At 30.6% G+C, this 72,089-nt stretch overlaps 1 protein-coding gene, 1 long non-coding RNA gene and 1 other non-coding gene across 3 annotated transcripts; 2 read left to right on the top strand and 1 right to left on the bottom strand.

The window, feature by feature from the left end:
• Positions 1 to 7,816: 7,816 nt before the first annotated feature.
• Positions 7,817 to 14,657, top strand: LOC114755632 (probable disease resistance protein At1g61190). Its single transcript, XM_028944502.1, has 4 exons — positions 7,817 to 8,770; positions 11,050 to 11,706; positions 14,125 to 14,259; positions 14,622 to 14,657. Exons 1-4 carry the CDS (start codon positions 7,817 to 7,819, stop codon positions 14,655 to 14,657), a joined length of 1,782 nt encoding a protein of 593 aa, XP_028800335.1.
• Positions 14,658 to 45,612: 30,955 nt separating this feature from the next.
• On the bottom strand, positions 45,613 to 45,763 carry LOC114755644 (small nucleolar RNA snoR2/U65). The gene has a single exon (XR_003741336.1). It is a non-coding gene; the product is annotated as a small nucleolar RNA snoR2/U65 (small nucleolar RNA).
• A 7,595-nt stretch (positions 45,764 to 53,358) lies between these two features.
• Positions 53,359 to 55,186, top strand: LOC114755642 (uncharacterized). The gene is made up of 3 exons (XR_003741335.1): positions 53,359 to 53,411; positions 54,437 to 54,508; positions 55,113 to 55,186. It is a non-coding gene; the product is annotated as an uncharacterized LOC114755642 (long non-coding RNA).
• The last annotated feature ends 16,903 nt before the right edge of the window (positions 55,187 to 72,089 follow it).

The raw sequence follows: 72,089 nt of genomic DNA, 5'->3' as shown, positions 1-72,089 counted from the left end.
ATTATAAAATTAAAATTGAAATTTCAGATTTTTTTGTACTCATAAAGTATAATACTCAACACAGTAAAACTTCATGACCAAGATTACACCGAAATAGTTTAGGGTACTCATTGTCGCTAAAAAAATTTTGTAAGAAAAAATTGTATAAAAATTAAATTAAGATGCTAAATGTTGTGGAGAAAATATTGTATAAAAGTATTCACTAGATCCAGTAGGTTTCTGGGGGAGACTTTTCAACCGCCGCTCTTTTCCAAATTATATTATAATCCCATAAGCAGAATTTTGTACTAGTGTTAGCTTTTTATGTTGAAACAACCCATCTTTTTCTTTAAGTACAAATATGTTCAAGCATATGATCTCTTTGTTTTTTGATGTCCAATTAAATTAAATTAGTGATTTATCTTGAAAGTTGGTTGGTGCTTTTCTTTTTTCATTTTGATTTTACAAACCAGACTCTCTTCTTGCAGGTAAATATTGTCTTTGGAGAATCTCTATTACGTTGATTCTTTAATTAATTTTTACGAGAACAAAATTATGAGTATTAGAAAATTAAACATAAAAAACAGTCTGTTAGATGTTCTCACCATGTGACTGTAAATTTGTATTAATTAGATTTGTGTGTGTTCAATCTGTGACAGTATAATCATGCAGAATGCTGTTTCCTAACTTTCATATTTTGACCAAATCGAAGAATTATGTCTAATCATTTTGATCTTATAGATTAATCATATCAAAACATAACTACAAAAAATAAAGTAAATACCATTTTCTGATCACCTTTCTTTTTGTTCACTGTCTCCTGAAATATTTTCAATCAAATTATATATTTTATTGGCTTTTAAATTAATTTTGTCAAATATTATAATATTATAATATTGAACATCAAATCTTTTAGACGCTTTTGTCATGTTATGATGTATTTATATTAACTGAATATTTATTTTTGAATGAATCTGCATTTCATAAAAAGTTTGGTTATTCAACTTTATTTTTTTCCTCCTTTTGGTTCGTCAATAATTGCAATAATATCAGGCCAAAAAAATTGCAATAATGAATTTTAAGACATGAATTTTTTTAAAAAAATTTAATATATCTTATATTTGTACCGATTGGATGAATTGTTATTTGTTATTTTTTTGCAGCTGGACATCTCTAAATTTGAATTAAAAGTTAGTCGGGAGGGCCTTTCTGCTTCATTCGTCTTACTTTATTATAATATTTGAGGTAAGTAACAAATATCATAATGACCCATTTAATCACTTATTTTACTTATATTTTATTTTTCTTATTGTTTGCCATGAATATAGTGAGGGAATAATAGCTCAATTACCAAATGAATTGATATCTTGACAAAGGTGAGGAATAAAAAATCGGACTAATCATTACATCAGTTGAGACAGTGAATTATATTAGGTGGATTCAAATCTCAAGAGATGCTCTTACCGACTATAGAAATGGTTAACGTAACTCATAATCATAAATTAATTTTTAAAGCAATTTCCTTTTAAAGTCAGAAGTGCACTAAATTATTAAGATAATTTGAATACAATTTTTACTCATAAGGTATTTGCTTAATAGTATTCAACACAGTAAAACGTCATGACCAAGATTACACATAGATATAGTTTAGGATACTCATTGTTACTAAAAAATATTGTAAGAAAAAATTGTAATATTTTATCAGCTTAAGAAAAAACTGTATAAAAATTAATTTAAGATGCTAAATGCTGTGGAGAAAATATTGTAACTAAAGTATTCACTAGATCCAGTAGGTTTCTCGGGGAGACTTTTCAACCACTGCTCTTTTCCAAATATTATAATCACATTAGCAGAATTTTGTACTAGTGTTAGCTTTTTATCTTGAAACAACCCTTCTTTAAGTACAAATATGTTCAAGCATATGTAATTATGTACATGATCCTTTTCTTTTTTGACTCCAATTAAATTAGTGACTTGAAAGTTGACTGGTGCTTTTCTTTTTCATCTTGATTTTACAAACCAGGCTCTCTTCTTGCTCATCCAGGTGTGTGACGCCTAAGATTTCATGTTTACTTTTGTTGTCCCAAGTCTTTGGCATACGAGTTCCCTTTAAACAACCATAGTAATTCCGCAGGAAATTTGATTAAAAGTTCCTGTTTAAAAATTTAATTAGCTAAAAGAATTTAAATTTGAGCGAATACAACTATGATATATATGAGTGTAACTTTTCTTTTACTGTATGCAATATATCATTAGAGATGTGTAACAATTATCAATACGTAAAGCATTTGCACATAACAAAAAATATGTTGCATACAACAGATGAAATGTGACACTCACAGATGATAATTGTATGTGCCCAAATTTAGGTCCTTTTAACTAATTAAGTTTTCAAAAAGAAATTTTTCCCTAATTCCTATTGTACACTTATTAAATATGAATATTTTAAAGTACTACCTGGGGAATAACTTGATTGTTTGGGGCCTGTTTTACATACTTATTCCCTTTGCCATACTAAAATTGAAATAACAATTACTTTGGGGCCCAAAGAAAGAAGGGAATATTTATTTTCTTCATCTTCAAGCAAAAGGACAGCACAAAAGAAACCTAAAGCAGTGTGCATCAAAACCGATTTAAATCACCATTAAGGAATGAACATATGGCTTACTTCAACTTTAGAATTGGTGTCCCCATAATTAAAGAGGTCAAGTAAAAAATAAATCCTCATCATCTATTCTCCTTTAAAGAGTTCAGACTTCCTTCTTATCTTTGTTGACATTCTTATGCCGTTCATTGCCCTCTTTCATCAGCTCATCTAAGGCGTCTTGCGGGTCAATATTGTCTTTGGAGAACCTTTGTTATGTTGATTCTTTAATTAATTTTATCGGGAAAAATTATGAATATTAGAAAATTAAACATAAAAAACAATCTATTAGATGTTCTCACCAAGTAGGGTTGAGCAATAGGCAGGGTGGGCTAGCCTGAAAGTTAGGCCCTAGCCTACCCCTTTATGAATAAACGGGCATGGGCTAACCCATAATCCGATAGCAGCCTATTTAGCCCTTATTAAATAGGCTATGGGGCAGCCTGTTTGGGCTGACCAGTTTACGGGGTAACCCATTTATGTTTCTTTTTTTTTTTGTAATTTTTTCAGCATAGTTACTTTGTATATGTAACCTTCTGTCAATAAATTTTGCATGCTAAATAGCAAATCAAATATAAAATAACATCACATAATATCAACCATATCCAATCACACAACATCACTTAGAGTCACAAACAATCAAAGTTTGATAAAATTATAAAAATAGTCACCAATCATAAAAAGTCTCATAAACTTTGAAAGTTCCAACTTTCACTTAAAGGATAAAATAAAAGTTTAGACAAGCATAAATGTTTGATAAAAGATGAATGAGAAACAATATCATCAATTAAATGAAGAATAAAAATATTTTAAAAAAATTAAAACTGAAATGGGCGGGTATGGGCAGCCTAATATCTTACCCATAGCTTAACCTGTTTAATGGGCTACCCTGTCTATTTAAGCCCGCCCGTTTATAATCTCTTATTTGGGTTAATTGGGAGGGCTCAAACGGGCAAAAATTTCATGGGTCACGGGCTGCCTGGCGGGTAATAGGTTTGTTGCTCACCCCTATCACTAGGTGACTGTAAATTAGTATTTATTGGATTTGTGTGTGTTCAATCTGTGACAGTATAATCATGCAGAATGTTGTTTCTTAACTTTCATATTTTGACAAGATCGAAGAATTATGTCTAATCATTTTGATCTTATAGATTAATCATATCAAAACATAAGTATGTAAATAAAATAAATACCATTTTCTGATCACCTTCCTTTTTGTTCACTGGCTCCTGAAATATTTTCAATCAAATTATATTTTTTATTGGCTTTGAAATTAATTTTATCAAATATTATAATATTAAAATATTAAACATCAAATCTATCAGATGTTTTTGTCATATTATGATGAATTTATATTAACTGAATATTTATTCTTGAATGAATTTATTTTTTCTGCATTTCATAACAAGTTTGGTTATTGAACTTTATTTTTCCCTCCTTTTAGTTCCTCAATAATTGCAATAATATCAGGCCAAAAAAATTGCAATAATGAATTTTAAGACTTAAACTTTTTTTAAAAAAATTTAATATATCATGTATTTGTACCAATTGCATGAATTGTTATTTGTTACTTTTGTACAGCAGAACATCCCTAAGAGTTACTCGGGAGGGCATTTCTGCATTATTCGTGTAACTTTATTATGATATTTGAGGTAAGTAACAAATATCATAATAATCCATTTAGTCACTTATTTTATTTATATTTTATTTTTCTTATTATTTGCCATGAATATAGTAAGGAAATAATATCTCAATCACCAAATGAATTGATATCTTGACAAAGATAAGAAATAAAACACCGGATCAATCACTAAACCGGTTGAGACAATAGACTAGATCAGGGTCCAGCCAGAGTCAGACTGGTCATATTAAAATAATATAATTTAATTGACAATAAAAAAATATAACAACATTTATAAATAAAAATCACTCAACAAAATCTAAGAAACTATAAAAATAGTTTAAATGTTTATTTTTTCCCCAACAGTTTAAATGTTTAATTGTAGCAGTCAAAATTATTAAAATACATATCTACTTTAAATGTTTGATATTTTTAGGTGGTTGAGACAAAAATCTGCAGTTCATTAAAATACATATCTTTTTTTTTCTCTCTCTCTCTCTCTCTCACGTTACTGCTTCCCATTTTCCTCTCCATGACACGCATCATGAGCAGTTTTCCTCTTTCTTCTTTGAACAACGAACAAACAGCAAGCACAATAAAATAGCAAACCTGGAACCCGCTTCACAGTTCTTCATTTCTCTTTCTCAGCTAATTTGCATTTGCCTTCCTCATTTCTCTTTCATTTGTCCATACTTCATCCATTCCATTATCTCTGTCATCTTCCTTCTTACCTTTTACTGTTCTAGTTTCTCCCCTCTCTCTCACAGTTTCTCTCTTACAGCTTCAACAACAAATAAGCCCCCCTGGTAAAGCCTTGAATGTTGAATCATCCTTTTATCTTTCTTCCATGCGTTTTAGTTTCCACGCTAAAATGCTTCTTCACTTCATTTTCTAGCATGTTTAGGAATTCTCTCACAGTAAGGTTTGTTTTCTCTTTCTATTTTTCCTCTTCCTCTACCTTCTTTTCTCGGTAAATCTTCTCCTTTCTCACAGTTTATGCATTTTTAGGACGTAAAAAAGTTTAAACCGGATAATCACCCATCCCACCTGGTGGCTACTTGGTTAAACCCGTTTGTCACTGGGTCTAACAAGCAAACTTGACCAAACTGAAGGCCAATTTGCCAGTTTTCTGATTGAACGCCCAGGCCGATTTTTTTACCTAAAGTAAAGAATAATCTAAAAACTCTTAGTTTTATTGTGATGTTTCTACTTTTTCTATTGGGTTTGGGTGTCGTTATTAATTTAATATGTATTGTGGATCTTTATTTAGATATTTATATCAATTGAACAAAAAAAAACAGCGGTATAAATATTTAATTATTAGCTGATAGATTTTTTTTAGTGTATTTTCAGAAGAAAACCAAATCATCATCCTTCCACGAATCATTGATTCATATTAAAAGTTGTAAATACAAAATATTTTGAAAACTATCTATGTTTAATTTTCTTTTTCGGAACCTGTGGGTAATTTTCCCAACTTTTTATTTGAAGTTTGGTGAAAGAGCAGTATAAAAAAATTGCAAATCTGTTCGATTCATTCTTTTGAACTTCACAATAATAAATTTAGGAGAATGAATATTTGCAGAAATTGAATTCTAAATTTTAAGATCCATAATGTCATAGGCTTAATTACGTGAATCACTGTTTGTTTCTTTATTGATTCCAGGCTCGCTTCGGAGAAACATTTTCCTTTCCAGACTAATTTGACTGTACAGTTTGAGGTAATTAATTGAATAAATGCTTTATATTTTTTTTTTTTTTTCATTTTAGTTGTTTGCTACGTCTTATGATTTTTTTTGCTTAAATAATTTCTATAACTATGTGAAGTTACAATACTCTGGGGCCTAAGTTATACTTTCTGATGCTCAATATTTGGGAAATCGCAGGAAATACTTTCAATTTTTGTTTAAGAAAAAATTCTCCATTTTTAGAGAGTATTTATTAATCATTAATTTACAATGCTGTCTATAATATCTTCTGGTATGGTATAACTTGAGAATTCCTATTTTTTCTTGTACTCTCTTATAATTAATTAGTTTCAGTTATCGTCTTTCTGCATTGTTAATTTTCATGTCATTATTTAGATTTTATATTAGTTGGCAGCAAAAGTATGTGACAGCAGAATGAACTCTTTTTACTTGATTTTATATTTATAATATGAGAGATTATTAGTACTAAAGCGACATTAAGTAAGTATATGTGATTGCGTTTTATTGCATCAGATGGCAGAGATTGTGATATCAATCGGGTCAAAGCTTGCAGAATATTTGGTGGCTCCAATTTCACAAGGAGCTACTTATTTGTTTTGCTTCAAGCAGTTCATTGGAGGTGTTGAGAAAGCAAAACAAGAGCTGGAGGCAAAACTAGAAGACGTGAAAAAGCGTAAAGAAGAAGCTGATCGAAAAACTGAAGAAATAATGCCATCCGTGAAGAAGTGGTTGGACGATGTGAATGCAATCCTAGAAGAGGTGCAAAAGCTGCAACAAGAGCTTGAAGGAGGACCAAACAAGTGTTTTAATGTGTCACTCAGATATTCTTTAGCAAAACGAATGGAAAATAAAGCTAAGCAAATGACAGATCTCAAACAAAATTCTAGCTTTGAGCCATTTTCCCAACTGATCCAACTTCCTGGCATTACTTACTTCTCTTCCAAAGAGTTTATGGCTTTCAACTCAAGGAAATCAACTTATAATCGTCTTTTGGAGGCAATTATAAATGGCAAAAACAAGATGGTGGGACTATATGGTATAGGGGGCTCAGGCAAAACCACTTGGGCAAAAGAAGTGGGCAAGAAAGTGGATGAGCTGAAGCTTTTTGACAAGGTCATCATGGTAGTTGTTTCTAAACCCCTAAATATTCTGAACATTCAGCAGGAAATAGCAGGGCAAATAGGCTTACAACTTCAAGAGCCAACTCAACTTACTAAAGCACAAAGGCTGTCAGAAGGATTGAAAAATAAGAAGATTCTTATAATCCTGGATGATGTGTGGAGCAAACTAAAGCTTGAAGATATTGGAATTCCAACCACTGGAGGTTGTCATATCTTGTTGACCACTCGCCTTCGAGATGTATGTGTCTCTATGGATTGTGAGAGTAAAATTGAGTTGTCTCTCTTAACAGAGGAAGAGGCATGGGCTTTGTTCAAGATGCATGCTAACACAACTAGTGTGTCAACGAATGAGTTCGATAGCATCGGAAGGAAGATTGTTGATGAGTGTAAGGGTTTGCCTATAGCAATTGTAACAGTTGGAAGCACATTAAAAGAAAAGAGTATTCATACGTGGAGATCAACATTAGAAAGGCTACGACATCCCCCACCACTGGATATTGAAGATGATTTGAAGACCCCTTATGTAACTCTCAAAGTAAGTTATGATAATTTGTCGAGTCCGCTAGCTAAGTCGCTCTTCATATTGTGCTCTATGTTTCCTGAGGATCATGAAATCCATATAGAGGATTTAATTCGTTTTGGCAAAGGGACTCTTAAGCTTGGTGAAAGAATTTACACAATGGAGAAAACAAGGAATAGGGTTTTAGCTAACATTGAGAAATTGTTAGATTCTTCTTTGTTAATGCATACCAGTAAGCAGGCACATGTAAAATTGCATGATGTGGTTCGAGATGTAGCCTTGTGGATTGCAAAGGAGCAATGTCAAGAAGTTCTGGTGGACAACCAAGAAATTTCAGAGATGTTAATTGGTAACCACCAAAGTTTGGAAGATACAAAGGCAGTGTCATTGTGGAATTTGGATGAGGATCTCGAGCTCTCTAAACAATTGCATTTTCCAAAACTTGAGATTCTACTACTTCAACCATATGGGTTCATTCGAGATATTGGAGCAATGGAGTCACTCAAAGTCTTGGCACTCATAAGACATGGATTTGAGTGGGAATTGCGGAGGTGGGATCCAACTTTTTGTTCAATTCCACAATCAATTGTATCATTAACTAATCTTCACACCTTATGCCTTAGAGGGAAAAATTTGGGGGACATATCTCTTTTGGGTGAACTTAAAGGATTGGAGATTCTTGACTTACGTGGTTCTCGATGTGATGAATTACCTACTGGAATTGTAGATATGAAAATGCTGAAACTTTTGGATATATTTGGTTGTCAAATTGAGAAAAGCCCTTTAGAAGTAATTGGAAGATGTGAGCAGCTTGAAGAATTATACTTTTGGGACGACAAATCTGTCATCCCAGAAATTCTCTCTCTTTCAAATTTGAAGAGGTATGTTATCTATGATTCCAGATTAATTTATGAATATTTGGATGACTCTTTTCAACAATATTTGGATGGTTGTGATGAAGCATTAAGAGCTTTATGTATACAAGGCTTTAGAGTCTCTACTTTGAATGCATCAATGAAAGATCTCATTCTTAGAGCAAACCACCTTTGGCTAGATAACTGTGAGTGGGATTATAAAGATACAAATTTTCAGATAAAGCACTTAGTGGTATCATGCTGTCAAGAGAAAAGATTCATCATCAAGAACCCTGATGTGAACATTCTTCAAACACAACAAGTATTCTCACGCTTGATCACTTTAACATTGTTTGAAATGAATAGTCTTGAACAAGTGTTTCAAGATTCGTCTATTGGCTGCTCTCTCCCCATGTTACAAGAGCTATGGATACGGAGTTGTCCTGAATTGAGAATCTGTATCTTCTCGCATGCCACCATTACGAGCCTGCCAAAGTTGAGAAAACTTCGTATTTATCGTTGTGACAAAGTGAAATGGCTATTGTCTTGTTCCCTAGCTTCTTATTGTCCTTTACTGAAGGAAATAATTATAAGCAATTGCTCTGAATTTGAGAGGCTCATTGATGAAGAAGCTGCACATGGGGATCCACTACTTCATGATAAGTAATATTATCCATATGTAAGTATTATTCGCAAAATTCCTCTTTTTTTTCTTTTGACCATGAAGCAAAATTCCTCTTGAATCATTGCATATTAGAAATAATAGTCCATAGTCACACATTTGATGAAAAATATTTATCTTTTCATTTAATTTTTAAACTGAATTTTTTTGCTTCTCTCTTTTGACACGCATAAGTTTGATATCCTTTTGGTTGTGCTGGGGAAAAAAAAAACTAGAATCATGCAACTGCTAATAATTTCACTTGTAGGTGATTTTTTTTCTTTTTGCTCACTCTACCTTTTTTTTTCCCGATAACAAATTGAAGATATTACCTTTTTTGTTAATTTGAAAAATCTGTGCTTATGATCGAACAGTATATATAAGCATTAAAAAAAATATATTGTCAATAGGCAACAATAGTCATGTTATTTTTCTTTTTATTTATTCTGCCTCTACGTTCTTTTTAATTTATAGATAGCCATGTTTACAATCGTATAATATATATTAAAAAATATTTTTAGTAAGGTATAATAGCCATTTTATTTTTGACTTGAGTTCATTGTAACTGTATAAGCCTCTTTTTATTGTGAAGTTTTCTGAGCTCCGTATGTAGGCTACACGATAAAACTACTTTTTGGGTTTTGCTTTATTTTCAAGGTAACAAAATACTATTGCTTCTTCAAGCTTTGTACTTTTCATATTAATTCTTATTAAAATTTTTTTGGCATCAAGTATTTATTGTGGGAAGTACTTATTCAAAGTTGTTCTATTTATAATAAATTGGCATTGATGCATTTTCCATATATAAAATATTCTTTCTTTCTTCATTTGGATTTTTCTGCCATGCTTTTCTGTGGATGTGAAAAAACACTTTTTAACGGTGCCTCTCTTTGTCTTAAACAATTGTATGTTCATATTTCAATTTTGGGTCAAATAAATATTTGTGTTGGTCAAGAAATATATAATATAGAATATTCGTTTGTTAAATACATGTTGAGATTATGTTAATTATCACCATTTAAAAAATACATGAAATCAATTTCAAAATTTTGGCCCAAAAAAAATATATCGATTTCAAAATGAAAGTAAAGTGTTGTTTGTTATCATAAAATAGTTTGGTAAATCATAATTTATATCACGATCTATATATTAATTGTAAAAGGTAATTAAAGAAGCTAATATATTATAAATTAGTGTCGTTTCTTTCTTGACTTAAAGATTTTTAACTATATAATAATGTTTGTATAATGAAATTCTATATCTTTGTACTACTGCTAGTCCTCAGTATAAAATATAGTTTGCAGTGCACCTCAATGATAATATTTTAAAAATATATAGGATACATGCATAATCATATATAATTGGAGAACTTTGCATAATGTTAAAGGGAAGATTAACTACTAATTATGTATTGTAACCAAAATACACTACTACTTGTATTTTTCTCTTTCTTTTTGGAGTATTAAAAAAATTATTTACAAATTGTATTTTTTATTTCTTTCCACACAAGAATCTGATAAAAACTTGAATGTCTTTTGCTCATTTTAATTTATTATCAAAAAATTGATCTCATTCTTCCGAACAGCACTTTAAATTTTTGTTTTATATTTTTGTCAATAAAATAATGATTTAGGATACCAAATTTTAAGATAAATGTTTTTCTTAAATTTTCTTTTGATATTTAAAAAGATCTCTCTTACCGTGTCTCTTTTATTGCTATTAAAATTTTTATATTTTCATTTCAAGTTTTGGTAAGAAGTCCTTATTGTTATTATATATATTTGCCTACTTGTTAAAGAGGATTATTTACTAGCAATAGTTGGCAATAATTAATATATAATATAAGAAACTTACTAGGTTTAATCTCAAATCTAGTTAGAGTAAAAAGCAAGTTGTTATAATCAGTCCATTTCATAATTTTAATTTTAATACATTTACAGGGAAAGGAAAATGATAGTGCTTATGTGGGCGTTATAGCAAAAAGGTTCAATCAGTTGCAAAATGAGCAATCCTTGATCCTTTTTCTAAGGTTGAAAAGTCTAGAAATTGAAAGGAGTGGAAAAAAGAAAGGTATAATGGAAATCCAAGTCAGAGGAAGAATAGAAGATGATGAAGAATCTATTAAAGCCCAAGAACCTCTAAAGCTGGATTCAGAGTTGAGTGAATTAAAATTAGATGTTCTACCAGAATTGGAATATATTTGGAAGGGCCCCACCCAAATTGTGAGCCTCCACAGACTTGAAGATATTTCACTAACAGATTGTCCAAAATTGAAAAGTATTTTCACTCTAGCTATTGTTGCAAGCCTTCCAGAGTTGAGAAGACTTGTAGTAGATAACTGCCAGGAATGGGAGGGAATATTTTGTGAAGAATCACTCAAAAACCTCTCTTCTTCTAATATTTGCTTCCCCAAACTTAAGAAGATTAACATATATAATTGCAACAAAGTGAGATGGTTGTTATCTTATTCTCTGGCATCTCATTGTCCTTCACTAGAGTTCATATACATAGACAGTTGCTCTGAATTTGAGGGGCTTATTGGTGAAGAAGCTGCACATGGGGATCCACTACTTCATGATATGCAAGATCATCCACAGGTAAGTCTCATCCGCAATGTCTCTCTCTCTCTTTTTTTTTTTACCAGCAAATCCGCAATGTCTCTCTTGAATCATTGCATATTAGAAATAATAATAATCCATATATATATATGTTGACGCATTTGCTCAAGTAGCCATGTTTAATTTACATCTCCCTTTTATTTGAAAATTTTTTGTTTGTTATCGTATAATATATATTTGTATAATCATTAAACATAACTTCTACAGTAATTATTTTATTTTTGACTTCACTTTATTATACCTGAATGGGTGGTGGACAGATGCCACTGGGTGAGTACGCGACAAAAATATGACGAAACTAATTAGGATTGATGTCTGTCGGCTTAGAAGAATACCCTCTATAACCGGCGCCCCTCAATCACATAGAAATACGAATCGAATAGCAACCAATCTGCTTCATAACCGGCATTAGAGCTACTGAAAATCTAGCTGACCTTATCATTTTAACAGATATAGGTGACAGGTCAACACCTGGTCCCCTGAACATCTTTGCAAATTCATAGAAGCCAGTGTCTGATATCAAAGACTTCGGTTTAGAAATCTTGACACCAAGATAAGGAATAAGACAATATTTCTATGAGGTCCTTTTGATATAAAAATTTCTACAATCTACAGAGAGGGAATAGGACCTCCCCTGGATTTCGATTTCCTTCTTACTGTAGTTCTTGGAATCTTTTCTTCCATTCTTCTAAGCATTCAGTCTCTCCCATTGTTGTAAGTGAGTCTTATAGTGAGTTCATGTGTATGCGGGCTCATTGCCTAGTGTCTTAGTAAGCCGTACGCTTCTTTTCTTTATTGCTCCAGTGAGCGAGTACTTTTTCTCTTTCTAAGCCGTCGAAGTCTTCCCGTAACCCCTATGCTCATACCCCCTAGCCCTTAGTCCCTTGTTTCGGGGTAAGGTTTCTCTCTTTTTCTGTCCATCTTTCTTTTTAGTTTGTCTTCCTATTCTTTCTATTCTAAGTGGGCAGAAGCCTTCCCAGTTGAGTTCTTAAGAGAAGGACCAAGCAATTGAAACCCTTTTTTTGACTGAACCATCGTCAAACCTCCACCAACATTGGATGATAGAGGGACGTTCTACCAGCTAAATAGATCCACTTGGCTTTCCAACCTGCAAGTCTTTGCTGCACTTTCTTCATTATGTAGTTAGTTTTCTTTCTTGACACTCTTTTGTTAAATTTTCTTGGCTATATATTCAGGCTGCACGATGAAACTATTTTCTGAGTTTTCCTTATTTTCATGATAATAAAATATTATTTCCTTTTTCTTTTTTTTAAAAAATATATAACAACTTTTATTTGTCAGATGCAGTAACATTTTACATTTCGTATTTTGCATTTCGGTCAAGTAAATGACTTTTTCATATTGTTTTTGCTATTAGGTATGTATTGTGGGAAGTGCTTATTCAAAGTTATTTTAATTCAAAAATAAATTAGTGTTGATGCATTATATAAAAACTACACATACTTTAAGAGAAATATTTTTCCCTTTCAAATTTTTTTGCCATGCTTTTCTTTTCTTTTTGATGTGAGAAAATACCTTTTTGTGGCTCTTTCTTTTTCTGCTAAAAATTAAGTTAATATTAGTATTTTTGTTCAAATAATTCTTGTCGGTCAAGAAATATTTAATATGTGTACTTCTTGTTAAAAAAAGATATATATTATTTATTAAATGTGATATAGTTGTTATAATAGAGAATTAACATAATCATGTAGTAAAAAGTATATACAATATTTGCCAGTCACACATTTTCCATGTTACTCTAAAAATTGATTGAGTCTGGTAAAACACATGTTGAGATTATGTTAACACAATTTTAAAAGTACATTATTTTTATTTTGCCATTAAATGATCAATTCAGAAAATACTTATAATGCATAATATAAATTGGTGTCTATAGAAGTTCTCACTAGAGATTTCAAACATTTTGATAAAATTTTTCTTTCGCTCACCTACCTCTTTTTCATAGAATTTTTATTTAGCATTTACATTATAATACTAAAGATTAAACTGCTCAAATTTTTCTTTTTCTTTTTCTTTTTTCAGTACTACAAAATATTATTTGCATGCTGCATTTTTTAATTTATCTTTCCACATATGAATTTGATAAAAAATTTAATCTCTTTAGTTCATTTTAATTTTTTTGTCAAATAATTAATTTTATTTTTCTGAACAACATTTTTTTATTTTTTATTTTTATTTTGTCAAGCGAATAATTATGTGGGACTGTATTTTATTTAGAATAAGTTGGAGTTGATATAATATCTATAAATTACCAATTTGTTAAATTTTCTGTGGACGTTAAAAAGGTCTTTGTTAGTGTGCATCTTTTATTGCTATTAAAATTTGTATGTTTTCCTTTCAATTTAATATGTCTAATTGCATGCTTTAATCTCTCAGCAACCTTTGATTCGAAATTGTTCTGAACTTGAGAGGCTTGTTGAAGAAGCATCATATGGGGATCGGCTACCACTTCTCAAACTGAAGTACTTACGCTTGTTGTCATTGCCGAAATTGAGAGAGATCTTCTCTCACGTGAGTGTTTTCTCTCACTATTTCTTTTTTTATTTGTGATTTTTCATGGATAAAATTGATAAATGTCTTTTAAATTATTTATCAAACATAAAATTGAGAAATAACTTCTTTCTTATTACAGAAAGTACTTATTCATGGTTGTTTTTGTTAAGAATGAATCAGTGGAAATATTTTCTCATTTTCTTTGGACGTGAGAAAATTCTTTTTACAGGACCTTTTTTCCTTTCCTCTTGTTTACTTTTTAAATTTATTTGAAAATTTGTGTTTACTATGAAACGATATATACGAGTAGCAAGACTATATTCTAACGAAAAGCAATAATCATTTCAAATTTTATTTAATATTTTGTGTCTATGAAGCAGTCTTCTCATCATGAAATCAAGCTGGAAATTACTTGAAGTATTGGCAATGTTCCCATTAATGCTTGGTTGCGGAATCATTTTTTGTTTTTGTGAGCGGTTCTTTATCATGGAAAGTATGACTTGTCCAAGACTGTTTGATTTGAAATAAATCAACGTCGATGCATATTTATAGATCATACATTGTGTGTGTGTGTGTCTATATATATTTCACATTGGACCATCAATAATATGTATAAGAAAAGTCTAACTTAATAAAATTCATCTTACTGAGCTTATCTTATTACAGTTTTATGAATATGTGAAATGAATGGGGTTGACTTTTTAATGTTACAGCGCCATTAAATTTATGTGGTTCATGTGTGTGTATACATAATCCATATGTTGAATTTTCATCTAATCATTGAATATATTTACTTCACAGAAACATGAGAATGATAAAATGAGAGTGGTAAAGTCAGAATTGTGTTCTACATGGTTAGAAGATCTACCGGAATTAGAATATATCTGGAAAGATCCCATACAAATTTTGAGCTTCTATAGACTTGAAGAGATTACACTGTTGGAATGCCCGAGATTAAGAAATATATTCACTGTTGCTGTCGTTACAAGCCTTCCAGAGTTGAGGGAGCTTGATGTAAACGGATGCAATGAATGGGAGGGAATATTTTGTGAAGAGTCACTTAAGAATCTGTCTACTACTCCCACTCGTTGCTTCCCCAAACTTGAGACCATTTTTATATCTCGTTGTCACAAAGTGAGAAGGGTGTTCTCATATTCTCTGGCATCTCATTGTCCTTCATTGAAGAAATTATATATAGCGAATTGCTGTGAATTGGAGGGGGTTGTTGAAGCTTATGAAGGTGAAGTAGCTGCTCATCATCATCAAAGGCTGTTTCCTGAACTGAATTATTTGAAGCTCAGTAATTTGCCAAAGTTGAGAGAGATTTATGAAGGTTATGAATCCAACCTCCTTTCTGGTACTATAACAATAGAAGATTGTCCAAACATATCAAAAATCCCATTAGAAGACAAGCCCTCGTCATCAGGTTTGTAGCTACACTCTTTCTTTCAAACTATTATCATATTTAATCAATGAAATAATTTTGTGCATTACAATTTCTATCGTTACATGGAAAAAAAAAGGTCTTTTATTAGAAGAAAAAAAATTCTATCTTAACACCCACACACACATGCTCTATTTTTTTTAATAAGAAATTGCAATTACTCCCAAAAATTTTTCCGTGTCTATATAATAGGCGTCATGTCAAAATCATAATAATGTACTCATATTAAATAAATGACATGTTATGGTAATATTAGAAGTTGAATAATTATATAGAACTCAAAAATAATTAATTTCCACCATTTTCACATTCGTAGTAACACATTATTTCTCATCATTATAAGCATAATTAGCTGTAGTTTAGTACACATTATCCAAGGAAAATTTTGAAAATTGTGTAGAATAAATAAGTTTATTGGTTTTTATTTTGTCTATGTCCCATTTTGATTAGGCTGCTAATTAATTGTTTTTGCCCTTGGTCAGCCATGGAGATCAAATTAGAAAGTTAGATAATGCTGGAGTGATTTGAGCTTTGGATCTTCTAATGGTTTCTTTATCTGCGTATGTGTTTTACTGAGTTTTATGTCTATGAAAATGTGTTGGATTTGTATTATTGTGTTGAAAATAGATGAAAATGTAGATATAACTTTACTCTGAAGTTATGTGATTATATTCAACAATGTACACAAAATACAATAATTGCGTGGCTCTTGTGTCCACTGCTTATTTTGTTTCAAATATTGTATCAATCAATGATTTTTTATCTTATTCTCTATTTCAAGTTCGTAATATAGTTATTATTATTTAAAAAAATATAATCACAATTCTATATTCATTTTGATGAAGAAAAAATCATTCCAAAAGAGCTTTCTCAAATTAAAAAAGAAAAAAAAGGATAACATACTTTTAAATTGTAAACGAATCTGTTTCGAAGGTTCTAAACTTTATAATCCAGTCCATCAATTTGATGACTGTAAATAATTGTAAATTTTTCAACAATTGCCAACATTTTGTATAAAATTAAAACAATTTTTAAGAGAAAAATATCATTAAAGGGAACATTTATGTAAATTTTATGAATAAAAATTCAACACTAATAAAATTAGATAAATTTAAAATATTTTTCATCAAAGACAGAAATTGAAAAATAAATAAGTTATCTGGTTGTAATGTAACTAATTTATGTCTTGCTAATGTATACTTTATTATCTTTTGTTTTAAGAAATTTCAAACACATCAGCTCGAGTTGTGAGCTCCGCCATTTATTTGATAACTCTAATTGTCATAATTTTCATTCATGCAACTTAATTTTAAAAAATATTGTTAGGCAAGACATAAACTAGTTACATTACAACTAAATTATTGTATATATTTGGACATTTCAACAACAACGTATGTTATGATTTTCTTTTATGTTTCATTTATAAATATATGATATCTTATATTGTTAATTTGAGCATTATTAGATTCCATGATCATATAGAATTAGATTATGTTATAAAAACACAAGAATTAGATTACATCCGGCCTTCACAAGGAACAGTGATAAGTGATAACTATAAAAAGAATATGACAAAACTTCCTTGTGTTTAAATTAAAAATAAAAATATCATTCATAGTCCACTTATTATAAACCAAAGTCCTGCTGTTTTCTCCCCTTTTTATTCATCTAATAAAGTATACTTTAGCAAACATATATAAGAAACTTGGATTCTTTACATTCATGGATTGATACACTTGAAGAAAGTTCCATAAAAGAATGTAACTACAAATTAGAAATAGTCTTGAGAGTTGAGAGTTTTGAAAAGGTACTAAAGCTAGAAACACAAATGTTCTCTTTATTGAATCTACAGAGCATGAATCCAAATGTTTTGTAATCCTAAGTGGGACCAAGTTAAAAAAAATGGAGGGATGGTTGTGAAGAAAGAATATTACTCATCATACCTGCCATGACTTAAAGATTTATATATCTGTGTTTCTCATTCTCATGAATATCAAGTAGCTGGAAAAAATCACAACGTATAGAACTATTCATTTCTGCTATCTCCTTTAAACTTTCTGAACTTTGCCCACCATGTCATCCCTCTATCTTTCTTTGACTTTTCCACCTTGAGCGTGTTGTCAAGGAACACCACCACGATCAAAGCCACTGTGGCCGGCAATGAGAATATGGCGTTTATGAGTGTGTTGAACTACAAAGATTACACATTGTCACACATAAAAATGAGCTCTTGATGTTCGAAAATTTCAGCAACAATGCAAGGATGGTTTACTTCTATCTTAATCAATAATCTAAGCCTTTTAAGACAACTTTCCACTTAATCCCATCAAAGGCTTGAAATTAAATGCTCTAAATTAATAGAAAATATCTATTATCCAAAGAGAACGCAGTACAATGCAGTGAATATTATATTGAGACCAGTATAGATGCAAAAACAGCTCCAAACTTTCTAGCACAAACAAACAGAACTTTAGTTTAGCTTGTGTAAAAAAACTATCTGCCTACTTTGTTTTCAGCTTTGTCATCATAACAGATAACAACTAACTTGTTAAGCTCATATCATCAGAAAAGATGGGAAAATGTGAATGTAACCGTTAAAATTTTCCTTAAAAAATAAAGCTCCATTGCAAATAGTTAATGGCGTGCATCATCCTTATCCTAAAAAATAGCATAAGGATGTGTCGTTATACATTTCTTGCATTTATTCACAGGACAGCATCAATTAATATAAATCTAATATTGGAAAGAACACATTAACAACTAAAACCTATAAACTATTATTATATATATATATTAGAACTACTTTTCATATATCATTACACTGAACTTTTTTTTTTTTGGCAGTGGGGATCAAAAGTCTTCTGTTAGAGGTGCAAATTAAATATTCACCAGACATTTAAAAGGCGCTTGTGATGATTCCAACTTCAAGTAATAACATCTTTTTTTTTTGTCAGAAAAGGTATAATATCATTAAAACAAAACAGAACGACTCAAAGTTTAAAGGCAAAGAAAACAACAGAAACCCAAAAAACTAAAAAAAGCAGAAACAGGAACGTGAGAAACATCCAAAGACAACACTAAACTGGATCACTCCTATAGCAGCAGCTGAGAACAAACAGATCTGGTCACTCCTATAGCAGCACCTGGAATAAACTGTGAGAAAGAAGGGGAGACGATGAAAAATCTATCCAAGAACACACTCCCTTAATGCACTTGAAGCTGCACACCAAAACAATCACAAAACCAGGCAAGCAAAGATGAGCACAAGTTAACCGTCCTTCTAGAGGAGAAACAAACAAACAAAAGAAGAAATTATTGGGATTAGGGGGCATAAAAGCCAACCATAGAGGCCACAAACCCATACAAAACTCCTTAGCTCATCCAAAGAAGCTAAGTTGCAACAGAGAGCAACAAATTCCAAAGGGAACATGCTCTCATGAAAGAAGCTCCACCAATCACAGCCAAGCTGAGCAAAATCAACACAGAGAGCCAGAAGCTTTGTATCCTCTAGATTTCCAGTCAACCAGTGACCAATCTCCAAAGCCAAAGCAGAAGCAAACCTCCCTCTTAAATCAGAACAATCAATCCCAGCAACTACTAACACTAAATTCTTAAAATCAAATACAGACCAATGACATACAGGTGGCACCCATCTTAAATCATCCTTAATTTTTAGTGGAGCCCTTTTGATTGCTACAAAGAAACTAAACTTCTGGACCTTCCCTTCGGTAAAGATTGAAGCAAAGCAAACAAATGAGTTACCAATAAATCCCGAGATATCCTTGTCTTGAAAGGAAAACAAACTAAAGCCCATCACCTTTGAGAAAACTATGGCAAGCACTATCTCAAATAAAACCAACAATACAAACCAGCAACAACAATCATTTTGAACAGAAACCAAGGTTTTCCTTGTATTCCAAAACCACCAAGAAGCATAAATCAGACCAACCAGCACAACACACACTTCATAACAAGCAATCAAACCATATGGCCAAAAGGAGTTCACAAAGAAACTATTCGAAGAAAGAGTATCAGATCTTATTACCTCACAAGGCCAAGGCAAAAGAATCCCACAGAACAGACTTACATCAACAAGGCACTGGGAGATTAGCTTTAATTTGAGAATCATTTATCCATGGCTCATAGATCTATTTTGAAGAAACAACTCATTTGCTTCCAACATATAGAACTCTCCTTCACCCATACTCCTCTGACCAAAATAGCTTTCAGATTTCACCATCTCTGGTGCTATTCCCACTGATTCCCAATTTGCACTTGGCTGCTCCGTTTTTGTCTTCCCCATTCATGTTGAGGCTCTTAGTCGTGCTGCCCACTGATCGTCCTCCTTCCAATCCCTAACCAAAAAAGCCTCAGAACTTGCCCTCATCTTCAGATCTAGCAAAATCTCCAACTCACACACACACACACACCAACGTGCACACACTAGGCTCACTCTCCCCCGGTGGCGACGCCGATGGAAGTCGCTCACCAAGGGGCGGTTTGCGCTCTCACAGGAGGAGAGAATTCGCTCTCACGAGAGGAGAGGTTTAATTTAAGTAATAACGTCTAGATGGATTAATTTTCTAGTTTTATATGCTAATTAATCCCTTTTTGTTGTAATTCTGATTGTGACTGATGCTTTTGAATTGCCATGCTAGAATATTAGTAGTCACAGTTGGAAAGTTGAATTAGTAAGGTGATTAATTAGTTGCAAGTGTTAATAACCTAATTAGTTGGTGGCCTAAAAGTCTACATATGAGGGTCTTGGAATGTGGCTTAGATAATTTTTGAAGGTAGATGCCCTTTATTTCTGCTTAGCGACTTGCCATTCTCTTGTGAGGATTGCTTGGAACTTCCACTGAATCCTCTATATCAATAAGGACTGAGGATATTGACATCAATAGAATAAGATCCAACACAATGGCTGAAAACTTTTTGTAGGGGCACTAAAGGAGACATCGTAGATCGTAATTCATAACAATTCAACTCTTTTCAGTTAAAAAAAATGATTACTTTAGTAGAGCATTGGGGTGAACAAAGCATCTTTGTTTTCTCTGTCAAAGAACCATTCAATGCCCAACACAAATCTGTTAGGTTACAAACATTAATTGGGAATCTATGAGACCAAAGACCAAGTAATCAAGTTTGACAACACAGTTTGAATTGCAAAGTAGATAGTCATAACACAACCAGTAACCAACTGATTTACAACTTTGTAACAGACTAGATAATATAAGATCACTTAGGCGCATACACCTGAATCACAGTTCAAGAAAGTGATCTTTCTTCACAAGCAAGATTGTCCAATTGCACAAAAATTAGTAGATATAGGCATTTTCACTCATGCAAAGGAGGCAGATACGTGCAAGCTGAGATATCAGAGGATTAATGTATTTTTTGGTATGATAATATTAAGCACTAGAGATAGTATCTTATTAGAATGAATCCAACCAATTACTTCAAGTAACATCTATTTGAATTAATGTGCTAGTTTTATTTGTTGATCTATTTTACATTTCAATTCTGATTATGACTGACGCTTCTGAATTACAATTCTAGTTGGAATGCCATGTCAGAATATGTCAGAAATTTAAAAAGTAAACTAAAAATGCTCTGAAGCTTTTGATGTAGCCTGTAAGAAAGGCTTCATGTACAGTTTAAGAATCAGCTATAGATAGTTATGTTTTTTTTAAATAGATCAAACATGTCTTAAAGATCATATATATAAAATTGGAATCTGCTTTCTGAAGCTTGCTCGGAAAGCCTTGAGCTCCTCCTTATCCTTTGGAACTAAAGAACGGACAAACCTCAATTGAATCATATTCCTATTCAAGTTTTTGGAAATAGCTTTTTAATAATAATATAATAAATATTTTTTTAAAATTTGAATTACACTTTTATCATCAAAAGTCAATTATTATTTTTAATTAAATAATCTAATAAGAAATATATAGAGCAAAGGAATACAGATATATTGAGGGTGTTTGGATGAAACCAAATCAGGTTTAGAGAATAGATTCTGTGAAGAATAGATTTTGTGCAAAAGTAATTTTGAGAAGTGAGAGTGTTTAGATAGTTGTTATCAAAAACACTTTTTATATATACAAATTACTAAAAAAAGCATACGTTAATATGATAATTACATAAAAGATAGATTTTATGATATGTTTTAATTTGAAGAAATAAATTTATTAATAATATATTTCTTATCAACATAATTAATAATATATAAGAAAATGTAATCAATAAATAATTAATGTGTATATATATTTATAAAAAATAAGATTAAATTTGTTTATAGAAAAATAAATAAAGAAGTGTCGTAATAATTAAGATGTTGTATTGATATAGAACATTTGTAATAGGTTTTTTTTTAACTACATATTACCAATCTGGTCAAAGCTTTTCTTCAATGAAAGTTTAAAACCTTGTCTACATATTAACTCTCCAATTAGGTTCTATATTAAGAACCAGAGTAATAATCTTATATTTAAGACCAATATTAACTCTCTAATTAGGTCCTATATTAAGGATAAGAATAATAAAATTAGGACTAAAATAAAAGTTAAATGAGGTCTTATATTAAAGACCGAAGGTAGTAATATTAATATATATATATATATAATATAAGATTATGTTATTGGAAAAATAAATAATTTTTTTCAACAGAAAAATATTATTTTATGGGGAAGGAGAATCGGTCAAAAGATAAAAGAATCAGGGAGAGGGGAAGGCGTGAAGATGACACTGATGGAGCAAACAATTTCGCTGACGACATTGGTTCAAAAAGCGAAAAAATTTCACTTACCACAAAACCATGGTTTTCATGGCCAAACCATGGTTTTATAGTAAAACCATGATTTTAAAAAATTAAAAGATGTTGAATATATGAATCCCAGACACCGTTTCTAGGTCCCATCCACATCATTTGCACTGTCCTTACAAAGCTTCCAGTAACAAACATATTCTTTAATACTACATCCAGTCTTAATTATAAAAGCTAGTTGACTAATTTGGAGAGATTAAGGAAAGAAATTAGGTTAGTTATTTGTAATAAATATATGTTGCTTTTTCTAATCCTTGCTAATTAAGTGTGTTGTGTAGAATTACCATTGTTAAAAGGACTATCTTGGAGAAAAATATATAAATATGATAGACAAAGTAAATTAGGGTCTTATATTTAAGATCAAAATAAAAATTAAATAAGGTTTTATATTAAGGATAAGATGTAGTAAAACATAGATCAACTCCAACACAAGACTTTTCCTTAATCATTCTAGGCTTTAGAACAATGCATAGTGCTATGAATCCAGAATCTCAGATTTTCTGTGGCTCTTTAAGAAAATAGGGCCCGTTTGGTGGCCAGAAAATGTGGCCTGGGAAATGGAAAATGGCTCATTTTCCTTTCCTGAGTATGGTTGGTGCACCATTTTTTCGAAAGAGCATTTTCCGGCGGCGGTGAAATTTTCCCTCATCCATGGGAAGCCTTCTTCCTCCCATTTTCGGTGGAAAACAATTTTTCAAGGTCAGAAATTCCCAAATAGCCCCTTCATCTTCTTCATCCATGTTCGAAGGTTCTCTCGCAACCACCGCTCAACCGTCTTCCTTATTCACTTGCCCATCTCCACTACAGATTTGCTTGTCTTTTGTTGGTTGGTTCTTCACGTCCGCTTCTTCTTTGGTTTTGATTGTTGCCGATGACTTAGCATTCTCCGCCGCTAACTGATTCGGTGGAGTCATCTGAGATTCAAAATCATGAAGCTCTGACCTGCTGAAATTTATGGAAGAGAACGAAATGAGGATGAAAACTTTAAAATCTGTTCAGATTCATAGGAAATTAAGAAAAAGGTTGCAGTGAATAGTAGAGGAGGAAGTAAGGCTGAGAAGCACATGTGCCGCTGAATATCCTCAACAAATTCGAATTTATTTAATTAATTTTTTATTTGATCCTTATTTATTATAATAATAATAATAATAATAATAATAAGAGTACATCATACCAAATAGATTTGATTACTATAATAACAAAAATCATCATTATTAAATTATTATTATTATTGATTATTAAAAATTATCTATCCATAAATAATTATCTTAATATTTTCATTACTAATAATAAATAAGTAATTATTTTAGTATTGTTTTAAATCAAGGGCATTAAAGACATTTATTTCTCGCTTTTTCCTATTCTATCATATTTTTATCCAATCAAACATAGTATTTGCATCAATCCATTTTTCATTCCATTGCATACCAAACAGGCAGTCGATCGGCAATTTTTCATTTGCTTGCTTCCCATTCTTTTCTATTCATTTCCATTCTAATTTATTCTTTATACCAAACGGGTCTTTAGCCTTCTGTTTTCCTTTCTCTGGCTTTGTGTTATGCTATGTTTTTGTTCCGTCCAAATTGTCCAACAATATGTTTTCAATATTCTTCTGGAATGATCTTGAAATTATGTGATGGAGGTTGGATCATGGCCAGAGGGGTCACTTTAGAGTCAAACTCTTTAGAATTTGTAATAATGAGATTCAAGTTTTAAGACTTAGCACAAACTACTAAAACCTTTTCAATAGGCCCCAAACGTAAAGCTTCTATCTCTAATTTCACTTCTCACAATATTTACAGTAATTAATTAGATGCTTACATCTATATTTATTAATTAAGTGACATGACAAATTATTAATAAATATCTTTCGTTCTTCAAATTTTGTCATGGATGGCTAATTAGGGGGAGTTGATTACTTCTTACATTAAGACTAAAATGAACATATGAGAATTTTTTCTTGGGGGGGGGATCTAAAGAAGAATATAATGATAGAGACATAAAATTTATTATGGACCAGTTTGAAATGGCTTCTAAGTAATTTTTCAATCGTGATTTATAAAATACATGATACATATGTGAGAGAAGTTTTATCTTGATTTATATAAAATGTATTTATGAGTAATTTCAAATACTAATTCAAATAGAGCCTATATATACTAGTGCGTGTGTGTATATATATTGTTGTGACATGGATTTGGAAGAATGACTTTTATCACATGCTTCTTTCTTCTGTTTGACATGTTAAAGCTAAATAATAACAAATATTTTGGGCCCCATAATAGAGAAGAAAATACTTTGGTTTTCCTTGGTCTTCAAGGAGAGGAGACACAGAATGATTCCAGATGTGAGCAACACTAACTTTGGAATAAAGAAATGAATATATATGGCTTACTTTAATGAGATACAGTTTGGAGTTGTCCCCTGGCCAAAAAAAAAAACTGAAAAAAATTGAAAAACCTCTGGAAAAACCCAGAAGCAACACGGATATATACACAGGACTTAGCTTTAATTAAAGCTATATACATACAGATATGGCGACGTTCTAACAAGTTAATAGGTGGCTGGAAGACGAAAGAGAGAGAGAGAGTTAAGAAGCAGAAAGGGAGAGACAGAGAAAGTAAAGAAAGAAAATTGAGAGGAGAGGAAGGGACTGGATCATCATACCGAAGTGAAGGCTGTTTTGGTAGTAACGATCCATCTGTTTTTTTTTTTTTTTTTTAATTTTACTACCGTTGAACTTACTCTTTTACACTGATCGTATAATCAACATAGTTGTCAATATTAAAAAAAAAAAACTGAAAACTTCTACAAAAATTCTGTTTAAAACAGGACACTCTCCATGGAATAAGATCAAAAGCGATGGCTGAAAACTTCATGTAGAGGCAGTAAGAGAGACACCGCTAGATTGTAATTCCCAGTAGTTCAATCCTGTTTTAGCAGAGCATTGGGGATGAACAGGGCATATTTGTCTTCAGTGACTTCTAGCTTACCATCGCTGAAGGCTTCCACCACCTTCTCCCATGTCAGCATGGTTAATTAACAGAGGAGTTAAAGCTTAACGGTTTTAAACTACAAGGACCCATATCCGAAAAAATAGACTCTAGGGACCTTGACCAAATTTGACTGCAACTATAAGGACCTAGAACATAGTTTTCCTTTATAGTAACCTCATAATTGTCCATTATGGAGTCCCGTGTTCTTAGATCTTGATATGTAATGGCTTCTAGATTAGACACATTCTTTGACCAAAAAAAAAAAGATTAGGCACATTCAACCACAAGTACTCCTCCAGTTCTTAATATAGAACCCATTTAACTAATTTGATTAGATTAAGGAAGTTAGGTAAGTTAGTTAATTGTAAGATGTATGTTGATATATGGAATAATTTAGAGAAAATTGATAAATATGATAAATGAGTCTTATATTTAGGATCAAAACCAACTCAACAATTGGATCATATAATACAGACCAGAAGAGTAATAATCAAATGTTTAGGTTGTAATCGTAACTTGTTAATCTACGCTAATGAAATTAACAAGCTTTATTCCTTTTTAATATTGCCCATAATTTATGCTAATGATCTCTTTAAATCTCATAATTATTTTTCTTTGAAAAAGTTGGTCAACAAATTCATTATATGAGCGCTCTGAAACACGTTTCATCTCATGCCGACTCATGTTGAGCCACTTCGTCTCATCTTCGATTAAATAAATAGAAAAATGAAACATATTGAGGGCATACAATATTCTTTCCATGAGCCGCACAGAAAGCTCAAAATATTATGTTAAAGACTTTGATTGAATTAATTTTTAACATGCAGTGGCCTCTATACTATTAATATTATAAGGCATATTAACCAAAAATTAATTAAAAGACAAGTTACTTGGCACGATCAAAGATAAATTTGAATAATTTTTTTTTTCATTTTCAACTAAAAATTTAGATGATTATTTAACAACTTTTTCATTTTAGTGAAGTATTTGGTTACACAGGTCTTATAATAGACAGAGGCCACCACATGTTAAGATTTAAGGACAACATGAGACTCCATGATGGACAATATATAAGGTTAATTTAATTAAAGTCACAATTGTATTAAAAATTAATCTGATCAAAGTCATCAACATAGTATTTTCTTTTTTGAACTTTTTGGGCGGCTCATGGAAAGAAAAATCATATGCTCTCAACATGTTTTAATTTTTTATTTGTTTAATCTGAGATGAGATGAGGTGACTCATTGCTCAATATGAGTATGAGTAGGAATGAGATGAGCCGTGTGAAAAATGGAGGTGAAAGGGCATTTAGGTTCCGGGTTGAATGAACTAAATGATTCAAAGGAAAAAATAATAATCTGAATCAAAGAAGCACTTCGTCTTCCTCAGCTTTCCATGGCCCTTTACTTGAAGCAACCATATAACCTTCTTTCATTAATCAATGTTCAAGCATCTTTAATTGCATTATATTTTCCCTTTTTGATTCCAATCAAATTAGTGAGACGTGTATCACATCTTGTCTTCTCTTTGATATATAAAGGCTGAAATAACAATTTCTTTGGGGCCCGAAGAAATAAGGGAATACTTTCATTTTCTTCATCTCCAAGGAAACAACAGTATAAGAGAAACCTAAATGATAGCATAAAAAATATGCTTTACAAAATTGTTTCAAAAGTTTTTCAACACTCCAAACCTATGCCCCACATCTTTTGCAACTTATTATTATTATTATTATTATTATTATTATTATTATTATTGTTATTATTATTATTATAATAATAAATTAGCTAATTTTGTTTTCTGTGTTTTCTTTTATTGATCAAAATATAATGAGAGATTGTTTTAAAATTTTTTTTTTATTTTTTCTCTCAATTTCTCTTTTCATTAAAAGAATCATATAAATAAAAGAAAAAGTTTGGCGGTAGATCATAAAATTAAAAACCATTAACAGATGTTGCTTTCTACTTCTGAAAAAATATGAATTGAAACAAATTTTTTCTTCTAATAAAATTTATATTATAAACTGGAGGCAGTAAATAGTAAATGAGGTAAAAAAACGTAACTAATATTTTTATAAGAAGTAACTCTCTTTAACAACTTTTTTTAATAAACATGAATTATTTTTCAAAATGAGACGGTAGGAATAGTAATCTACTTATTAATTATTAATTTAGGGAATAAAAAATTTCTTTAGCCTTGAAAAGGAGTAATAAACCAATAATAGAAGGTCGATTCAAATCTCAAGTGATGTTTTTAGCGACTATAAAATGTGTCAACTTATCATCTTAAGTTAATTTTTAAAACAATTTGCTTTTAAAATCAGAACTACTCAATATTTACTCACTTAATGTAACATTCCAGATTTTCTGACTTAAGAAAAGTAGAAATGAGAAAATTTATTCAAAATTATTTATTGCCTGAATAAATGGGGAAAAATATGGAATATGAATTTTGAAGATTTAGAAATGTTTTCAAAAATTTTATTTGTTAAAAGTGGGTTAAATAATTTTAAAGTTATTTTTAGAGTAAAAATGGGCTAGTTTCTTAGAAAATTCTAGTAAAAATAGTTAGGAGTCAACTTTTGACCTACAAATTTTTTATAGAAATTATTTTATTGGTCAAAGAAGTTGATGGATAATATAAATCCATATAAAATATTGTGCATTAATTTCTGGGTTTATCTTATAATTTCAGAATCATAGAGGAAGGATGAAATTGGAAGAAAGCATTGAGTGTAAGGGCAAAATGGACATTTTGTTTTTATTACTACATTGCACGCGTCCTCCCTTACCCTTTTAACATCAGATAACACCCTCTTTCTCCTCATTTTCACTCTACCGCTCGAAAGAAAAGGCAGAGAAAGTCGAGAGAGAGACCAGAAGAAAGGAGAGCAACGTAGGAGTGGCGAAGTTGGTGGTCGGAGGTATTTCTGCTGCATGCAAACCGATCAAACTATCAAGGTGAGCCTTCTGATCAACCTCCCACCACTTTCTTTTCCGTTATCTGCATGGTTTGGCTGTAATGGAGGGAGAGAGAGATGGGATAGTGAGAGAAAATGGAGGAAAGAAGAGGAGGACCGGTTGGTTCGTGTCCTGTGGCAAGAATGAGGTATATGATGTTGGTTTTTGAGCTTGCGTGTCAACTTTTGGTTGTTTAGAGGGTGGCTGAACAGGGGGTCAAAGTTCTGCAAGTTTGAGTTACGTTGTTGCATGCCTTCCTTCTTGCCTCTTCCGTGAGAATCTGAATCATAGGATGTGTTTCTGGTTCATGGGTGTCGGATTCATGGAGCCAAATGGGAAAAAACTGAAACTGATATATATAAATATAAATGTACTCCTCCGGTCTTAAATACAAGACTCCTTTTATAACGTAAATTACACTATAAAAAGAATTTTATATTTAGGACAGGAGGAGTATAATGTATTGCATTTTAATTTTCAGTTAAATGTTGTTTTTTCTCTGTTTTGGCTGCTAAAAACAGAGGCCATAGTTTCTGGTTTAAGAGGAGAATGGGTTGTGTCAATGGAGTGTGTTGAATGGTTTGCATGTAGTTTTGTTTTTATTCTGTTTATGATTAGCGAAAACAGGGACCATAATCACTATTATAATGTTGTCGGATTTATGGGGTAAAGGAAAGATTGATAATATATACACATATATGCTGGTTTTTGCCGAGAGTTTTGGTGTTGAGTACCCTTTGGTTGGTGTTTTGCGTTTGGGCCGAAAGGGAATAAATCTATAATATATATATATATATATGTATATATCCATGTGTGTATATGCTCGGTTTCTAAGTGTAATTGCTGCCCCTATGTGTTAGAAATTGATTCCTCAAATGCTGGAATAATTGTAAAGATCTGGAATTTCAAGATTTGAAGAGTAGGCTGAGGGATTGTTTGATCTCGGGTTCTTTGGAAGTGGGAGAGAGTTGGATAGTAAAGTATGTGAAGCTTAATGTTCAAGTTCTAAATACTTAACGATTATTTTGCGTGACTAAACTATGCTTACGGATTTAAAATAAAGATTCTAATGTGGTTTTGGAAAGTGAATATAATTTTTGAACCTGTGATCATGCGTTAATGTATAAGCATATATGTATATTAAGGATAAAGTCATGTTAATGTTTATAAAACATTTTAAGTGAAACTTTATAATCCAATCCATCAATTTGACAACTGTAAATAATTATAAAATTTTTAAGAGTTGCCTAGACTTTGTATAAAAATTAAAACAATTGTAAGAGAAAACGTCATTAAGGGATAATAATATTAATCCATCATAAAATAGAATTAGATTATGTTATAAAAAAGAATTAAATTATATCTAGCCTCTACAAGGAACGGTGATAAGTGATAACTATAAAAAGAATATGACAAAGGTTCCTAGTGTTTAATTTAACAACAAAAATATCATTCATAGTCCACTTACTATAAACCAAAGTCCTGCTAATAAAGTATACTTTAGCAAATGTATATAAGAAATTAGGATTCTTTGCATTCATGGATTGATGCATTTCAAGAAAGTTCCATAAAAGAACGTAACTACAAATTAGAAATAGTCTTGAGAGTTTTTAAAAAGGTACTAAAGCTAGAAACATAAATGTCCTCTTTATTGAATCTACGGAGCATGAATCCAAATGCTTTATAATCCTAGGTGGGACCAAGTTAAAAAAATTGAGGGATGATTGTGAAGTAAGAATATTACTCATCATATTTGCCATGATTTAAAGATTTACGTATCTGTGCTTCTCATGAATATCAAGTAGGTAAGAAGAACCAGATGAGATTGAATGGCAAAGTATAGAACTCTTCATTTCTGCAATCTCCTTTAAACTTTCTGAACTTTGCCCACCACGTCATCCCTCTATCTTTCTTTGACTTTTCAACCTCAAGCGTGTTGTCAAGGAACACTGTCACGATCAAAGCCACTGTGGCCGGCGATGAGAATATGGTGTTTATGAGTGCATTGAACTAAAAAAATGACACATTGTCACACATAAAAATGAGCTCTTGATGTTCGAAAATTTCAGCAACAATGCAGGGATGGTTTGCTTCTGTCTTAATCAATAATCTCAGCCTTTTAAGACAACTTTCCACTTAATCCCATCAAAGGCATTAAAATTAAATATTCTAAATTAATAGAAGATATTCTAAACCATTATAACTTCGAGTCAAACCATAGGGAAATAGATTGAAATTTATTTTAACTTAACCTATTTGGTTCAACATTTTTGGAAAGAGATTCCATTTGGCTTGCACATAAAACAAGTGTAATATCTATTAACCAAAGAGAATGCAGTACAGTGCAGTGAATATCAGGAACGGTATAGATGCAAAAACAGCCCCAAACTTTCTTGCAGAAGTAAACAGAACATTAGTTTAGCTTGTGTAAAAAACTATCTGCCTATTCTGCTTTCAGCTCTCTCATCATAACAGAAAACAACTGACTTATTAAGCTCAAATCATCAAAAAAGATGGGAAAATGTCAATGCAACCCTTAAAATTCTGTTTAAAAAAAAAAAACTTCATTACAAATAGTTAATGGCTTATATCATCAGTTATAGCATAAGGACGTCTCGTTGTACATTTTTCTAGCAATTATTCGCGGGATAGCATCAATTAATATAAATCTAATATTGGAAAGAATACATTAACAATAAAAAACCTATAAGCTATTATATATATATATATATATATATATATATTAGAACTACCTTTTCATAGAACTTATCATTACACTGGACATAATTTCGGGGAAAAAAAATTCAAAAGGTACTTCTGTTGAAGGAGCAAAATTAAATATTTATATGACATTTAAAAGCCGCCTGTGATGATTCCAACTTCAAGTAATAACATCTAGTTGGATTAATTTTCTAGTTTTATATGCTAATTAATCTCTTTTTTGTTGTAATTCTGATGGTGACTGATGCTTTTGAATTGCCATGCCAGAATATTAGTAGTAACAGTTGGAACGTTGAATTAATAAGATGATTAATTAGTTGCAAGTGTTAATAACCTAATTAGTTGGTGGCCCAAAAAGCCTATATATGAGGGTCTTGGAATGTGGCTTAGGTAATTCTTTAATGTGCCCTGTATTTCTGCCTAGTGACTTGCCATTCTTCTATGAGAATTGCTTGGAACTTCCACTGAATCCTCTGCATCAATGAGGACTGAGGAGACTGACATCAATGGAATAAGATCAAACACGATGGCTGAAACCTTCTTGTAGGGGCAGAAAGGGAGACATCACTAGATGGTAATTCATAATAATTCAACCCTTTTCAATTAAAAAAATGATGACTTTAATAGAACATTGGGGTGAACAAAGCATCTTTGTCTTCTCTGTCTAAGAACCAACAGTCAATGCCCAACACAAACCTGTTAGGCTAGAAACACTAATTTGGAATCTATGAGACCAAAACCAACTGATCAAGTTTGACAACATAGCTTTAATTGTAAAGCGCATATCCATAACACAACTGGTGACCAATTGATTTAAAACTATATAAGATCAATTAGGTGCATACACCTGAACCACAGTTCAGGAAAGTGACCTTTCTTCATAATCAAAATTGTCCAATCACACAAAAATTAGTCATCTTCACTCACACAAAGGAGGCAGATACGTACCAGCAGAGATATCAGGGGATTAGTGTATCTTCGGGTACAATAATATTAAGAACCAGAGATAGTATCTTATTGGAATGAATCCAACCAATTACTTCAAGTAACATCTATTTGGATCTTAGTTTTATATGCTGATCTGTTTTATGTTGCAACTCTGATTATGACTGATGCTTCTGAATTACAGTTCTAGCCGGAGCGCCATGTCAGAATATTAGAAAGGAAACTAAAAATGCTCTGAAGCTTGGGATGTAGCATGTAAGAAAAGCTTCATGTACAATTTAAGAATCAGCTATGGTTATGTTTTCTAAATGGATCAAACATGTGTTAAAGATCAGAGACATAAAATTGGAATCTGCTCTCTGAAGCTTGCTTGGAAAGCTGTAAGTTCGGCCTCGTCCTTTGGAACCTAAAGAACGGATAAATCTCAATTGAATTCTATTCCTATTCAAGCTTTTGGAAATAGCTTTCAATAATAACATAATAAATATATTATTTTTAATTAGATAATCTAATAAGAAATATACAGAGCAAAGGAGTTCAAGACAAATTGAATATATGAATCCCAAAATTTGTTTTGACGTCTCACCCGCACATCTTTACCGGCACCGTCGTTATGAAGCTTCCCGTAACATACATTTTCTTTAATAAAACATACTCCTCCGGTCCTAATTATAAGACCCAATTGACTTATTTGAGGAGATTAAGGAAGTAAGTTAAGTTGGTTATTTATAATAAATAAGTGTTGTCATTCCTAAAATATCCTTGCTAATTAAGTATATTGCTAAAACTATCATTATTAGAAGGATTATCTTGGGAAAAAATGCATAAATATAAGAGACAAAATGGATTGGGTCTTATAATTAGGATCAAATAAAAAGTCAAATGGGGTCTTATAATACCGGAGGTATATAGATAAGTAATTAGGTACTTTCGTCTATGTTTGTTAATTACGTGACATGAAAATTTTTTATTAATAAATATCTTTGGTTCTTCAAATTTATTCATGGCTAATTGAGGAGAGTTGATTACTTCTTACACTGAGACTAGAATGTACACAGGAGATTTTTTTTTTTGGGAGAAAAATCTGATCCTTTTTTATTTGAGAGAATGACTTATATTATATTCTTCTTCTTTTTGATATGTTAAAGCTATACAAAACTCAATAATGATCACCTCAATTTATCATGTTGTGGGGAACTAGTCTTTTTTGCTAAACTTAACACCCGTTGCTTTTCTTCTTTTTGATATGTTAAAGCTAAACAATAACAATTACTTTGGGCCCCAGTGACAAAGAAGGCAAATATATGGCTTACTTTCTCTGAATCCAAATTGGAATTTTAAAATGTTAATGAATTTTGTTCATTTTTTTAAAAAAAAAAATCTCAAGTCATGCTCACCACCCGAGGGCAAATTAGTCATTTAAGTTTATAAAATGCACTTTTAATCGTATATTGTTAACACCGCCAACGAAAAATGCAGACGTGGCAAATTTAACGTTGACTCAACAATAAAATGTTGACAGAGAGCAGATTTAAATTATAACGCTTTAATATAATAACTTTTATATTTTAAAATAAAATAAAGGAAAACTCAAAATTCGTCTTCTGGTGGCCGGTCAACAATGGCGTCTCCCTCTCCAGACCCACCGGCGCAACGCAAACCTCATCCTTCCATTCCTTTTCACATCCAGCAACTGGTTACCTTCTTTTTTATTTGGCTTTTTATTGTGTAACTGCATTTTTTTTTTTTTTGCTTGTTTCCTCTGTATCAATGAGGACTACTGAGACTGGGGAGAGCAACATCAATGGAGCCTGCTATTCTCGATCGTTCTTAATCGCAAAGTGATTTAGTGTTGTGTTATTACAGTAAGAAGGCTAAGTCCAGAATGGAACCAAATTATGACTATCACGTTTCCATGCACCAAATGGAGCAATGTTGAAGTAGTGACATGATGTCCAACAAATTCCAACACAACACTTTGTGCCCATCTTCTTTGCTCTGCCAAGGGCAACTCAATCTTGGTCTTGATTTTGAGAAATGGGATGCCTCAGCTAGGAATGCAGGAAGAAACAAATTATATTTTTTCTACTCTACTATTTATTACAGTGATGAAGAATCAAATTATTACTATATTTTTTTTTTTCTACTTCTTCTTCCAAGTGCAGGATAACCCCAAGGAGTTGCGAGTTTTTTCCTATCAATTGGGGCCTTCCCTTCACTACCCTTGTGGGAATAGTCTACAGGGTTCTTAACTACTCGGCCTGTCATGCCCGCCCCTCTGAACCATCAGAATCAGTAACAACTATAATTTACTGACTTGTTGGTTGTTATCCTTTAATATACCTTCATGGACAGACCACTTCCTGAAATATACTGAATTGAAATCCTATTTAGTATTTAGATTTCAGCCACGCATTAACATTGTCAAAGAAGTAAAATATATTGTTGATGGTTTATACATTATAAGTCTCTAGACGAAGAGAAATGCTGCTTAGCTTAATTATCACTACTTAGCTTGTGTAAATTAAACTATCTTCCTACTCTGATTTTTACTCTGTCATCATAACAGAAAACAACTCACTTATTAAGCTCAGATCAGCAGAAAAGATAGGAAAATGTGAATGCAATCCTTAAAATTTTGCTGAAAGAAAAAGCTCCATTGCAAACAATTAATGGCGTGTATCGTCGGTTATAGCGTAAGGATGTGTTGTTGTACATTTCTAGCAATTATTCACAGGATATATAGCATCAATTAATATAAATCTAATATTGCAAAGAACACAATGAGAACAAAAAGCCTATAAACTATTATTTTATATATATCTTAATTAGAACTACTTTTTCATAGAACTTATCTTTACACTGGACATAATTTAAAAAAGAAACAAAAGGTACTTCTGTTGAAGGAGCAAATCGTCGGACTTTTAAAAGGCGCCTGTGATGATTCCAACTTCAAGTAATAACATCTAATTGGATTAATTTCCTAGTTTTATATGCTAATTAATCTCTTTTCTGCTGTAATTCTGATTGTGACGGATGCTTTTGAACCATGCCAGAATATTAGTGTAGTAGTTGGAAAGTTGAATTAGTAAATGTGATTAATTAGTTGCAAGTTTTAATAACCTAATTAGTTGGTGGTCCTAAAAGTCTATATATAAGGGTCTTGGAATGTGGCCTAGGTAACTCCCGAGTGTGCCCTTTATTTATGCTTAGGGACTTGCCATTCTTCTATGAGAATTGCTTGGAACTTCCACTGATGAATCCTCTGTATCGTGAGACTCAATGGAGCTTGCTATTCTACAATCTCCATCGCTGATAACCCAATTAATCAATATAGCTGTGAATATAAAAAAGAATGAAGCTTAGGGATTTTCTGTAGCTCTTTAAGAAACTAGTGTTCTGTTTTCCATTCTCTGGATTTGTGTTGAGCTGTGTTTTCTTCCACCACACTGTCAAACAACATGTTTACGATATTCTTCTGGAATGATCTTGACATTATGTGATGGAGATTGGGTCATGGCCCCCTGGAGGGTCACTGTAGAGTCAAACTATTTAGAATTCGTAATAATGAGATTCTAGTTTTAACATTTAGCAGAAACTACTAAAATCATTTCAGTAGGTCCCAAAACAAAAAGCTTCTATCTCTAGGTTCATTTCTTGTAATATTTATAGTAATTAATTAGGTACTTTCATCTATGTTTATTAATTACGTGACATGACAAATTTTTATTAATAAATATCTTTGGTTCTTCAAATTTTGTCATGGATGGCTAATTAGGGTGAGTTGATTACTTCTTATATTGAGACTAAAATGTACATATGAGAAATTTTTCTGAGGGGAAAAATCTGATTTGAAAGAATGACTTGTATGACATGCTTCTTTCTTCTTTTTGATATGTTAAAGCTAAACAACAGTTACTTTGGGTCCCAATAATAAAGAAGGCAATAATTTTGTTTCCCTTGGTCTCCAAGGAAAGGAGGCATAGAATAAACCCAAATGGGAGAAACATTAACTTTGGAATAAAAAATGAATATATGGCGTCTGTACTATTAATATTATAAGGCATAGTAACCAAAAATTTATTAAAATACAAGTTATTTGGCACGATCAGAGACAAATTTGAATAATTTTTTTCATTTTCAATTAAAATTTAGATCATTATTTAACAACGTTTTCTTAGTTTTAGGGAAGTATGTACTTAGTTATATGGGCCTTATAATGGGACTGAGGCCACTACATGTTAAGATTTAAGGACAACATGAGACTCCATGATCCACAATATATGAAGTGGCTCATTACTCAATATGTTAAATTTGCTGATGAATTTTTTCAAAGATAATTACGAGATTTAAATAGATCCTTAGCGAATTACGGGCAATATTAAGAAGTTAATTTAATCATAGTCTTTCAACATAATATTTTCTTATGAGCGCTAGAAAAGAGAAGATGGTGGTGGTTGGGCTCAGAGCTTTGTTTGAGAATGGAGGCGAAAGGGCATTTAGGTTCAGGGCTGAATGAACCTAAATGATTCAAAGAAGAAAATAATAATGTAAATCAAAGAAGCAATTCGAAGAAAAAAATTTCTAATCTCTTCTTAACTTTTTCCGCCTCTTCTTCACCAGAGAAGGTGTTTTGAAGTTCGAAGAAAACATCGATGGAGAAAAAATAAGACAGATGTAGATGAAGATATTAAAGAAAAAAAAAACTAAATGCTTTATATCATCATCAGCATATGAATGAAAGTGGGCACAAATCATCGACTTGGCATAAATTAAGGGCAAGATTTGCCCAATTGTTTAAGATGAAATCATGACTTATTGATATATGCTAATAAAACAGGCATTCCTTCTTAATGTTGCCCGTAATTTATGCTAATAACAATCTCTTTGCATCTTCTAACTATCTTCTTTTGAAAAAGTTCATCAACGAACTCAACATATGAGCTGAAACATGTGGTTCATTACATTTTCTAACTGTCTTTTCCATGACCCGCCCAGAAAGTTACGTTCAAAGAAGAAAATATTATGTTAAAGACTACGATTGACTTCATTTTTAATTGTGAATTTAATTAAATTAACCTCATATGTTGTGCATTATGGAATCTTACGTTGTCCTTAAATCTTAAGTGGCCTCTGTTCTTATTATAAGACATATGCAACCAAATACTTCACTAAAATTACCAAAAAAATATTGGTAAATAATCATTTAGAATGTTCAAATTTAATCAAAGGTACTTCAGTTCTGTAAATTTTTATTAAGATATTTTATAGCCTTTTGTTTTTATCGTCTGCATTTTTGAAATACATGTGGTATTTTTAACAATTTTAATTTATTTATATGCATTGTTGTTATTTAATATTATTATAATATATTAATCTCAACCATTGGAAGTTGATCCAATAATAGAGATAATAAATGGAGAGGAAGTGTAGAGAAAAGCAAGTGGAGACATTCTTTTCCCTAAGTAATGATAGATGAATGCTTTTTTTTTTTTTACCCAAGATAGATGAATATATATATATATATATAATCCTCTCTATTATATACATTACAAGTCTCTAGATGAAGGGAAATGCTACTTAGCTTAATTGTCAGTTTTAAAGTCATAATTGATTCTGGTGGGAAGGCATGGTTACTATTTGGGAAGATTTTGTGCTGCAGTACTAGTATTAGATTTCGGATGGACTTGGGAACAACACTAGACGTGCCTTTAACGCCGCTGATTGATGAAAATGAGCATCTCATTTGGAGTTTACATGTACAAGAATGGAGAAAATTCCTACCTTTGTGGGTGATTGACAGAATCAAAGCTATGAAACCACCCTGTAACCAACTCTGTCCATGGGCAGAATATCCACAGATTAAATCCTTTATATGGAAGTGCACCTTCCTAAAAGTTTTTTTTTTTTGGGGAACTGTACATGATAGGCTTCCTACAAACTCATTTAGCAAAACTCATTCCTACAAATTCCATTGCTAATTAGTCACACATTAGTGACGGAATTTTTCGTTGCTCATTACCGACAGAAATTTTCCATCCTAATCCTTCGCTAATTACTGACAAAAATTTCCATAACAAATTAACAATGGGAAAATTCCGTCACTAACCTGACTTTTGAAAAAAAAATTAAAATACCACATGGCACCTCTACCAGTCGTCACGTCATCACTGGTGACCACCTCGACATGTCCCTACCACCTCGACGATGGCCACCACGTGTCGCTGCCACCTCACCTCTGCCTGCCATGTGTGATGTCATGTCACATGTCACCTCTACTTGCCATGTGTCGCCACCACATGATTCTCTACTCAAAGTGACTTCTCCATGGCTTGAACCCAGGACTTCATCTGTGCGTGCGTGTAATGAACTTGTTAACTTATTATGTAAAATTAAATATATATATATATATAATATTCTTTTACACAAACAATTATATATACATAGATTATTAAAAACTAAAAATAAATCATATGATAATTTTAATTATAACTATTTTAATGACAAAATAATTTTTAAATATTTCTTTTACTATTTATTTTATAATGTTTTATTTTTAAAAAAATATTTTTAACATAATTTTAATTTCTAATGACACTATTTTTGAATTTTAAATCACAAATAATTTTTTATAAATATTTTTATAAATTTATTTTTTAATTAACATTGATAAGATATACAATTTAATTATATATGTATTATATTATCCATATGTGTTTTATATATTTGATGAAAACCATTTACAATTAGTCAAAAAATCTTGTTATTCAAAAAATAACTACTATAATAAAATCTAATAAATTATTCTATATAAAAAATTAAATGATTTGAATAGATTATGATAAACAATATTCTCCTACTTGTATATGCATCTTATGTAATTTATTTTCTTAAAATTCTTTGTATATACTATTTGTTTTCATATTGAAAATCAAAATCAATCTATATCATGGATATTAATTATATCATGATTAAATTTTATTGTTTAATGATTGAAATTCAAAATTCACTTCAATATTAGTTTGTTTCCATATAAATTTATTTTTCGGTTTTGAATTTCTATTATATATTATATCTTTCAATATATTGTATATATGATAAAATTATTTTTTTATATCAGTTTGTATAAGAAAGTTATTAATATTCTTATTATATTTTTTAATTATTATTAATAATGAAGAAGAATTTATTTTAAGGAAATATATACAAGTTTTCTAAGAAATTGTCTTCCTCTTTTTAGTATGTACCTAATAATAACATGAATGATAACAATATCTTTATTAACACCAACTTCACAAATATATCAATTTATTTTATAATTAAAAATATTTATAAATCATTATATTCTTAATTGTTATTAGATAAATTATTGTAAGATTATAATCTAAAATAATGAAATTTAAAATGAGCGATAGATTAGTAACAAAATTATGACAGAATAGAATCAACAATGGAATTATTAACGAAAACTTTTGTGACATACAATTTAGTGATGGAAATTTTTGACGAAAAAAATTCCATGGCTAAATATTTATTGATGGATTAGCTATGGACAAAAATTCCATTACTAATCTGTTACTAATATTAGTGACGGAAAAATTTCATCACTAATTTAGCGACAAACTTTCATCAATAATCCGTCAGAAATTAGAGATGGAATAATTTTTTGTCGCTAATTCCGTCAGTAATGAGCTGTCTTTTTGTAGTGGTAGGTTCCTTCCTTCAATAAGATGCATCAGATTGAGTTGGCTTCTCGGAGATCTTCGACCATTGCTCTTTTCCAAATTATATTATAATGCAATAAACAGAACTTTGTTGTATTGCTTGCAAGCTTTTTTTCTTGAATCAACCCATCTTTTTCTTTAAGTACAACTATGTTCAAGCATCGGTAGTTACATTATCTTGTTTATCTTTTTGACTCCAATCAAAGCAGTGACTTATTTTGCAAGTTGACTGGTGCTTTTATTTTTCATGTTGATTCTAGAAACCAGACTATCTTTTTGCTCATCCATGTGTGTGACGACTAAAATTCCATGTCTACTTTGTTTTATTTCTCACAAACATATCTATGCGCTAACTATGCATTACATAGTTGTCCTTTGTCCTTGCCATGGAAGTTCCCTTTAAACAACCATAGTACTTCCTATTGAGCATTTATTAAACATGAATTATAAAGTACTACGTGGGGAATAACCTGATTATGTTTATGGCTTTTCACTTCTTCCTTCTCTTTGGTATATTAAAATTGAAATTACAATTGCTATGGGGCCAAAAGAAAGAAGGGAATACTTTCATTTTCTTCCTCTATAAGGCAATGACAGCATAAAAGAAACCTAAATGAAAGGAGCATATTTAATATACACAATAAAGCTAAAGCAGTGTGCATCAACCAATTTAAGTCATCATTAAAGAATGAATATATAGCTTACTTCAACTTTAGAATTGGTATCCCCATAATTAAAGAGGTTAACTAAAGAACTAATCCTCATCATCTATTCTCTTAAAGAGTTCGGACTTTCTTCTTATCTCTGTTCACATTCTTCTATCATTCATTGCCCTCTTCTCATGAAGGCCATCTTTCAGTCTTGCCGGTAATATTGTCTTGGAGATTCTTTGTTATGTTGATTCTTAAATTAATTTTTACTAGGAAAAATGAATTTTACAAAATGAAACATCAAAAAGAATCTGCTAGATGTTCTAGCTATCGGACAGTAAATTTATATTAGTTGGATTTGTATTATTCAGATGTTGGTTCAATCGGTGATTTTCTATATGTTTCTATGCTTAATTTTTTAAAATGTTAAAGAGTTAGACTAATTTCTTTGATTCATTTACATTTGTCTCTCATTATATTTAATCTTTCTTATCTTGAGTCATTTATATTTACATCCAGTCTTGCTTTATACGTACCAGCAGCAGTTTCAATCATTCTCTCCAACCTGCCTTTACTGTTCAAGCTTCTCAAATGTCTTCAGGTTCATCTATATGTCAAACAGGTATATATTCACTTGAAGATTCTTTGCTATGTTTTTTTGCCTAAAAAATATTGTTTATTTCAAAATAATATCATTTTGATATGCTCCTCCAGTCTTTAATATAAAACCCATTTAATTAATTTGATTAGATTAAGAAAGTTAGGTAAGTTAGTTAAGTATAAGAAAAGTGACATTTTTTCTAAAACACCATAATCATCTTTCTTAATACCCTATCTCCCTCTTCTACTTTGATTATGGTTGAGGGAGTATCCATAGAGGTAATTTAGAGAAAATTGATAAATATGAGGAATGGGTATTATATTTAGGACCAAAACCAACTTAAGAATTGGGTCCTATATTAAGGGCCGGAGGAGTATATCGAATTGTTGTTTGTGTCTTTATTCTTGCATCAACGCATCAGAGTTTGAACTTGAGAATAATTCATGCTAATAGAATCTAACTTATCTAAACTTTCAGAATATAAAAGAAGTTTTGGCCAAAAAAAACTATAAAAGAACAATAATATTATCAGGCCAAAAAAAAATATTCCTTCGGTTCTTAATATAAGACGTATTTAACTAATTTGATTAGATTAAGAAAGTTAGGTAAGTTAGTTAATTATAAGAAATATGACATGTTTTTCCTAAAATACCATAATAATTTTCCTTAATGTCCTCTCTCCATCTTCTACATAATTATGGTTGAGGGAGCATCCATAAGGGTAATTTAGGAAAAATTAATAAATATGAGAAATAGATCTTATATTTAGGACCAAAATCAACTCAACAATTATGTTTTATATTAAGAACCGGAGGAGCACTGCGTTAAACACTGAATTTTTAGTTGCTTTTAATATTATACTGAATTTATGTTATTTAATGTGCTTTTCATTTAAATAAATTATTCATCACAGTATTTGTTGCAATTTCAGTATTTATCGCAGTAATGAAAACCATGATACTTATCGCTCCAGACCCGAAAGGGATTAGTCTCAAGTCCAATATGACTTGAGGATACCCTTGTTTCATCTAAAGAACACTATGATACTTATCACTGCGGTAAAATCTATACAATTCAAATATAGTTTTAATGGTTTAGATTTAAAATTTTTAGCTAATAATTTTTAAATAAAAAATTATTTTTTAAAAAACTTATAATCAAAAGATTACATTTATTTTGGGTTATCCACCGATTATAGGAAAATATTTTTTTAAGAAACAAAAGTATAAAAAAAAATGAAATATGGACTATGTATATTAAGTTTAAACGATTGAAATTTAATAAGCATCATGATTTTGAATGTTACATAACATTTTTGGCAGGGAAGGTTGAAGATCGTTATGGAATAATGTTATTAGTAAATGCAAATTCTGAATATGAATAAATGAAAGAGTTGTGTATTGCCTGATCCTCCTTTATAAATATTTTTTCCCCGTATAGATCCTCCATTCTAATCATTCCCCCCATATGAACCACTTTATATACCACTAACTTCACTCTCAAAAGAGGAATAACGGGCATCTACCCAAATTGGGTTTGAATAAAATGGGCAGAGAACCACCTTCAAGGCGGCAATCCCATATGAATAGTGAGAATGCTTGTAATACTCAGAAATTTCACCAAAGCTGTACTTGATCATGATGCTGGGATGAAATCTAGACCTTGCAAATATGAGTGGAACACTAAGCTTGAAGAAGACAAATCTGATAACTAACACCAAAAGCATTGAACAAAAAGCTAAAGAAAATCCAGTAGGAAAAAAGAGCCATTGGAAATTCAAGAGCAGCTCCTAATATACTAGACCATCAAATAGTTGAAGCGAAGGGCTAAGATATTGTAAAAACCCCAAATTGGGTTTCTCATTCAGATTCCTGCAGATCAGATCCGTACCAACAAAATACCCAACCGAGAGATGGTAGATGGACTTTCCTCGAGAAAAACCTCCATGCCCTTCAAATTGAACTCTGATTCCAATATTGGCTTCCTCTTCATCCGTACACCATGGAGGTAAGAGTAGAGCTGGTAAAACGGGCCAACCCGCGGGTTGCGGGTTAGCCCGTGACGGGTTATGGGTTATTTGGGTCGGACTCAAAAGGCCCGTTTTTTGGCGGGTTGGTATTCTGCCAACCCTAACCCACCAAGGTGGGTTGGCGGGTTAACCCACCAACCCGCCAGATTTTTTTAAAAAGAAATTTTCTTATAAATAATCAAAAATTTAAAAAATAAAAAATGATTTAAAGTATTCCAAGCATTCACACAAAATTACAACACATTAAAACATAAAATATACAATTATCCAAAGTTCAAACTCTAAATATGATAAAACACAAGTTCAAACATAAATTTTTCCTACCTTTCCAACCTACATCCTAATATTTTAATATATATAAAAATTAAAAAAAAAATTAGATGGGTTGGTGGTTCAGGGCTGACCCGTGGCGGGCTCGGGTTGTGATGGTGCAGGCTCATATTTTTCAGGTGGTGGCGGGTTGACCAAAAGCCAACCCTAACCCGCCTCTTTTGGAGGGTTGACGGGTTCAACCCGCGGGTCTAACCCATATTACCGGCTCTAGGTAAGAGGCTAATCTTGAAGCCTTCCATGGATCCACATTCCTTAGGTTGTGCATCTTCATTCAAGTCATGATCTCTCAAACTTTTTTCTCCTTCTTTACTTTGCCTTTTAAGGGTGTCTTTTCATATATTTTTCAGATCACACTCAAGTCTATAGAGATTTCATATTTATTTCACTTCTTGACATTTGTTAGTGTTATTTGTTTTCCCCCAGACTCTTCAGCAATTTTCCCTTAATTTTTACTAACCGATAACGTTTGGTCAAACCAAGAAAACACTAACCACTAACTCAAGCACTGGTATGTAATTTAAAAAATAAGTAAAACTTGTTTTGTAGTATAATTAGCCCATTTTGTAATAAATAACACAGTAAAATAGGTCTTATATTTAAGATTGTAAGAAATACTACCTCAGCTCCTAATTATAAGATCTCACTAATAATTTGCATATGAAATCTTATAATTAAGATAGGAGATGGTATATTTTTTTTGCCAAGACGTTTTTGTTTTTAATAATAGTGGGGTTTGTAAATTTCTAAAGAAAATTTTATAAATTCTGGAGAAATATTTATAAATTGACTTATACATTTTGTGCAAAAATTTGTAAATAATAATATTTAAGTCAAATTGTATCAATATTTTAACAAGATATTGTTAAAACAACCAAAAATAATGTTTTTTAATTACCAACACCACTGCCGTAAATGATAATCCGATAACGATAGCAAATCAAAATGTTATCTTGATATTTACATGAGCGCAAAAATAACATTAATCTTTTAACATTTATTAATTTTGTTATCAAAAACTTATATCTTTTTTCCAGACAGTGTCCATAATTTTCCTTATCTTTAAAATTTAGGTGAAAAATCTTTTTCACCCTTTTCTTATTACCCAGTCCTCTTCTAAAAGGGTATTCACCTTCTTGCTGCTCAGTGCTCCTCTAAAAAGTGTTTTGGTAAAAATCAATACATAATTGTAAAAATAATTATACAGTATACAAAAAATAAATATATAAAAAGAATTTTATCTTGATTTATTTAAAAGCATTTTTTAAAAACGTTTTTAAATGAAACCAAACACCCCACAAGATAGAGATTCTTTTTTTTTTTTGGGGTCAAAACAAGGTAGAGATTGAAAAGAAAGAAACAAAGGGAGAAAAAAACAGAAGACTCTTAGCATTATATGAAGATAGCAGTGTAATTGCTTTTTATCTAAGATCAGTCCAGAGTGCCACAATATATGCGCTCATTTGTTGATGAATGGAGAACCGAAATAATGATTCCCTGCTTGGAATACATTATACGAACAGAGCAATTTAAGAGCTTTCTATCTAAAGATCAATCCAGAGATAATATATGTGCTCGTTTCGTTGAAGGGAGAACTGGAATAACGATTGACTGGCTGGAATATACATGAACAGAGCAATGTAAGAGCCTCTTATCCAAGATCAGTGCCGAGTCATATGCTCATTTGTTGATGTAGAACAGGAATAATTATTAGAATGAGGTCACTAGAGGCAGAGTCTCTTTTTGGTTCATTGGGCTGTTTAACACATGACTTGGCGAAGAAACCGAAAATGAACAAAAGCATAATAGGCAATTTACAGATGAACAATAATACAAAAACAGGTTTTAGAAAATTGCCAGAGAAGCATAAAAACAGGATTATAGTTCTAATTTAGTAATTAGCAATTTCAACTGCTGGCAGAGGAAAAATTTAGCAATTTCAACTCCCAATATTTCTCCAAAGTTCATTCGATGCAAATGTGAATTTAGAACTAAAGAGAAGGAAGTCTCAGAAACAACTCTGCATTTTCCATCAATCAACAATTTCAGACGGCACTTGCAACATATAAGTGCAATCATCATCGACTTCACTATCTCAAAACCCTAAAATTAATTAAATAATAAATGAATTACCCCCAATTTTGTGACTGTAATCACATAAATCGGCTCCGAAAGATCAGGAGATGAGAGATCCACGGATTCCTATCAAAATGCGAAACAAAGAACTCACTATCAGTCTGATCATAGCATCGCCGGTCACAGCTCTTTGTAACTACCAGCAACGTGGCATCGGACATTTCGGAAGAAGAATAACAAGGCAGAGAAGAGAAAATCAAAACAGAGAGGGATCGTTTTTCAATGGCTTTCCCTCTTTTTGTTGCATTCAGCAACGAATAAGGCGTAGATCTCCAATGAAAATGAAGAAGCCTCGCCGAACTGTTCTAAATCACATGAAAGAAAAAGAAACCATAGAGGCGGCGATGGCTGAAGATGACGAGAAGAAATTAAAATAAGATCTTGTTTATATGGGAGCAGGACCTATCCAGATTGAGCATCAAACCCTAGCTCTGCCGTAATTTCCTATTTTATCCCTCTTTCCAGTTATGCCCGAAGAAGTTAATTGTATTTGTTTTTTGGCCAACCGAAGACAAGAACTACATTGTACTCTCTCTGTCCTTTTTTTTTTTTAAATATGTAACAACTATCATTTTTTTTATATTTATATATAAATAATATTTATAGGTTGTCTTAAAATTTTATAACAAATTTTTTATTTTGCCTCCGTTAATTACTTATTTTAATACTAAATATATTTATTGTGTCATTTCCTAAGCTATCACTTCTATTCATCACATATTCTCTCTTTTTTATAATTATCTTTATTATACTAATTTTCTTATTCTCTTTCTTATATTTTCTCTCCCATAAATAAGGATATTTTGGAGAAAAAAATTTTCAATTCCGACCTGTTTATTATTTTTAACCAATTTTTTGATCTGCGTAATGGAGTCCAAAGTTGTTTATAAAAAAAAGGGGATGGATGGGGTAGTTGGCAAAAAAACAAAAGAAGAAGACCTTGTAAAAAAAAGAAAGAATTGTAATCAAGTCTCCAGAAATGAATATAATTTCTAAAAAATCCCAACAATAATCTAATCAACCTGTAATGACAAGATCTAGAGTTGGAAATCTAATATTTCATTGAGACTTATTGGTAGTTATTTTTTTCTTGGGACTTCATTGTAATTCTCTTTAAAAAAAACCGTAAAACTTAGAGAAAATGACAGAAAAGTGATTGTTAGAAATGATCACTACAAACAAGAGAAATTCTCTTAGTCACGCATGACCAAATGGGAATTTTATAATTTGATAGAATGACCATATTGTCCTTATAAATTAGAAAAGGGACATATTTATAACTTCAATAATACAGTTAACAAGTCATGTAATGATATTAAGAACTATTATAACGCTATTACTACTTGATCTTAGAGTCTTTTACACTTTGAGAGATTAGTTAGTGCCCAATAAATGGAAAAATTTTTAACTCTTGTAACGCAGTTAACAAGTTATTTAATATTATTAACAAGTTTGGCATTGCCGCTTACGACATGTTTTTCAAGAAATTAAATAAATATCATTTTTACAGCAGGTTTTCTAATTCATAAGGGTAATATGACTATTCTATCAAATTACAAAATTCCTATTTGGTCATGTTTGACTGAAAGAGAATTTTCCTTACTGATTTTTAAAGAAAAAAATTCGGAAAAAATTAATTTCTAAATAATTACAATTTCATCTGATTTTTAATTAAATTTTTTATTTTTATTGATTGGGTTGCTGCCGTTGATTTAAAAAAATACAAAATAATGGGATGTTTTGAAAATAAAATTGTGAAATAAAATTTGTTTATTAGCAAAATAAAAGTAAAAAATTTATTATGCTAACAGTCACTTTATTAGAAAAAGAGATTTTAGTAGAATGTATCGAGTAACGTGTGTTTAAGAAAATACTATAACTCCTCATTAATTTATCTTTTTCAAAAAAATAATTAGGAAAGAAGTTATGGAGTACATTTTGATTTATTATTTTATCTCTCATATTTATCTATTTTTTCCTAAAGTAGTTCTTGCAATGATGGTAGTTTTAGCCAATATACTTGACTAGCAAGGATATTTTAAGAAAGACAATATCTATTTATTACAAATAACTAACTTAATTAGTTTTCTTAATCTATCAAAATAGTTAACTAGCTTTTATATTAAAGATCTGAAGTAATATTTCTTAGTATTTCTTAAATTCGTACTACCTGTAACCTTTGGCCAAATAAGCACTACAGGTTATCACCCAACCAAAAAAAAAAAAAAGCACTACATGTCTATATATTAGAAATAAATTATAAATATAGAGACTAATATATACAATTGAGAGGATAATAAGGGCCCAAAAAAAATAAATGGAAAGACTTAATTAGCTAATTAGAGAACTTATAAAACTTGCATTTGCATATCAAATTTTTCTAAAATAAAAAAGGGTGCTTCACATGGCATTGGGATGCCTCATCTAGAAATGCCACTTCGGGCAGACATGGCTATCCAAACCATCAGATGCAACAACAACTGCAATAAACTAACTTCTAATCCTTTAATATATCTTCAGAGGACAAATAAGTTTCTAAAATCCTATTCAGATTTCAGTACAATCATGTATTGACATTTGTAAGAAAGAAAAGTGCTACCTCCGGTCATGTGGTTAACTAATTTTGAGAGATTAAAAAAGTACTAAATTACTTAATTATAAGATATGTTACATAATTTTTTTAAAATATTTATGAGCATCATTAGATTATATATTAATTTATAATATATTAAAAACCGAAAATAGTATATTATTATTCATGGTTTATAAATAATGAGTCTCTAAATGAAGAGAAATGCTACTTAGCTTAAGTGTTAATTTTAAGCTCATAATTATATTGATAATTTTGGTGGGAAGGTATTATATTAAAAATGGAAGTAGAACTAGGTTTCTCCATTCTTGTAAATTCCAAATGAGATGTTCATTTTTATCAATCATTTGGATTAAAGCCACGTCTAGATGTGTTCACATGTCCCACTAAAAAATGATGTCCGCCTCTCTCTAGATCTCTCTCTCATGCAATATTATACTCCGTTAAGTGGCTGCGTGCAACATTGTTTTATGATGGTCAAAAAAGACATTATAACTTGCTTTAAAGGTTGTTGAAGATTACTTTTTAGATTATTCCATATCCTTTGAAGTTCCTTTTGAAAACAAAATTTTAGCAGAAATTTTTATTATTCACCGTAAACTTGTAAAATTTTTGCTTTGTAACTTGCTTTTCTTTATTTTAAATACATTACAAGAATTATCGTTGAAAACTAGATATTTCTCTTTCTTATCTTTTTTAGATACACAGGAATGAAAGACTGGAAAAATTATGTTTTTATAAGGTTTTTTTTTTTCACCAGCATTTTTTATAAGGTTGTTGAAGATTATTTTTCGAATTATTTCATATCTTTTAAAAACCGAAATTTAGCACCATCTTTTATTATTCACTATAATCTTATAAAAATTTTAATTTGTAACTTTTTTATTTTAAATACAAGGTAATAACTACGAATGAAAATAAGATATTTTTTCTTTCTTGCCTTTTTTAAATAGTGAAAAAACATTGGAAAAATTATTTTTTTAAGTTGTTGAAGATTATTGTTTCAATTATTTCATATCCTTATAAGTTTTTCTTAAAAAAAATCTTAGCACGATCACTTATTATTCCCTATAATCTTATGAAATTTTTATAATTAACTTTTCAGAATATTGTTAATATAAATTATAAAATTCAAGTGTAATAAATTTTTAAAAAAATACACAACACCCAAAATAAGGAAAGGAGGTGGGGAGGAGAGAAGAGATTGTATGAGTAAAAACATAAATAAAAAAGGTTCGCTTAGACTAAAGGCTTATGTTTGGTTCAATGGAGGGAGGGAAGGGGAGGTTATTAAGGGGAGGGGAGGGGAGGGGAGGGGAGGGGAGGTCATGGGTTTTGTTTGGTTGGAAGGGAGGGGAGATTTCTTATTTGGTTCACAAGGGGAGGGGAGGGAAGGGGATTATAAATTGACAAATATGCTCTTATCTTTATATTTATATTGATTTATTCTTTTATTATAATATTTATATCAAAATTATTATTTCCTAATTTATCAATTTCAAAAAAACCAATTACCTCACTTATATGTGATAAAAAAAATTATGAAATAAAAGTATAATATATATGAGAAAAGTGAATGGGAGAGAAAAAGACAAGACCTTAACTATATAATAATACCCTCCACATATTAGGAAATAAAAAATATATGATATTAATAGTGTCATTTTATAATTATAATATATATTAATATATATAATTAATTAATATATTAACATATATGCATATTATATTTGTGTGTGTGTATATAATTGAGCGACTGCGAAAGGGAATGTGAAGGTAATCATGCGAAACCAAAAACAAATCAAAAAGGCACCACTGGAATATTCAAAAAATAGCATGGACATATTTGTCAAGATTCTCATAATATTTTTCTCCCCTCCAAAAACCCTCAATTTGGGAGGCGAGGAGGGGAGGGGAAGGGAGCACAAAAGGACAAATTTTTTTAGCTCCCCTCTTCTAACCTCCCTTCCCCCCAACCAAACACATCCTCTCCCCTCCCCTCCAAAAAACCCCAACCAAACAAAGCCAAGAGCGCTTTTCGAGTGTGTTCAGCGGGAAGCCAAGCAGATGGGAGATAGGAAGGAGACAAGAGAGTGAAGCAGCATTCAGAGTCGCAGTGATGCAGAACTGTAGAAGGCTAAATCGCAGTTGCAGAGACATGCAAATGAAGAAGAGGCCAACAACTCTAGAGACAAGAGAGAATCTATTTCCGTTTTGGGTCGGTCCCTAGAGAGACAGTTCCATTCAAATTCAAAATTCAAAATCATTTGACTGAGCAAATGTCTCCCCTCCTTCAAGCATCAAACCCGAAAGAAAGATTCCAGAAGGTTGTGATCAAACTTCTCTCCCCTACATTCTCATCTCTCTAATCCAAGGGTTTTCAAATTTTGAATACCCTCTGGGGCGTTCCATCTCAGGTTTTTGAGCACTTTAACCCCCTCCTCTGCCATCGAATCTCACCCAGGCAAGTGGGAAAAGTTATGTTCTTCATTTTTGTCTTTGATTCAGATTTCCTTTTTGTTGCTTTGTGAACCGTATCTTTCATCTTGGTTGAAGGTGAATGATTTTGGTCTTATTATTTTTTTAGATGATTCTAGTCTTGGTTTTAACGGTTAGGTGAGGACCCGAGTGGGGAGCTGGCTTTATCAGTTTTAGAAATGAACGGGCAAATAGCTATCATGCGAGGCGAGGGTGGGGAGGAACCAACGATGCAGATAAAGAAGGCACCTTTAAAGCTAGACAAGTCCTTGTATCAAGCTTTCTTTGACTAACTTTCTCCCTCATTACAATCAATCTTCTATCCTGAATCCCAATAAAATGGATCTTTCGAGTTTAACCAAGAATGCACGCTCCAGAGCATGTTTTTTTCTTGGTTCTTCAAAGTTTTTGTTCTTCAATTTTTGATTCTATTCTGGGCAGCTTTTCTCATGGGAGTAATTCATTGGTGGTGAGTCTGGATACTTATGTTTCCAGTTTGAGTTATATGCTTCTCCCTCCTGTACTTTGTGAAAAAGCAAATCATTAATGATATGTACAGTATTAGTATTTTGGTGATATGGATTTTGTTTCTGTCAGAGATTTAGATGATATGGATGGTTCAACTTTTATTTAAAATCTCTTCGTCCCATTCATCATTAATGATCATTCCTCCAATTTATTCACTTTTAAAAGACATCATTTTTTTTAAATTATAATCATAAGTTTGAGTCATTTGACTCATTTCTTCAGATTGTAAAATCAATTCCATATACTAAACAACTGCTGGAAATTTTCTTGCGTGAAATATACTTTGTTTCAGAGTAATGCTTATGTAAAGGTGGAGGCAGCAATTGCTTGAAATTTTCCAACACAGGCAAATGAAGGTCGCAATGTCATGTTTCTCAACCAAAATCTTGCTTTAGTTTGGTGGCAATATGTTTGAAATCTGCTTAGCCCTTCAATCTGTGGTAAAATGCTCCTTCTTTACCAACCTTTTTATTTCATGACATTCTGAATTTTTTACAGTATATATTTTTCTGTACATATTCTTGCACATTTTATTTAATTATTTAATTCATTCATCTGGGAATCTCAGATTTGCTGATATATAGAAACTATATTTTAGTTTAGATTCATGACTTGACAACTTTTTAGATTGTATACAAGATATATATTCAAGGTAATTAATAGTTGTATGGGTTTCTTATTTTATTTTCAACACACTTGTGTATTTGAACAAACTCTAAAAACCAATTAAAAAAATGTTGTGTTGGGATTTGAATTAAGGAGGAATGACACATTAATTTTTCGTCAGACAATTATTTGACATTTTTATTTTTATTTTTATTTCTTTAATATATCATATATGACCGGCCTTATTGAGATTTACAATTATCATAAAGTTATATTGGACAAGTTCGAGTTTTCATGTGCCAAACTGGTCAAGATCTTTCTAGACTGATATTCAAATTATATGATAGAGGTCAGGCCATGAAGGGCTCACTTTAGAGCCATCAAACTATCTAAAATAGGTAATAAATGAGATTTGAGATTCAAGATTTATTACATACTCCTAAAATCTTCTCCATAGGCTCCAAGCACAACCCCAAAAAAAAAAAAACAAAAAGAAATTCACATAATAAATACAATATTACACTATTATCCCATGGAAAAAAAACTTAGGTTAAAGTTCTTCAATCATATATAGTCATATGTTATTTTTATTTCATGTGAATTTATTATTAAATACTAGTGAATAAATAACTTGGTATAAGTATTGTCCTACCTCCTGTCTTTAATATAAGATCTAATTTATAACACAATTCGTAATATGAAGTATAATTTGTATTATAGACTAGGGATAGTACTTTCTTATGCATTTACTTCATCCGGCTCAAAATAGAAGCTTTAAATAACTAAATTGCATAATTCAAAAAGTTGGTTAAAATTTGTTGAGGAAAATAAACTTGTAAAAAATGTATCTCAATTTTCTTAAACATCTTTACTTATCCACAGGGTGAGGGGAGAGAGAATGAGTGAAAAAAATAGATAAGCATATGGGACTAATTCGTAGTAACGTGATGAATTAGGTTCAAATTTTTGCTAGAAGAGATGCTTATACTTAATGCACGATAGTGCCTTAAATAAGATTACCTCTAATAGGAGTATATCTATGCTTAGGGGGAGAGGGAAGAAAAAAAGGAACAACGCATAGAATAGAAGCAGATGAAAGCAACATGCAATGCAACAAAGCTCAAGCAATGAAAATGCATTGAATAACTTTCAAATTAAGAAATGAATGTGAAGCTTACTTTAACTTTGGAATTAGTATCTCCATATCATTCAAGAGCTCAAGTAAAGAACAAATTCTTATCATGCCTTTATTATCTCTCAATGAGTTTAATCTTTCTTCATCTATTCATTCACATTCATCTCTTGTTTGTTCTTGTTTTGTGCTATTTTGTTGCCTCCGTGAAATTTGCAAAAACCGTAAGTTAGTACTGTTCGGAGTCCTGAGATATCATCAAGCTCATCTATATATCTTACAGGTAATTAAATATTAGCTATCTTGGAGATACGTTGGTTTTATTGATTCTTAAAGATAATTTCTTTATAGTGGACTTAAATATTACCTATTTATTTAATGCCTCTTCGTTTGCACTTTTGTTTCTTTTAGTGCATTTTCAGAAGAAGATCAAATCATCATCTTTGTGCTGATGATCATCGATTCATATTAAAGGTAAATTAAATAACAGAACTAGCTAACAGAAGTTGTTTAATTTTTTATGCATGTTGATAAATTACATTGCCTTTCACAAGGGAACATTTGATCTTCTTGTTTTTTTCCCCCGCAGCATATGGTTGGCTATTGAGATGATAATGAAAAAAAAAAGAATAATATGAATTTAATTTACGTGTAGCCATGTTCTAAATTTACATTTGATCTTTTTTTCCTTTGGCAGTCAATGGTTAAGGGCCTGCTTGCATTTTTAATTTTTTAAAAACATTTTTTTTGTTTTGGAAAACAAAAGCAATTAAAAAAACCATGTTTGAAAATATATGTTCACTTATTTGTTCGGAAATTTGTTCTGAAAACAAAGAAATCAGAACATCTTATTAATATTTTCTTACTTTTTTCCTACAAAATTAAAGAGGCAAAGAACATTGTAATAACAATCACGCTAATACTTAAAGCAAAATATTCCATTTACCTTTCACTTTACCATTATATGATTTTAAAATTTTAAAATAATGATTCAAACAGACTTTTTTCTCTAGTTTTTTGTTTAAAAAATTATTCCACAGAATTGTGCTGATAATATAAAAATACATTAATAGAATCAAACAAGCCATAAAATATGGCAAGTCAGAAGGAATTCTACTTTTTCAAAAGTTTGACATTATTGTAAATGACCCAAATCGACTTGTAAATATGGTAATTTGACATGCAAAAATAAATTGTTAAATTTGATGTGTAAATGGCACAATTTGACTTGTAAATTTACAAGTTTAATTTGTAACTATGATATTTTTGGCATCTATCTGTATTTAGTTTTCTTACTTGGTACCTATGAGTAATTATCCCAAATTTTTATAGAGTTTGGTGAAAGAGCATTATAAAAATTACAATTTTTGCATCTTTCTTTTGAATTTCACAATAAATTTACAACAATAAATATTTGTAGAATTCAGACTCTTTAAAATTTAAGATGGATAATATCATAGGCTTAATTAAATGAATCACCGTTTGTTTCTCTCTTGAAGGTGGGCATCACAAAATCTGATTCCAGGGTCATTTAGTTTCTTTTCCTGTCTAATTTGATTGCAGAGTTTGAGGTAATTAACTGAGCAAATATTTTATAATTCTTTTTATTTTATTTCAGTTGTATTTTATTTTGTTGTCTGCTAAGCTTATGATTATACAATGAAAATTCATGTACATAAATACACAAGGACTTTTCCACTTAAACGACTTCTATAATTTGGAGCTAAGTTATACAATTTTGAGAAGGAAAATACTTAGATTAAGTGTTCTTCAATCATATAGAGTCGTGTATTATATTTTTTTTTCATGTGAGTTTATAATTAAATGATAATATATTAAAAATAAGACAGATGACTTTGTATTATCAGAAAATTTGACATAATAAATATAAAGGAATTTGATGTAAGTATTGTCCGAGAACGAAAATCGGAAATACTTTAAGTCTTGTTTAAGAAAAAAATTGTCCATTTTGTTATACTCCTCTGATTTCAAATATAAGACCTATTTTGTAGTGTAATATGCGCTACAAAATAGATATTATATTTAGAACTGGATAAGTATTATTTTTAAAGGTATTGATTAATGATTAATTTACATTGTTGTCTATAATTTCTTCTAGTATACTATAATTAACTTGAGAATTCCTGATTTTCTTGTACTCTCATAATTAAATAGTTTCAGTTATTATCCTTCTGCATTGGTTTTTGGCTCAAAAGATATCAATATTATCACCGGATCCTTTTCCAGGTAATTATCAGATTATCATTTCTTTATTTTATATCTCCTTTAACTCTTTTTCTTTTTAATGAAACATCTCGTTTTATTCCATTTCTTTTAAGTAGCATGAGAATATTAGAAGTAACACATTATTGATTTTGATGTTATTATTTAGATTTTATATTAATTGGCAAAAAAACAGAAAAATGAATACTTTTTACTTGATTTTATATTTATAATATGAGAGACGAGAGATGCATTGCAGTTTTTCCTCTCATATCATATTGTTGGGAGTTTATCTTTCTGTTACATAAATATTATTATTACAAGAAAAAATTTAATGTTGAAATATGATGAAAAATAACTTTAACACAAGACATTAGTGAATATTTTTTGGTTTTAAATATAATGAGGTATTTTAGCTTTTATTTATCTCATGTTATTTTCACTTACAGTCGCGGCCTAGGAATGAGGAAATGTCTGAGCAGATTTCAAACGAGAAATCATAATGTTTCCTTTGTTTGTTTTTTTTCCAAAGTATAAAGTTATATTACATATAAATTCAAGTAAAGAATAATTTCTTTTCCTTTTTGTTTTAATTTTGTTTATTTATTTAAAGCCTCATAGTTTCACACTCTTGTTTCTTTTCTTCTTTAACTTTTTCAGAAGCAGTTTTAATCATCATCCTTCTGTTTTCCTTTCCATTAATTCTTGTTCTGCCTTAATAATCATCAAAATTAAGTCAATTCATATTACAGGTAAATAACAGGATATAAGTTATTTATTTTACATGACGATAAATTGTATTTCTTTTAACAAGAGAACATAATTAAAATAATGTGTAAATGTGATCTTTTTTCGTTGTTCTTGGATTCTATGATGACAAATTTGTTTTAGCATTCTTTTGGCAATCAAGATGATAGTGAAAAATAAATACTTTGAACATTGTAATAATACTGGACTAAATTTTATATGACGTCTTACGATGTTTTGGGAAATATAGGTTAAAAAAAAGAGGTAAAAATATGATTTTTCTTCGTTCTTGCCTCTGAATTCCACACAAATATATGATTCACCCTCTAACTAACTTTTGGTATTAATACTTTTATTTTTTAATTCTTAAATCCATTTATATTTATTTATTGGAAACAAGTAGTTCAATTATATAAGGTTAAATATCTGTATTTTCTCTGTTCTACGATAAGCTTACAGTTGTTATATGTAGAGAGGGCTAATGGTGATTTTTGCCCTCGTGGCATATATCCAACAAGGAATTATGCGTATTTGAAAGTAGTTTAGTTTAGTATCACTCTGAAAGTATTTTCAAAAGAGCAATACTGTTCTAACTATTGAAAAATATTAGCAATCAACTTTAGTTTTTTTTTTTTTTAAATTTTTCTAACGGTTAGGAGTGACTTTGTTATTTTTTAACAATTCCAATATGACATTGAGATAAAACAAACTCTTGGATGCTTAAAGCTCCTCGCAAATATTTTCAGAAAAAACCATTTTATAGGTATCTATTGTTTATCTTAATTTTTAATTTAGTATCTGTGTGTTTTTTCTCTTAATTAAAACACTTAAGTTTTAGTTCGTTAACACTATTAATCTTCGTAACTTTGTTTTGTTAGTACCGCTAGCCCCTATACAGAAACTAACGGTATTAACAGAACAAAATTAGAGTAATTAATTTGGAGAGAAAAATACACATGTGACCAATTTTGAGCAAATATATGTACCTGCAAGGCCGCAACGATACTTTTTGGGCAAAAATAACCTTTATTTAACCCATATATAAAAATGTATATATATATTTGATATTCACATTTCTCTGCAAGTCACTTTTGTCAATACTCAGTCGTTTATTGCTTCCCTTGAATTCCTAAAATCAATGTCAATGGTAAATTTTGATTTGAGGACACTCCATTTTATTTGGATTGAATCAAAATTTTATTAGAAAATCAAAAGTGAAATCTGTTAGATGTTAATGTTTGCGTATTACATTGTATCTATATTAATTGAAATTTACTACTGAATTTGATGAATTGTCTATTTTGGGAAATATATACCAGTGAAAGGAATCAGATTATTTTTAACTTATATTATTCATTAAAATCTAACTTAATTATCTAAACTTTCAGACTATAAAAGAGTAATAATACTCCTCCGGTCCTAAATATAATACCCTTATACTAGTGTATATAAGGGTCTTATATTTAGGATCGGAGGAGTACTTTCAAACCACAGAATAATAGTGCGTTAAACACTTAATTTGTAGGTGCTTTCGATATTATTCTGAATTGATGTTATTGAACATGCTTTTAATCTAAATGAACTATTTTAATTTAAATCACCCAAATCTTGAATGATTCAATTTTCAGTTTTAAGTTAAATATGTATGTATCAAACAACTGATAGTTAAAAAGTTAGTTTTATTTTGCATCATGATTATCTTAGGATAAAATTAATTAAAAAAGATAATTTTTAATTTGGTCTGTCTTTTTGCAAGTTGCTGATATATTGGACAATCTTTGAAAATTTATATATATCATGTGTTTGTAATAGTCTTGAGAGTTTTTGAAAAGTTACTAAAGCTAGAAACATAAATGTTCTGTTTATTGAACTTACAAAGCATGAATCCAAATGCTTTATAATCCTCAGTGGAAACAAGTTAAAAAAAATTGAGGGATGATTGTGAAGAAATAATATCACTCATCATCTATGTCATGACTTATATATTAATAATAAATAAATTATATATTAATAATCAGAATTTAAAATAAAATTTGAAATATATGAACATGTACATATTAATAATGGAGTTTGCGTGCTGGTTTTGAATTTGGCCATAATACAGTGAGATGATTTATTAATATTAATTTGCTGAGTTATGAAGTAGCCATAAATAAAAATAAAAAGAAAATTTTGCATCAAACATAGGAATGGGATATTACTAGACTATTTTGGAGGAGGACATATAAGGGATGTGAGTTTTTCTCTCCATATGTGGAGAAAAAAAGTCAGAAAAAATTAGATAGGCCTTATACCCTATTTCTCCTGTATTTTTCTGTCCTTCCACTTTTCTCTTCAAATCTGGACAGGGAAAAACTCTTCTTGTTTTTTTTTCCCCACCGCCGGATCCTCTGTATCATTGTGGACAGAGGAGAACATCGATTTTTGTTCGTTATCGGCCAAAAGCAAAAGGGTAACATCGCTGCCGGGTCGGGTTAGTCGTATATCCCTGGCTGCTAGCGGCCAAAATCATCCGGAGGTATGACGTAAAATAAACTGAAAATCCTCTAGAAAAAGTCAGAAGCCACACAGATATATACACGGAGCTTTGCTTTAATTAAAGCTACACACAAACACACAGATATGGAGACCTTCTAACAAATTAATAGGTGGCTGGAAGACAGGGGAGAGAGAGAGAGTTAAGAAGCACAAAGGGAGAGACTGAGAAAGTAAAGAAAGAAAATTGAGAGAAGAAGAAGGGAATGGATCATCATACCTTTTTAGCTGCTGTTGAACTCACTCTTTTACACTGATTGTATAATCGATATAGTTGTCAATATTAAAAAAAAAAAACTGAAAACTTCCACTAAAATTCTGTTTAAAACAGGGCACTCTCCATAGAATAAGATCAAACACAATAGCTGAAAACTTCATGTGGTGGCAGTAAGAGAGACACCAGTAGATTTTTCTTTTTTCCAGAAGAAAAATGATGACTTTAGTAGAGCACTGCGGATGAACAGAGCACATTTGTCTTCCGTGAGTTCTAGCTTACCATCGCTGAAGGCTTCCACCAACTTCTCCCATTCCCAGTGGGGAAAAAAACCTTAGTCACCAGAAAAAAAAAATGACAACTCATATTTTTAGACCATGTCGGCATGGTTAATTAACCGAAGGAGTTAAAGCTTAGCCTCATGTTCTTGAATCTTGATATGTAATGGCTTCTGGATTAGGCACATTCAACCACGAGTAATAATCAAGTGTTTAGGTTGAAATCGTGACTTGTTAATCTACGCTAATGAAATTAACAAGCTTTATTCCTTCTTAATATTGCCCATAATTTATGTTAATAATCTCTTTAAATCTCATAATTATATTTCTTTGAAAAAGTTGGTCAACAAATTCATTATATGAGCGCTCTGAAACACGTTTCATCTCATGCCCACTCATATTGAGCCACTTGGTCTCATCTTTGATTAAATAAATAGAAAAATGAAACATATTGAGGGCATACAACCTTCTTTCATTAATAAATGTTCAAGCATCTTTAATTGCATTACCTTTGCCCTTTTGGATTCCAATCAAATTAGTGAGACTTGTGTCACATCTTTCCTTCTCATTATATATTAAGACTGAAATAACAATTATTTTGGAGCCCAAAGAAAGAAGGAAACACTTTCATTTTCTTCATCTTCAAGAAAAAAACAGTATAAGAGAAACCTAAAGGATAGCATAAAAAATGTAATTGAAACAAATTTTTTTCTTCTAATAAAATTTATATTATAAATTGGAGGGAGTAAACACTAACTGAGGTAAAAAAAAATGTAATTAATTTTTATAAGAAGTAACTATTTTTAACAACTTTTTTTTAATGAACATGAATTATTTTTTTAAAATGGCACAGTAGGAATAGTAATCTACTCAAAAATTAATTATTAATTTAGGGAACAAAAAATCTTCTTTACCCTTGAAAAAGAGTAATAAACTAATAATAGAAGGTCGATTCAAATCTCAAGTAATGCTTTTAGCGACTATAACATGGGTCAACGGAACTTAATTATCATCTGAAGTTAATTTTTAAAACAATTTGCTTTTAAAATCAGACGTACTCAAAATTCTAACACCGTAAAACTTCATAACCAAGATTACACCAAAATATAGTTTAGGATACTCATCATTACCGGAAAATATTTTTAGAAAAAATTGTTTTTTTTTTGCCAGCTTAAGAAAAAAACTGTATAAAAATTAATTTAGAATGCTAAATGCTGTGGAGAAAATATTGTGCTAAGACTATTCACTAGAAACAATGTCAAGTAGATTTTCACCATAACTATAGTATTCTCTTATATTTATTTAGGTAGGCATGTTCGGCTAATTAAAGACAGACCTCATCAGCTGGAACATCCATAGTTAAAGGTGAACATGAGAGATTAAATTGTAATTAGGTTTGTTCATTCAGTAAGATGCCTCAGATCAAGTAGGTTTCTCAAGCAGACTTTTCAACCATTGCTGTATTCCAAATTGTAATCATACTTGCTGATGGAGCATTCCATTTGGTAGAGAGCAACAAGCTTATGATGCACATTATTGACTCGCCAGAATCAATCAGCTGCTTTTGTAGTGTTGCAAGCTTTTTTCCTTGCATCAATCCATCTTTATCTTTAAGTAAAAATATGTTCAAGCATCCATAATTACATTATCTTTTTCTTTTTTGACTCCAATCAAAGTGGTGACTTATCTTGGAAGTTGACTGGTGCTTTTCTTTTTCATTTTGATTTTAGAAACCAGACCTTCTTCATTCGTTTCGTTTCCCAGATACAAATATGTGTGTGTTTACATTTGCATGCGTTAACCATGAATTATGTAGCTGTCCAGTGTGTTTTGAATACAAGTTCCCTTTAGACAACCATAATACTATGCAGGGAATAACTTGATTGTTTGTGGCTTGTATCACCTCTTTCTTCTCTCTTTGATATATTGAGACCGAATTACGTAGTTATTTTTCTTTTTATTTAACCCTTATTGTTCACTCTGTCAATAATGCCAATCATTATGTTTAAAAAGCCGTTAGTCTAAGTTGACACTGTCTTACACAACACTTCCTCCCGCGGCTTCATTTTGATCTTATAGATTAATTTTCGTTGGTAAATTTGATAATACTCCTCTGGTCCTAAATATAAAACCATTTCTTCATTTTATGTGTTTTTAGGGGTTCGTTTGACATGAGGGAAATGAAAGGAAGGGGAGAGGAGGAAAAATTCTGTAGGTATATAAAATATATCCTTCTTTTTGCATGGAATATTAGAAATACATGTTCTACAAAACTATACTATATGCAGCTTGTGTTGACTTAAGATATTTATTAGTTTTTAATGTGTCTTTGATCATTATTTAAATTCCAAGTTTAAATTATTAAACGATGAATAATTATATTATAAAGTTTTATACACCTCTTTAGTCAGGGAATATTTAATATATTATGTTAAGGACTTATGACTTGAAAATTTAAGTTCTTGAGTAAATTTGTTTGAATATTTGTTTTCTTAAGTAGATATTTATAAATTCTTTTATGATAATATCCAACACAGACACGCACGCATATATGTTTTACACTGTAAAATGTTACCCTGACTAATGAAAATACTTAAAATAATTAGTTTTTCAATTTTTGTCAAAAACTTATTAAATTTTCCCCTCAGTCTCTCGATTTAATTTTAGGGTCTCTATTTGTTTGGCAAAAAAAAAAAAAACAGAATCACTATTGCGATAAATACTCACCACATACTTTTTTGGTTATCTCCCAACTAAGTGGTAAGAGAATAATTTCTCAAGATACTATAAAGCATTGTGGTGGGGATCCTTTTTAATAGTATTTTTTTCATACACAATATCTCAAGGATCGAATATTTAGCTGAAGGGAGTATAATATTGAAAAATATATTATTCACAAGTTGGCGGGTTCAATTTTGTATTGCCTTTTTTCCCCTTCCTGTGGGGCCAAGGTTGCCTCATTTTTCCTGAACGTTCAGCTAAATATTTAACCCATACATTTTAAGAAAAATATCCCTTGATAAAATTAAAAAAAATTAAAAAATATGTTTTGTAATGATAAAGGGAAGGGACAAGGAAGTGAATGGCCTAGGAGGCCGTCCGTGTGTTTAGGGAGGAATCAGTCAATCAGGTAGGTGTGTAATGTATGCCAGCTAAGTAACACCTAGCAGATTTGTCCATTTTAACGCCTAAAAATTTTTTGTTTTCTAGACAAATACTCATTTCAGTTCTTTTTATCAAATACAAATAATTAAATTATATAATTAAGAAATTAATTAAAATTGATTAAACATAATAAATACATGAAGAAAACAAGTGGCGTTAATTCTAGTGAAAAAGATTTTGAATTGAACTCGAAATCTTAAATTTAAATTTATGTAAATTTAAAAAATATTTTTGAAAGAGCTACTAGTAATTCTAACAAGTGCTTAAGCTAAAACAACTTACCGTGAGTGTCACCAAATTCACAAGCAAATGCCATATAAATCCAAATTTCAAAGATGCTCACCATTCCATATGTCTAATAATGTCCATTTAAGTGGACCCACTTAAGTGGGATTCCTCGTCATTTCAATTTGGCCAGATATAATAATGTCCACTTAAGTGGACCCACTTGCGTGGGATTCCTCGTCATTTCAATTTAGCCAGAGTAAATGATAAAAATCTTTGAAAATTTGGATTTATATGGCATTTGTTTGTTCCTTTGGAGGGGTTTAGATGAGTACATCAGTATTTTTTAGAAATGTTTTTTTACAAATCAAAATATATTTTCCTATATATTTATTTTGTAAATCATAAAATTATTTCTAAAATTATAGTTTTATTTTTATCTTGACTTGACTGATTCCTCCATAAACACACGGAAGGCCTCTTATTGGTTCCTTAGGCCATTCACTTCCTTGCTCCTTCCCTTTATCATTATAAAACATATTTTTTTTAATTTTTTTATTTTATTAAGGGATATCTTTCTTAAATGTATGGGTTAGATATTTAGCTGAACGTTCAGGGAAAATGAGGCAACCTTAGCCCTACTGGAGGAGAAAGAAAGACAATACAAAATTGAATCCACCAACTTGTGAATAATATATTTTTAATATTATACTTCTTTCAATTCAAAATATAAACTAAATTTTATTGAAACGGTTGGTTTTTTTATAAAATAATATTAACTTTTGTCCAAATATTTAATGAGTTTTTTTATTTTATCTCATATATTCTATTTTCTCTTTAATTTATTTATTACATCTTTTACCTATTCTTTTTATTAACAGAGGTATATTTGGAAAAATAAATATATGTCTTACATATTTATTATTTTAAGTTGATTTTAGTTATTTTTTTAGAAACAAAAATAAATAAAGTTTAGTTTATATTTTGGATCAAATCTAAGTACATAGAATACATGTTTATGCGTATCAACCACTCCTTTTGTTTCTTTTTTAAAATAATATTTTTATATATTTATTACCCTCAACTTGTCTTGTAAGCAAGAAGAGAAAAAAAAGCGAGGAGTATTTTTGACAGGGACTCGAGCCTTCACTCTCAGAAGTCCAAAGCCGAAGGGTCAGTTTACCTAACACGCTAAAAAAAAAAAGATTAAAAACACTTTTTAAAGACTCATTGACTGGTGGCTATCAGCTACCCACAACTACCGGCCACACCACGCCTCGAGCCCCATGGTCTATTTCTATAATATTATTTCTTCATTTTATGTGTTCTCCAGGGGTTCGCTTGACATGAGGAGAAGGGAAGGGAAGGGAAGGGGAAGAAAATTTTTTATGTGGGTATATAAAATATATGCTTCTTTTTGCATGGAATTTAGAAATACATGTTTTACAAAACTATACTACATTCAGCTTGTGTTAACTTAAGATATTTATTAGTTTTTAATGTGTCTTTAGTCATTATTTAAACTCCAGATTTAAATTATTAAACGATGAATAATTATATTATAAAGTTTTACACACATCTTTAGTCAGGGAATATTTAATATATTATGTTAAGGGCTTGTGACTTGAAAATTTAAGTTCTTGAGTAAATTTTTTTGAATATTTTTTTCTTAAGTAAATATTTATAAATTCTTTTATGATAATATCCAACACAGAAACGCACAAATATATGTTTTACATTGTAAAATGTTGCCCTGACTAATGAAAATACTTAAAATAATTAGTTTTTCAATTTTTGTCAAAAACATATTGAAATGATAATTATAAAAATTGAATAAATTGTTCCTCAGTCTCTCGATTTCATTTTAGGGTCTCTATTTTTTTGGGAAAAAAAAATTGTAGAATCACTATTGCGATAAATACTCACAACATACTTAAATTAAGTACTCCGACCTCTCCCTGCCTCTGTGTGTGTGTGTGTGTGTGTGTGTGTGTGTGTGTGATATAAGCCACAGATCCACTCCCCATTTTCATCACGAAGGATTCCCCCACAACTCGCCACATCGGGCTCACCTCTTCAGCATCCATCAGTGGTGAGCTCATCGGAGGTTCCCCTACATCTACAGCCTCCCTCAGCCCAGCACTCATACGCTCAAAGTATGAAGCTTTCTCAGCTCTGAAAAGCCGGACATTCCTCTGCTTCCACAACCTCCAGCAGACCCCTCCAGAAAGAACACTCCACGGTATGTTTCTCATTTTCTGATCTGCTTCTCATCACATGTTGAACAATTTTCTTTACTTCTTTTTTAATTAAAATATTATTAGCAAATTAAAATTGAAATTTCAGATTTTTGTGTGCTCATAAAGTATTTTCTTAATAAAACTCAGCACAGTAAAACTTCATGACCAAGATTATGCCGAAATATAGTTTAGGATACTCATTGTTACTAAAAAAAATATTGTAAGAAAAAATTGTTGTTTTTTTTGGCCAGTTTAAGAAAAAATTGTATAAAAATTAATTTAAGAGAGAAAATATTGTACTAAAAGTATTCACTAGATCCGGTAGGTTTCTCGGGGAGACTTTTCAACCGCTGCTCTTTTCCAAATTATATTATAATCCCGTAAGCAGAATTTTGTAGTAGTGTGAGCTTTTTATCTCGAAACAACCCATCTTCAGGCATAAATATGTTCAAGCGTCTGTAATTACGTACGTGATCTTTTTTGTTTTTTGATGTCCAATTAAATCAGTGATTTATCTTGAAAGTTGGTTTGTGCTTTCCTTTTTCATTTTGATTTTACAAACCAGACTCTCTTCTTGCTCATCCAGGGGTGTGATGCCTACGATTCCATGTCTACTTTTGTTGTCCTATGCCTTTGGCATATGAGTTCCCTTTAAACAACCATAGTAATTCCTTAGAAAATTTTGTTAAAAATCCCTGTTTGAAAACTTTTTTTAACAAACATGAATTATTTTTTTAAAATGAGACAGTGGGAATAGTAATTTACTCATTAATTTATAATTTAAGGAATAAAAAATCTTCTTTACCCTTGAAAAAGAGTAATAAACTACTAATAGAAGGTCAATTCAAATCTCAAGTGATGCTTTTAGCGACGATAAAATGGGTCAACGTAACTTAATTATCATTTTAAGTTAATTTTTAAAGCAAATTGCTTTTAAAATCAGAAGTACTCAAGATTCTAAAATGATTTTAATACGATTTTTATTCACTTAACACCGTAAAACTTCATAACCAAGATTAGACCAAAATATAGTTTAGGATACTCATTATTACCGAAAAATATTTTAAGAAAAAATTGTTTTTTTTGCTCGATTAAAAAAAAATCTATAAAAATTCATTGAGGATGCTAAATGCTGTGGAGAAAATATTGTGCTAAAAGTATTCACTAGAAACAATGTCAAGTAGTTTTTCATCATAGGTATAGTATTCTCTTATATTTATTTAGGTAGGCATATTCCGTTAATTAAAAACAGACGTGATCTGCTGGAACACCCATAGTTAAAGGTGAACCTGAGAGATTAAATTGTAATTAGGTTTCTTCCTTCAGTAAGATGCCCCAGATCAAGTAGGTTTCTCGGGTAGACTTTTCAACCATTGGTCTATTCCAAATTGTAATCATACTTGCTGATGGAGTATTTCATTTGCTTGAGAGCAACAGCTTATGGTGTACATTGACTCGCTAGAATCAATCAACTGTTTTTGTAGTGTTGCCAGCTTTTTTTTGTTGAATCAATCCATCTTTTTCTTTAAGTACAAATATGTTCAAGCATCCGTAATTACATTATCTTTTTCCTTTTTGACTCCAATCAAAGTGGTGACTTATTTTGGAAGTTGACCGGTGCTTTTCTTTGTCATTTTGATTTTAGAAACCAGACCTTCTTCATTCGTTTCGTTTCCCAGATACAAATATGTGTTTGTTTATATTTGTATGCATTAACCATGAATTACGTAGTTGTCCAATGTCTCTTGCATAGAAGTTCCCTTTAGACAACCATAGCACTATGCAGGGAATAACTTGATTGTCTGTGGCTTGCATCACATCTTCCTTGTCTGTTTGATATATTAAGACTGAAATAACAATTACTTTTGGGGCCAAAGAAAGAAGGGAATACTTCCATTTTCTTCCTCTTTAAGGAAATGAGAGCATAAAAGAAACCTAAATGAAAGGAAAGAACAATAGCGTAAGTTATTATTAAGGAATGAATATGTAGCTTATGGCATGTCCCCATAATTAAAGAGGTTAAGTAAGGAACAAATCCTCATCATCTATTCCCTTAAAGAGTTCGGACTTGCTTCTTATCTCCATTCACATTCTTCTATCATTCAATGCCCTCTTATCATCAAGGCCATCTTTCAATCTTGCAGATAAATATTGTCTTGGAGATTCTTTGTTATGTTGATTCTTAAATTAATTTTGCCAGGAAAAAAAATTTAGAAAATGAAACATCAAAAGGAATCTGCTAGATGTTCTAGCTATGTGACAGTAGATTTATATTAGTTGGATTTGTATAATTCAGATGTTGGTTCAATCGGTGAATTCTTAGATGGTCCTTTGTTTAATTTTTTAAAATATTAAACAGTTAGATTAACTTCTTTGACTCATTTACATTTGTCTCTCGTTATATTGAATCTTTCTTATCTTGCGTCATTTATATTTGCATTCAACCTTGCTTTATGCGTACCAGCAGCGGTTTCAGTCATTCTCTACAACCTGCCTTTACTGTTCAAGCTTCTCAAATATCTTCAAGTTCATCTATTGTTAAACAGGTATATATTCACTTGAAGATTCTTTGCTATGTTTTTTTTTTTTAATATTGTTTGTTTCAAAATAATATCATTTAGATACATATCAAATTGTTTTTTGCTTCTTTATTCTTGCATCTGCGCATCAGAGTTTGAACTCGAGAATAATTAATACTCCTCTGGTCCTAGATATAAGATCCATTTTTCAGTGTAAATTATATTACAAAATAGGTGTTATATTTAGAACTGGAGGAGTACTAATGGAATATAACTTATCTAAACTTTCAGAATATAAAAGAAGTTTTGGCCACAGAAAAATATAAAAGAATAATAATATTATCAGGCCGAAAAAATAGTACCTCATTAAACACTGAATTTGTTAGGTGCTTTTAATATTATACTGAATTTATGTTATTTAACGTGCTTTTAATTTAAATAAATTATTTTGGTTTAACTCATCAACTCATCCAAATATGGAATAATTTTATTTTGGGATTTAAATTAAATATGTATTTATCAAGCCACTGATGGTTATAAGATTAGTCTTGGTTTAGTTTTACATCATGATTGTATTAAAGTATTGTTACAAAAATAAAAATGATATTTAATTTGGCCCCTCTGATGATTCGAGTTTAGATATGAACATCCCGTGCTAATCTAATTATGTTTTAAGAAGCATGCGATCCTTTTCTTATTAGAAAAATCTTAGTCGTAATTTGAAATATTTTGATTTGAATCATAGTACTTATGTAAATTTGGAATTTTTTCATCAAAGCCAAAAAAGAAATCAACAATATCGCTAACCCGTAAACTATTTCAATAAAGACCTAAAATATTTTCAATCAAATATGATTTTTTTATTGCCTTTAAAATTAGTTTTATCAAACATAATAATATTAAAATATTACACATCAAATCTGTTACCCGCTTTTCTTATTTTATGCTGAATTTATATTAACTGAATTTTTAGACTAATGAATTTATTTTTTCCTCGAATTTCATAGCAAGTTTTGTTAATGACTAATGAGCTTTATTTTACCCCCAAAAAAAAAAACGCAAATTAGCAACACAATTTTCGTTACTAATCAGTTTACTGTTTTACTAATATTATCGCTAATATACTGGTTTTTGTAGTCTTTTTTTCCCCTCCTTTGGATTCCTAAATTATTATACAATAATGAATTTCAAGACTTTAAAATTTTTGAACACTAATATACATCATATATTTGTATTAATTGGATGAACTGTTGTTTCCTATTTTTAGGTAGCTGGACATATTCCTTAATTTGATTTTTTTAAAGTAAATGTTAATTTGATTTTTTTAGTAAAAGAACAAAATGATATTAAGATTAAAAAAGATTTCAATGTCTCTTAATTTGACTTGAGAGTCACTCAAGTGGATATTTCTGCATTATTCATCTAACTTCATTAGGATATTCGAGGTCAATAACCAATATCACAATAACCCATTTAGTCGAACTCCGTTTATTTATTTGCTTATTTTTATATTTTATATTTTTCTTATTATTTGTCATGAATATAGTAAGGGAATAACTTCTCAATCACCAAATGAATTGATACTTTTGTAAAGGAGTAAAGAATAATTTATTTTTATGTTGTTAACTTTAATTTTTTTATGCAAAGACTCATTGTTTCATATATGTTAATAAGTTATGCTTTATAAATTGCTTCGTCATAAAAGATTACAAGTTTTGTTTTCTTTCTTTTGAATCTCAGAATAAATTTACGACAAAGAATATATGTAGAAATCAAACTCTTTAAAATTTAAGCTTCATAATATCATAGGCTTTATCAAATCACTATTTGTTTCTTTCTTGAAAGTGGTATACGAGGATTACTTCCATTTAAATAAATGACTTCTATAATTATTATGCGTATATAAACATAGTCACTATAGTTTGGGGGGCAAAAAATTCATATTACAGCGGAAGGAATACTTCTTACTTGATTGGGAATTCTCCATCTGTTACATAAATATCATTTATTACAAAAAAAAAAAGTGTTTCATTTGGAAATATGATGACAAATAAATTTAAAATAAGGCATTAATGAATATTTTCTAGTTTGAAAAAGCACTAAAATTATCACCTATCCATATTCATATTACATATAAACAAGGGAATATGAGTTCTTTATTTTACAGACAATAAATTATATTTCTTTTAACAAAAAAAAAAACATATAGAAGCAAAAGATAAATGATGTGATTTTTTTTTTCTGTCTTTGGAGTCTATTGTGAAAAATTTTGTGATTATTGTTTTTATTATAATGAAAAATTAATAATTTGAATTGCGTAGTAATTATGAACTAAATTTTGTATGGCGTGTTATGAAGTTTTGGGAAGGAGTGACTAAAAAAAATAAAAACATGAGCTTTTGTTTTTCTTTCCATCCGAATTCCACATGAAAAAGTTTTGATACTAACTTTGCAAATTGCAATACTTATTTTCAATATATTTGTATTTTTTCCGGTGATATATGGATATTTGTATTTTTTTTAATCTATGATTCTTGTTCATCGAACTAAATTTTGTTATTAATACTTTTATATTTAAAAAAAATAAATCCAATTATTCTAATTTATTGGAAGAAGATAGTTTAAGTATACTAGATAAGGTTAAAATATCTAAGTTTCCTCCCTTTTAACAATATTAATATCATTGTTAATACGGGAAAACATTTTAAGCTCAATAGCAACAACAAAATTCTTAAAGCAGACTTTTTAGGAATTTCTCTTCCCTTTTTCATCTATTTATGTCCGCATATAACTGGTATTAGGTGAGCTTTTATTTGTCTTTTAATTAATATATTTGATCTTTTTATTAAAAAAAAATCTTAAATAAGATATGGAAATATATAACAAAATAGGGATTGTCAACTATATTAAAAAATATATATAAAAAATACAATAATATTTAATTGGATCGTCTTTGGCAAGTAATTGTTTGATATATTGTGATATAAATTCTGAGATGAAGCTCACAGTAATAAGACAATATGCAGTTGACGAATCGTAGTATTTTCCCAAAAATTTGAATATTTTCGTCGAAAAGAAATCAGAAATCAGGAAATATCATGAACCTGAAAATTATTTCAATAAATACCATTTTCTGAGCACATGTAAGCTTTCTTCCCCTTCTTTTTGTTCTTCAATAATTATATAGTAATGAATTTCCAGACTTTGAAATCTTTGAAAATTAATATATATAATATGTTTGTACTAACTTCTGTGCATTTTTATTTGCTATTTTTGTGTATTTAGGCATCCCATAATTTAAGAGTCATTTTGGTAGACATTTCTGCATCATTAGTCTAATTTCTGTGAATTGTTATTTGCTATTTTTGTGTATGTACTTACTTATTTACTTTTTTATTTTTTTTAGATTTTTCTTATTATTTGTGGTGAGTGCGATGACAGTTAACCTAATCACCAAATGAAATCGGTACCTTGCTAAAGAACTCAAGTTAAGAATAATTTATTTTTACGTTTTTAGCTTTATTTCTTTTATCGAAAGGCTTATTATGTTTTTAGTGTCTATTGTATGTCTTTGTCACTTTAGATGTCTATTGTGGGTATATAACTTAGCTTGCTTCCTCGTAAAAGATTTATCAGTTTTCATGAGATGGGAGATGTCATATCACATAAGACTAATGTTATTAGATATTTTTATAATTATAGCAAAAAAAAAAAGGCTCAAGTCTTTCCTAAACTTCTTATTATATGCATTTTGATATTGTTCTAACTTAAAATTTTTATGATTAATTATATTGTTTCAATTTAAATAAATAAAATTTATTAAATGATCTTGAATTGCGATCTTTTGGCTCAACTTTATCACAGTTTTGGTGAGGGAGCAACCCCCTTTTCACATTATTAAAAGCTTTAGGTTTTTCCTATTAAAACAAAATGTATTTTATTGTGTTCCAATGCTTACATTAAGAAAAGAAGATTAGAAAAAAATGGCGTTGTTATTAAAATAGTCGGCTTAAAAAGTGCGGTGTTCAAGCATCACACACACACACAGTGTAAGTTTGGTTATCTGAATATATTACTAATTAGTCATGCATTAATTATGATTGCATTAGATGGCAGAGATTGTGATCGCAATCGGGTCAAAGGTTGCAGAATACTTGGTGGGTCCGATTTCACAAGGAGTTGCTCATTTGTTCTGCTTTAGGAAATTTAATGAAGACTTTGAAAAAGCAAGACGAGAGCTGGAGGTGAAACTAGAAGACGTGAGAAAGCGTAAGGAAGAAGCTGATCGAAAAACTGAAGACATAATGCCATCTGTGAAGAAGTGGTTGGATGATGTGAATGCTATCCTAGAAGAGGCGCAAAAGCTGCAACAAGAGCTTGATCGAGGACGAAACAATTGTTTCAATGTGTCAGTTAGATACTCATTATCCAAACAAATGGAAAATAAGGCTAAACAGATGACGGATCTCAAACAAAATTCTGACTTTCAGACATTTTCCCAACTGAGGCAACTTCATGGCATGACCGACTCTTCCAAAGAGTTTGTGGATTTCAACTCAAGGAAATCAACTTGTAATCGTCTTTTGGAGGCAATTAAAGATGGCACGAACAAGATGGTGGGATTATATGGTATGCCAGGATCAGGCAAAACCACTTTGGCAGAAGAAGTGGGCAAGAAATTAGGTGAGCTGAAGCTTTTTGACAAGGTCATCACGGTAGTCGTTTCAAAACCCCCAAATATTTTGAACATTCAGCAACAAATAGCAGAGCAAATAGGCTTGCAACTTCAAGAGACAACTCAGCCTGCGAGAGTACAAAGGCTATTAGAAGGATTGAAAAAGAAGAAGATTCTTATAGTATTGGATGATGTCTGGGAGTATCTACAGCTTAAAGATATTGGCATTTCACTCGTTGAAGGTTGCCATGTGTTGTTAACCACTCGTCTTCGGAATGTTTGTGTCTGTATGGATTGTAAGCCTTTGATTGAACTCCCTTTGATAACTAAG

This window comes from Neltuma alba, unplaced genomic scaffold (genome assembly GCF_004799145.2).
Source record: "Neltuma alba isolate B1F8T4 unplaced genomic scaffold, ASM479914v2 tig00010296_pilon, whole genome shotgun sequence".
Taxonomy (NCBI): Eukaryota; Viridiplantae; Streptophyta; class Magnoliopsida; order Fabales; family Fabaceae; genus Neltuma; species Neltuma alba.
Note: the sequence above shows the minus strand (reverse complement) of the source record. Positions and strands in the feature narration are given on the sequence as shown.

Excerpts from the sequence above, each read along its gene's own strand:
- LOC114755632 (XM_028944502.1), top strand. The coding sequence starts at position 7,817 with ATGCATACCAGTAAGCAGGCACATGTAAAATTGCATGATGTGGTTCGA. Across the intron at positions 8,771-11,049 it reads ACATTCTTCAAACACAACAA|GGAAAGGAAAATGATAGTGC; the intron begins GTATTCTCACGC and ends ATACATTTACAG. Across the intron at positions 14,260-14,621 it reads TGAGAGAGATCTTCTCTCAC|TCTTCTCATCATGAAATCAA; the intron begins GTGAGTGTTTTC and ends TCTATGAAGCAG.